Genomic DNA, 70,433 nt, shown 5'->3' on the forward strand with positions numbered 1-70,433 from the left:
TCTTCTCCGATCCTCTTCTTCTTCTCAGATCCTCCTCCTCCTCTTCTCGGATCCTCCTCCTCTCGGGTTCCTCCTCCACTCGGATCCTAATCCTCATCTTCTCCGATCCTCTTCTTCTTCTCAGATCCTCCTTCTCCTCTTCTCAGATCCTCCTCCTCTCAGATCCTCCTCCTCCTCTCGGATCCTCCTCCTCCTCTCGGATCCTTCTCCTCTCGGATCCTCCTTCTCCTCTTCTCAGATCCTCCTCCTCTCAGATCCTCCTCCTCCTCTCGGATCCTTCTCCTCTCGGATCCTCCTTCTCCTCTTCTCAGATCCTCCTCCTCCTCTCAGATCCTCCTCCTCCTCTTCTCGGATCCTCCTCTATTTGGACCCTCCCCCTCCTCTTCTCGCATTCTCCTCCTCCTCTTCTAGGATCCTCCTTGTCCTGGATCTTCCTCCTCTTTTTGGATCCTCCCCCTCTTCTTCTCGGATCCTCCTCCTCCTCTTCTCGGATCCTCCTCCTCTTCCTCCTCCTCTCAGATCCTCCTCTCGGATCCTCCTGCTCCTCTTCTCCGATCCTCTTCTTCTTCTCAGATCCTCCTCCTCCTCTTCTCGGATCCTCCTCCTCTTGGGTTCCTCCTCCACTCGGATCCTAATCCTCATCTTCTCCGATCCTCTTCTTCTTCTCAGATCCTCCTTCTCCTCTTCTCAGATCCTCCTCCTCTCAGATCCTCCTCCTCCTCTCGGATCCTCTTCTTCTTCTCAGATCCTCCTCCTCTCAGATCCTCCTCCTCCTCTCAGATCCTCCTCCTCCTCTCGGATCCTTCTCCTCTTCTCCGATCCTCTTCTTCTTCTCAGATCCTCCTTCTCCTCTTCTCCGATCCTAATCCTCCTCTTCTCGGATCCTCCTTTTCCTCTTTTTGGATCCTCCTCTTCTCAGATCCTCCTCCTTCTAATGTTCTCCGATCCTCCTCCTCCTCCTCTTCTCGGATCCTCCTCTATTTGGACCCTCCCCCTCCTCTTCTCGCATTCTCCTCCTCCTCTTCTAGGATCCTCCTCCTCTTCTTGGATCCTCCTCCTCCTCTCAGATCCTCCTCCTCCACTCGGATCCTAATTCTCCTCTTCTCCGATCCTCTTCTTCTTCTCAGATCCTCCTTCTCCTCTTCTCAGATCCTCCTCCTCTCAGATCCTCCTCCTCTCGGATCCTATTCTTCTTCTCAGATCCTCCTCCTCTCAGATCCTCCACCTCCTCTCGGATCCTTCTCCTCTCGGATCCTCCTCCTCCTCTTCTCCGATCCTCTTCTTCTTCTCAGATCCTCCTTCTCCTCTCGGATCCTCCTGCTCCTCTTCTCCGATCCTCTTCTTCTTCTCAGATCCTCCTCCTCCTCTTCTCAGATCCTCCTCCTCTCAGATCCTCCTCCTCTCGGATCCTTCCCACTCGGATCTTTCTCCTCCTCTTCTCAGATCCTCCTTCTCCTCTTCTCGTATGCTCTTTGTCCTCTTCTCAAATCCTCCTCCTCCTCCACTTGGATCCTCCTCCTCTTCTCAGATCCTCCTCCTCCTCCTCTTCTCGGATCCTCCTGCTCCTCTTCTCCGATCCTCTTCTTCTTCTCAGATCCTCCTTCTCCTCTTCTCGGATCCTAATCCTCCTCTTCTTCGATCCTCTTCTTCTTCTCAGATCCTCCTTCTCCTCTTCTCGGATCCTAATCCTCCTCTTCTCGGATCCTCCTTTTCCTCTTTTTGGATCCTCCTCTTCTCAGATCCTCCTCCTCCTCATCTTCTCCGATCCTCCTCCTCCTCTTCTCGGATCCTCCTCTATTTGGACCCTCCCCCTCCTCTTCTCGCATTCTCCTCCTCCTCTTCTAGGATCCTCCTCCTCTTCTAGGATCCTCCTTGTCCTGGATCTTCCTCCTCTTTTTGGATCCTCCCCCTCTTCTTCTCGGATCCTCCTCTTCTCGGATCCTCCTCCTCTTCCTCTCAGATCCTCCTCCTCCTCTCGGATCCTTCTCCTCTCGGATCCTCCTGCTCCTCTTCTCCGATCCTCTTCTTCTTCTCAGATCCTCCTTCTCCTCTTCTCAGATCCTCCTCTTCTCAGATCCTCCTCCTCCTCTCGGATCCTCTTCTTCTTCTCAGATCCTCCTCCTCTCAGATCCTCCTCCTCCTCTCAGATCCTCCTCCTCCTCTCGGATCCTTCTCCTCTCGGATCCTCCTCCTCTTCTCCAATCCTCTTCTTCTTCTCAGATCCTCCTTCTCCTCTTCTCCGATCCTAATCCTCCTCTTCTCGGATCCTCCTTTTCCTCTTTTTGGATCCTCCTCTTCTCAGATCCTCCTCCTCCTCATCTTCTCCGATCCTCCTCCTCCTCTTCTCGGATCCTCCTCTATTTGGACCCTCCCCCTCCTCTTCTCGCATTCTCCTCCTCCTCTTCTAGGATCCGCCTCCTCTTCTAGGATACTCCTCCTCTTCTTGGATCCTCCTCCTCCTCTTCCTCCACTCGGATCCTAATCCTCCTCTTCTCCGATCCTCTTCTTCTTCTCAGATCCTCCTTCTCCTCTTCTCAGATCCTCCTCCTCTCAGATCCTCCTCCTCCTCTCGGATCCTCTTCTTCTTCTCAGATCCTCCTCCTCTCAGATCCTCCTCCTCCTCTCGGATCCTTCTCCTCTCGGATCCTCCTCCCCTTCTCGCATCCTTCTCCTCTCGGATTCTCCTACTCCTCTTCTCCGATCCTCTTCTTCTTCTCAGATCCTCCTTCTCCTCTTCTCGGATCCTAATCCTCCTCTTCTTCGATCCTCTTCTTCTTCTCAGATCCTCCTTCTCCTCTTCTCGGATCCTAATCCTCCTCTTCTCGGATCCTCCTTTTCCTCTTTTTGGATCCTCCTCTTCTCAGATCCTCCTCCTCCTCATCTTCTCCGATCCTCCTCCTCCTCTTCTCGGATCCTCCTCTATTTGGACCCTCCCCCTCCTCTTCTCGCATTCTCCTCCTCCTCTTCTAGGATCCTCCTCCTCTTCTAGGATCCTCCTTGTCCTGGATCTTCCTCCTCTTTTTGGATCCTCCCCCTCTTCTTCTCGGATCCTCCTCTTCTCGGATCCTCCTCCTCTTCCTCCTCCTCTCAGATCCTCCTCCTCCTCTCGGATCCTTCTCCTCTCGGATCCTCCTGCTCCTCTTCTCCGATCCTCTTCTTCTTCTCAGATCCTCCTCCTCCTCTTCTCGGATCCTCCTCCTCTCGGGTTCCTCCTCCACTCGGATCCTAATCCTCATCTTCTCCGATCCTCTTCTTCTTCTCAGATCCTCCTTCTCCTCTTCTCGGATCCTAATCCTCCTCTTCTTCGATCCTCTTCTTATTCTCAGATCCTCCTTCTCCTCTTCTCGGATCCTAATCCTCCTCTTCTCGGATCCTCCTTTCCCTCTTTTTGGATCCTCCTCTTCTCAGATCCTCCTCCTCCTCATCTTCTCCGATCCTCCTCCTCCTCTTCTCGGATCCTCCTCTATTTGGACCTCCCCCTCCTCTTCTCGCATTCTCCTCCTCCTCTTCTAGGATCCTCCTCCTCTTCTAGGATCCTCCTTGTCCTGGATCTTCCTCCTCTTTTTGGATCCTCCCCCTCTTCTTCTCGGATCCTCCTCTTCTCGGATCCTCCTCCTCTTCCTCCTCCTCTCAGATCCTCCTCCTCCTCTCGGATCCTTCTCCTCTCGGATCCTCCTGCTCCTCTTCTCCGATCCTCTTCTTCTTCTCAGATCCTCCTCCTCCTCTTCTCGGATCCTCCTCCTCTCGGGTTCCTCCTCCACTCGGATCCTAATCCTCATCTTCTCCGATCCTCTTCTTCTTCTCAGATCCTCCTTCTCCTCTTCTCAGATCCTCCTCCTCTCAGATCCTCCTCCTCCTCTCGGATCCTCCTCCTCCTCTCGGATCCTTCTCCTCTCGGATCCTCCTTCTCCTCCTCTCAGATCCTCCTCCTCCTCTCGGATCCTCCTCCTCCTCTCGGATCCTTCTCCTCTCGGATCCTCCTTCTCCTCCTCTCAGATCCTCCTCCTCCTCTCGGATCCTCCTCCTCCTCTCGGATCCTTCTCCTCTCGGATCCTCCTTCTCCTCCTCCTCCTCTCGGATCCTCCTCCTCCTCTCGGATCCTTCTCCTCTCGGATCCTCCTTCTCCTCCTCTCAGATCCTCCTCCTCCTCTCGGATCCTCCTCCTCCTCTCGGATCCTTCTCCTCTCGGATCCTCCTTCTCCTCCTCTCAGATCCTCCTCCTCCTCTCGGATCCTCCTCCTCCTCTCGGATCCTTCTCCTCTCGGATCCTCCTTCTCCTCCTCTCAGATCCTCCTCCTCCTCTCGGATCCTCCTCCTCCTCTCGGATCCTTCTCCTCTCGGATCCTCCTTCTCCTCCTCTCAGATCCTCCTCCTCCTCTCGGATCCTCCTCCTCCTCTCAGATCCTCCTCCTCCTCTTCTAGGATCCTCCTCCTCTTCTAGGATCCTCCTTGTCCTGGATCTTCCTCCTCTTTTTGGATCCTCCCCCTCTTCTTCTCGGATCCTCCTCTTCTCGGATCCTCCTCCTCTTCCTCCTCCTCTCAGATCCTCCTCCTCCTCTCGGATCCTTCTCCTCTCGGATCCTCCTGCTCCTCTTCTCCGATCCTCTTCTTCTTCTCAGATCCTCCTCCTCCTCTTCTCGGATCCTCCTCCTCTCGGGTTCCTCCTCCACTCGGATCCTAATCCTCATCTTCTCCGATCCTCTTCTTCTTCTCAGATCCTCCTTCTCCTCTTCTCAGATCCTCCTCCTCTCAGATCCTCCTCCTCCTCTCGGATCCTCCTCCTCCTCTCGGATCCTTCTCCTCTCGGATCCTTCTCCTCTCGGATGCTCCTTCTCCTCCTCTCAGATCCTCCTCCTCCTCTCGGATCCTCCTCCTCCTCTCGGATCCTTCTCCTCTCGGATCCTCCTTCTCCTCCTCTCAGATCCTCCTCCTCCTCTCGGATCCTCCTCCTCCTCTCGGATCCTTCTCCTCTCGGATCCTCCTTCTCCTCCTCTCAGATCCTCCTCCTCCTCTCGGATCCTCCTCCTCCTCTCGGATCCTTCTCCTCTCGGATCCTCCTTCTCCTCCTCTCAGATCCTCCTCCTCCTCTCGGATCCTCCTCCTCCTCTCAGATCCTCCTCCTCCTCTTCTAGGATCCTCCTCCTCTTCTAGGATCCTCCTTGTCCTGGATCTTCCTCCTCTTTTTGGATCCTCCCCCTCTTCTTCTCGGATCCTCCTCTTCTCGGATCCTCCTCCTCTTCCTCCTCCTCTCAGATCCTCCTCCTCCTCTCGGATCCTTCTCCTCGCGGATCCTCCTGCTCCTCTTCTCCGATCCTCTTCTTCTTCTCAGATCCTCCTCCTCCTCTTCTCGGATCCTCCTCCTCTCGGGTTCCTCCTCCACTCGGATCCTAATCCTCATCTTCTCCGATCCTCTTCTTCTTCTCAGATCCTCCTTCTCCTCTTCTCAGATCCTCCTCCTCTCAGATCCTCCTCCTCCTCTCGGATCCTCCTCCTCCTCTCGGATCCTTCTCCTCCTCTCAGATCCTCCTCCTCCTCTCGGATCCTCCTCCTCCTCTCGGATCCTTCTCCTCTCGGATCCTCCTTCTCCTCCTCTCAGATCCTCCTCCTCCTCTCGGATCCTCCTCCTCCTCTCGGATCCTTCTCCTCTCGGATCCTCCTTCTCCTCCTCCTCCTCTCGGATCCTCCTCCTCCTCTCGGATCCTTCTCCTCTCGGATCCTCCTTCTCCTCCTCTCAGATCCTCATCCTCCTCTCGGATCCTCCTCCTCCTCTCGGATCCTTCTCCTCTCGGATCCTCCTTCTCCTCCTCTCAGATCCTCCTCCTCCTCTCGGATTCTCCTCCTCTCGGATCCTTCTCCTCTCGGATCCTCCTTCTCCTCCTCTCAGATCCTCCTCCTCCTCTCGGATCCTCCTCCTCCTCTCGGATCCTTCTCCTCTCGGATCCTCCTTCTCCTCCTCCTCCTCTCGGATCCTCCTCCTCCTCTCGGATCCTTCTCCTCTCGGATCCTCCTTCTCCTCCTCTCAGATCCTCCTCCTCCTCTCGGATCCTCCTCCTCCTCTCGGATCCTTCTCCTCTCGGATCCTCCTTCTCCTCCTCCTCCTCTCGGATCCTCCTCCTCCTCTCGGATCCTTCTCCTCTCGGATCCTCCTTCTCCTCCTCTCAGATCCTCCTCCTCCTCTCGGATCCTCCTCCTCCTCTCGGATCCTTCTCCTCTCGGATCCTCCTTCTCCTCCTCCTCCTCTCGGATCCTCATCCTCCTCTCGGATCCTCCTCCTCTCGGATCCTCCTCCTCCTCTCGGATCCTCCTCCTCCTCTCGGATCCTCCTTCTCCTCCTCCTCCTCTCAGATCCTCCTCCTCCTCTCGGATCCTCCTCCTCCTCTCGGATCCTTCTCCTCTCGGATCCTCCTTCTCCTCCTCCTCCTCTCGGATCCTCATCCTCCTCTCGGATCCTCCTCCTCTCGGATCCTCCTCCTCCTCTCGGATCCTCCTCCTCCTCTCGGATCCTTCTCCTCTCGGATCCTCCTTCTCCTCCTCCTCCTCTCGGATCCTCCTCCTCCTCTCGGATCCTTCTCCTCTCGGATCCTCCTTCTCCTCCTCTCAGATCCTCCTCCTCCTCTCGGATCCTCCTCCTCCTCTCGGATCCTCCTTCTCCTCCTCCTCCTCTCGGATCCTCATCCTCCTCTCGGATCCTCCTCCTCTCGGATCCTCCTCCTCCTCTCGGATCCTTCTCCTCTTCTCAGATCCTCCTCCTCCTCTCAGATCCTCCTCCTCCTCTTCTCGGATCCTCCTCTATTTGGACCCTCCCCCTCCTCTTCTCGCATTCTCCTCCTCCTCTTCTAGGATTCTCCTCTTTTTGGATCCACCCCCTCCTCTTTTTGGATCCTCCCCCTCCTCTTTTTGGATCCTCCTCCTCCTCTTCTAGGATCCGCCCCTTCCCTGCTCCTCCCTCCTATCTCTTCCCCCCTCAGTAAGCCGCTTGCTATGGGGGCACCTGAACCGAGCCAATCATACAGAGAGCTATGTTCCGCCCCGCCCCTCTCTCTCCTGATTGGCTGAGTTTGATTGACAGCTGCAGGAGCCAATGGTGACACAGCAATCAGGGGGGGGGGCTGAGTCATTGGTAGACATTGCGGGACCTCAGTAATATATGAGGGGGAGGGGCACACAGAGGGCGTTTTATCCTAATTACAACTCCTATCACTGAGGGTCAGTCAGTACGGGGGAGGAGCCGTTGGGGGAGGGGCGGAGTCTCAGTATGCAGGAGGAGCGGTGATGATTTGTTAGGGGCGGGGTCTCAGTACCTGGGAGGAGAAATGACCTCTCAGTAGGAGGTCTGGGGGGGCGGGGTGTCAGTAGGAGGGAGGAGCTGTAGGGGGCGGGGTGTCAGTACGTCACTTCCTGTAGAGCGGTGTGTACGCTGTGAGGTGTTGGTGGTTGAGGTGAGGTGACTCCTTGTATTGGATGGATGGGGGGGATGGGAGATGATGGAGGAGGGTGATGACGGGCGGTGTCGGTGTGGCAGGGGAGGGGGAGGGGAGATCTCCGGTCGGTCGGTAGGTGTCGGTATCTCCCGGTGTCAGTGAGTGGGTGGGGGAGGTGCGGTGGGTGATGTATATAAGGAGATGGGGGAGGGGAGGGGGGGTTACATTGTATCTCTATGAAGTGATCTCACCACGTGTGTTACATTCCGTTCCATATGTTATCCTGGGAGCGGCCCCGCCCACCCCGACCTGTCACTCAGCCACCGGCCCCGCCCACTCTCCGCTAACACTACTCTACAGACTCCGCCTCCTGTCACTTCGACCCCGCCCACTCCACCGCTAACACTACTCTATAGGCTCCGCCTCCTCTCCTGTCTGCGCACCCGACCCCGCCCACTCTGCTAACACTACTCTACAGACTCCGCCTCTTCCCTGTCACTGCGCACCTGGCCCAGCCCACTCTCCGTTAACAGTACTGCAGTGACCACGCCTCCTGTCACTCTGCACCTGGCCCTGCCCATTCTCTAACTTCTACAGGCCCCTCCTTCTCACCTGTCACTCAAACAAACTCCTCCCCTCTTCTCCCATTTCTTATCTCTTCTATTTCTGAACCTTTAACCCATTCCCTGCTGCTGCACCCTCCTCCTTACACCCCTCCCCCATCTCCTCATTAACCCCTTCCCTGCTGCACCCTCCTCCTTACACCCCTCCCCCATCTCCTCATTAACCCCTTCCCTGCTGCACCCTCCTCCTTACACCCCTCCCCCATCTCCTCATTAACCCCTTCCCTGCTGCACCCTCCTCCTTACACCCCTCCCCCATCTCCTCAACCCCTTCCCTGCTGCCCCCTCCTCCTTACACCCCTCCCCCATCTCCTCATTAACCCCTTCCCTGCTGCACCCTCCCCCTCCTCCTTACACCCCTCCCCCTCCTCCTCATTAACCCCTCCCCCTTCTCATACCCCTTTCCCATCTCATTAACCCCTTCCCTGCTGTACCCCTCCCCCATCTCCTCATTAACCCCTTCCCTGCTGCACCCTCCTCCTTACACCCCTCCCCCATCTCTTCATTAACCCCTTCCCTGCTGCACCCTCCTCCTTACACCCCTCCCCCATCTCCTCATTAACCCCTTCCCTGCTGCACCCTCCTCCTTACACCCCTCCCCCATCTCTTCATTAACCCCTTCCCTGCTGCACCCTCCTCCTTACACCCCTCCCCCATCTCCTCATTAACCCCTTCCCTGCTGCACCCTCCTCCTTACACCCCTCCCCCATCTCCTCATTAACCCCTTCCCTGCTGCACCCTCCCCCTCCTCCTTACACCCCTCCCCCTCCTCCTCATTAACCCCTCCCCCTTCTCATACCCCTTTCCCATCTCATTAACCCCTTCCCTGCTGTACCCCTCCCCCATCTCCTCATTAACCCCTTCCCTGCTGCACCCTCCTCCTTACACCCCTCCCCCATCTCTTCATTAACCCCTTCCCTGCTGCACCCTCCTCCTTACACCCCTCCCCCATCTCCTCATTAACCCCTTCCCTGCTGCACCCTCCTCCTTACACCCCTCCCCCATCTCTTCATTAACCCCTTCCCTGCTGCACCCTCCTCCTTACACCCCTCCCCCATCTCCTCATTAACCCCTTCCCTGCTGCACCCTCCTCCTTACACCCCTCCCCCATCTCCTCATTAACCCCTTCCCTGCTGCACCCTCCTCCTTACACCCCTCCCCCATCTCTTCATTAACCCCTTCCCTGCTGCACCCTCCTCCTTACACCCCTCCCCATCTCTTCATTAACCCCTTCCCTGCTGCACCCTCCTCCTTACACCCCTCCCCCATCTCCTCATTAACCCCTTCCCTGCTGCACCCTCCTCCTTACACCCCTCCCCCATCTCTTCATTAACCCCTTCCCTGCTGCACCCTCCTCCTTACACCCCTCCCCCATCTCCTCATTAACCCCTTCCCTGCTGCACCCTCCTCCTTACACCCCTCCCCATCTCTTCATTAACCCCTTCCCTGCTGCACCCTCCTCCTTACACCCCTCCCCCATCTCCTCATTAACCCCTTCCCTGCTGCACCCTCCTCCTTACACCCCTCCCCCATCTCTTCATTAACCCCTTCCCTGCTGCACCCTCCTCCTTACACCCCTCCCCCATCTCCTCATTAACCCCTTCCCTGCTGCACCCTCCTCCTTACACCCCTCCCCCATCTCCTCATTAACCCCTTCCCTGCTGCACCCTCCTCCTTACACCCCTCCCCATCTCTTCATTAACCCCTTCCCTGCTGCACCCTCCTCCTTACACCCCTCCCCATCTCTTCATTAACCCCTTCCCTGCTGCACCCTCCTCCTTACACCCCTCCCCCATCTCCTCATTAACCCCTTCCCTGCTGCACCCTCCTCCTTACACCCCTCCCCATCTCTTCATTAACCCCTTCCCTGCTGCACCCTCCTCCTTACACCCCTCCCCCATCTCCTCATTAACCCCTTCCCTGCTGCACCCTCCCCCTCCTCCTTACACCCCTCCCCCATCTCTTCATTAACCCCTTCCCTGCTGCACCCTCCCCCTCCTCCTTACACCCCTCCCCCATATCATTAACCCCTTCTCTGCTGTGTTCCTACCCCCTCCCCAATCACCTTATTAACCCCTTCCCTGCTGTACCCCTCCTCCTCCTTATACCCCTCCCCCATTTGCTCATTAACCCCTTTGCTGCTGCACCCCTCCTCCTCATTAACCCCTCCCCCTTCTCATACCCCTTTCCCATCTCATTAACCCCTTCCCTGCTATACCCCTCCCCATCTCCTCATTAACACCTAACCTACTGTACCCCTTCCCCCATCTCCTCATTACCCCTTCCCTGCTGTACCCCTGACCTCACTAACCCCTTATATTCTGTACCCTTCCTCCTCCCCCGGTGTCATCCCTCTGTGTCCCCCGTGTTGGGTTCCCCCCCCCCCAGTATTGTCCCCGTGATGGGTATTTCCCTCCCCCAGCCCGGTATCATCCCTCTGTGTCCCCCGTGTCGGGGTATTCCTGCCCCGGTGTCATCCCTCTGTGTCCCCCCCCTGTCACCAGATAACCCGTCCTGTGATTGGCTTGGCGCTACCATTAACCCCTTCCTGTCCTCAGCAGGGCTCAGCACCTCCGGTTGGATCATCTCCTAGGATGGGTCCAAGTGAGGATGAGGCTCCACGGGGGGAGGAGCTCAGCGATGAGGAAGTGTCACCTGATTGGACTCCGCAGGAGAAGGCGCTACATGAAGCCAAAATGAAAGCCAAAGCCAAGCGGCGGCTCCGCCGAACGTCCTCCCGGGACTCCACCAGGGAATCGGAGAGTGCGGATAGCACGGTGGAGCCGGTCAGCCCGCGGGGGAAGGTCAACGACCGCAAATCACGGATGGGCAAGGGGCGAGGCCTGCCAAAGAAAGGTGAGAGAACCTACAAGAGAAAGGGAGGAGTGAGAATGGCAGAGATTGGGTGGGAGCAGTGGGGATTGGTCAAGGTGGGAATGGCAGGGATTGGTCAGGGTGGGAGCAGTGGGGATTGGCCAGGCTTGTGACATTTGGTCTTCCTGGGATGGTGAGGGTTGGTCAGGGTGTGGAATGGTCTGGACTGGAACAGTTTGCATTTGTTTGGGCCAGGATGGTGAGGATTGGTCTTCCCAGGATGGTGGGGGTTGGTCAGGGTGAGGGTTGGCCTGGGCTGGGATGGTGAGGGTTGGCCTGGGCCGCGGTGGTGAGGATTGGTCTAGGCCGGGGTGGTGAGGGTTGGCCTTGGCCGCGGTGGTGAGGGTTGGCCTTGGCCGCGGTGGTGAGGGTTGGCCTGGGCCGCGGTGGTGAGGGTTGGCCTGGGCCGCGGTGGTGAGGGTTGGCCTGGGCTGGGATGGTGAGGATTGGTCTAGGCCGGGATGGTGAGGGTTGGCCTGGGCCGCGGTGGTGAGGATTGGTCTAGGCCGGGATGGTGAGGGTTGGCCTGGGCAGCGGTGGTGAGGGTTGGCCTGGGCAGCGGTGGTGAGGATTGGTCTGGGCCGGGATGGTGAGGATTGGTCTGGGCCGGGGTGGTGAGGGTTGGCCTGGGCAGCGGTGGTGAGGGTTGGCCTGGGCAGCGGTGGTGAGGGTTGGCCTGGGCAGCAGTGGTGAGGATTGGTCTGGGCAGCGGTGGTGAGGATTGGTCTGGGCCGGGGTGGTGAGGGTTGGCCTGGGCCGCGGTGGTGAGGGTTGGCCTGAGCCTGGGTGGTGAGGATTGGTCTGGGCCGGGGTGGTGAGGGTTGGCCTGGGCCGCGGTGGTGAGGGTTGGCCTGAGCCTGGGTGGTGAGGGTTGGCCTGGGCCAGGATGGTGAGGGTTGGCCTGGGCCGGGATGGTGAGGATTGGTCTGGGCCGGGATGGTGAGGATTGGTCTGGGCCGGGGTGGTGAGGGTTGGCCTGGGCAGCGGTGGTGAGGGTTGGCCTGGGCAGCGGTGGTGAGGATTGGTCTGGACCGGGATGGTGAGGATTGGTCTGGGCCGGGGTGGTGAGGGTTGGCCTGAGCCTGGGTGGTGAGGGTTGGCCTGGGCCGGGATGGTGAGGGTTGGCCTGAGCCTGGATGGTGAGGGTTGGCCTGAGCCTTGATGGTGAGGGTTGGCCTGAGCCTGGATGGTGAGGGTTGGCCTGGGCCGGGATGGTGAGGGTTGGCCTGGGCAGCGGTGGTGAGGGTTGGCCTGGGCAGCGGTGGTGAGGGTTGGCCTGGGCAGCGGTGGAGAGGATTGGCCTGAGCCTGGATGGTGAGGGTTGGCCTGAGCCTGGATGGTGAGGGTTGGCCTGAGCCTGGATGGTGAGGGTTGACCTGGGCCGGGATGGTGAGGGTTGGCCTGGGCCGGGATGGTGAGGGTTGGCCTGAGCCTGGATGGTGAGGGTTGGCCTGGGCCGGGATGGTGAGGGTTGGCCTGAGCCTGGATGGTGAGGGTTGGCCTGAGCCTGGATGGTGAGGGTTGGCCTGAGCCTGGATGGTGAGGGTTGGCCTGGGCCGGGATGGTGAGGGTTGGCCTGAGCCTGGATGGTGAGGGTTGGCCTGGGCCGGGATGGTGAGGGTTGGCCTGGGCCGGGATGGTGAGGGTTGGCCTGGGCCGGGATGGTGAGGGTTGGCCTGGGCCGGGATGGTGAGGGTTGGCCTGGGCCGGGATGGTGAGGGTTGGCCTGGGCCGGGATGGTGAGGGTTGGCCTGGGCCGTGGTGGTGAGGGTTGGCCTGGGCCGTGGTGGTGAGGGTTGGCCTGGGCCGTGGTGGTGAGGGTTGGCCTGGGCCGCGGTGGTGAGGGGTGGTCAGGGTGTGGACTGGTCTGGGCCAGGATGGTGATGATTGGTGCAGGTGGGAACAGTAGGGATTGGTCGGGTAGGAATTGTGAGATATAATAAAGTGAATTACAAACCTCTTCTCTCTACAGGGGGAGCCGGTGGAAAGGGGGTTTGGGGGGCACCAGGGCAGATCTACAGTTACCAGGAGCCAGATGTCCGGGACCCCAACTATGATGAGTCTGCCCAGGTGAGCAGCCATAGACAGGGTGGTACTAGGAGTACATGGCGGCCTCTGTATGATCTGAGATGAGGCCATGCACACCTTTACCCTGACCCTGCATGGTCATCTCCTGCTATTCCCCATACAGGTCTATCTGATCCCTCATAGTGGTCCTCTATCTTCATGCTCTGGATTTGCTCCTCTTATCATGTTTGTCCCATAGGGTGACACGGTGTACCAGAAGGTGGTGCCGGAGCTGGACGAGACAGAACTTCAGAAGGCGGTCCATCCCATGGTGCAGGAGTACTTCGAACACGGGGACACCGGGGAGGTCATAGTGAGTATAGAGACCTGGATACAATACAGGAGGCCGGAGGAGGAGGTGACACCACCATTAATAGCCTGTAGCTCTGCAGCCTGGCAGAAAGCTCAGGATATGGTCGTGTGTTTGGGGTCTGGTGGACTGAGGACACGTGGTTGGTTGGGTGCTCAGCTTCCGTGTGGTTGGTGGACAGATCATTGTGTGTCCTGATTGTCTCCATCCTCCATTCCAGGCTCTCCTCCGTGAGCTGAATTTGGGGGGTCAGAGGCCGGAGGTACCCCGCCTGGCTGTGTCTCTGTCCCTGGAAGGAAAAGCCAGCCAACGGGAACTGACCTCCCGTCTCCTGTCTGACCTGCTGGGGAAAGTGCTGACCGAAGAGGACATGGCTTGGGCCTTTGACAGGCTGCTCATCAACTTACCTGACCTTATCCTGGACACTCCTGAGGCTCCACAGGTAAGTACACAATGGGTGTTTGCACAAGCCCCGCCCATTTCTGCGTGACAGGAGGCCTGCATGGTTTGTGTGATAATAAAGAGTGGGTATGTGTAAGGTCAAAGGGGAGGGGCCGGGTCATATTGGGGGTGGGGAGGGTCAGAATGGAATGAGGAGAATCAGAGCAGGGACACTGGGGCAGGGAGAGTTACAGCAAGAAAAGGGCAGTGGGGGAGGGTCAGAATGGGGGACATGGGGAAAGGTTAGGCACATGAGGGCGGGAAAGGCCAGTAGGGAACATTGGGGGTAATTGGGTTGAAGCAAAGCTGTGGATGTTTAAGTTGTAGTTGTAAATGGAAGTTCACCAGTGTGAGACGGTTGGCATGAACATGCAGAGGAGGATGTTGGGATTGAGGGGCCTGACGTTGTCAATTTATAAAAGTGGTTTAAGGATAATGGGGGTCATTAGGATGAGGATGACCTTCAGTGGCGAAGGGTATGGAATGGCGAAGGGTTTGGAATGGCGAAGGGTTTGGAATGGCGAAGGGTTTGGAATGGCGAAGGGTTTGGAATGGCGAAGGGTTTGGAATGGCGATGGGTTTGGAATGGCGATGGGTTTGGAATGGCGATGGGTTTGGAATGGCGATGGGTTTGGAATGGCGATGGGTTTGGAATGGCGATGGGTTTGGAATGGCGATGGGTTTGGAATGGCGAAGGGTTTGGAATGGCGATGGGTTTGGAATGGCGATGGGTTTGGAATGGCGATGGGTTTGGAATGGCGATGGGTATGGAATGGCGATGGGTTTGGAATGGCGATGGGTTTGGAATGGCGATGGGTTTGGAATGGCGAAGGGTATGGAATGGCGAAGGGTTTGGAATGGCGAAGGGTTTGGAATGGCGATGGGTTCGGGATTTCTTTCTTCAAGTAGAATTTCTTGGAGGGTGATTTTTGGGGAGGAAGTGGTTGGAATTGAAGATGACAAATGTTGGGAGGGGGGGGGGGGGTGACAGTGAACTATAAGGATTGAGGGTAAGGATCAGGATAAGATTTATAAACCAAGCATGAGGATGGACGACTGTATCTTGCAGACCTTATTTAACTTTTGTACCATCACTCTTGACTTTTGGGTTGTAGAGGATGAGGAGGACCTTTTTGATGTTAAGGAGATGGACAGTGATGAGGATGGGAACGCAGGGACTTGGAATGAAGCAGATAATGGGGATAAAGACTAGAAGGGATGAGGATTTGTATGGTGGATCATACCATCCGCTCCAATACCTTGGGGGAGATTGTAGAGGATGAGGAGGACCTTTTGATGTTGAGGAACAGCATTGAGGACGTTGGGACTTGGAATGAAGCAGATAATGGGGATAAAGACTAGGAAGGATGAGGATTTGTATGGTGGATCATACCATCCGCTCCAATACCTTGGGGAGATTGTAGAGGATGAGGAGGACCTTTTGATGTAAACACTGGAACTTGGAATGAATGAAGCAGCGAAATGGGGATGGGATCTAGGAAGGATGATGGTTTAGGTGGTACCATCTTCAATAACTTGGGGGGGGGGGTTGTAGGGGATGAGAGCAGATAATTGGGATGGAGACTAGGAAAGATGAGAATTGGATGGTACCATCACTAACGACATTAGTGTGGGGGGTTGTAGAGGATGAGAAGGACCTTTTTTTGATGTTGAGAAGATGAAGGACCGCACTAAGGAGGTAAACATTGGGGATTTGAGATGGTGTCTAGGAAGGATGAGGGTTTGGATGGTGGAAGGAACCATCAGAAGTTGTAAGGGGACCCCAGGCTGATGTTGGCGTTGTCATGTTTTGCAGATGCTGGGACAGTTCATCGCTCGTGCTGTGGCTGATCACGCATTGCCTCTTAATTTCCTGGACCGATACAAGGGACGCGTTGACTGTGACCATGCACGGTGAGGGGGGGGTGGGATCTTGGGAGTGGGGATTGTGTGTTGATCCTCCAGGTCGTACACCAAGTCTTCCTTGTACTTTTTGTTGGTGAAATATGAATATAATTGTAGATAGTGGAAGGAGCACCACATGAAATGTAACCGTGCAAGCACTACGTCCATCCAATATGATCCAGAGGTGTGGCCCTACGTCCATCCAATACGATCCAGAGGTGTGGCCCTACGTCCATCCAATACGATCCAGAGGTGTGGCCCTACGTCCATCCAATAAGATCCAGAGGTGTGGCCCTACGCCCATCTAATAAGATCCAGAGGTGTGGCCCTACGTCCATCCAATACGATCCAGAGGTGTGGCCCTACGTCCATCCAATACGATCCAGAGGTGTGGCCCTACGTCCATCCAGTAAGATCCAGAGGTGTGGCCCTACGCCCATCCAATAAGATCCAGAGGTGTGGCCCTACGTCCATCCAATAAGATCCAGAGGTGTGGCCCTACGTCCATCCAATAAGATCCAGAGGTGTGGCCCTACGTCCATCCAATACGATCCAGAGGTGTGGCCCTACGTCCATCCAATACGATCCAGAGGTGTGGCCCTACGTCCATCCAATACGATCCAGAGGTGTGGCCCTACGTCCATCCAATACGATCTAGAGGTGTGGCCCTACGTCCATCCAGTAAGATCCAGAGGTGTGGCCCTACGCCCATCCAATAAGATCCAGTGGTGTGGCCCTACGTCCATCCAATACGATCCAGAGGTGTGGCCCTACGTCCATCCAATACGATCCAGAGGTGTGGCCCTACGTCCATCCAATACGATCCAGAGGTGTGGCCCTACGTCCATCCAATACGATCCAGAGGTGTGGCCCTACGTCCATCCAATACGATCCAGAGGTGTGGCCCTACGTCCATCCAATACGATCCAGAGGTGTGGCCCTACGTCCATCCAATACGATCCAGAGGTGTGGCCCTACGTCCATCCAATACGATCCAGAGGTGTGGCCCTATGTCCATCCAATACGATCCAGAGGTGTGGCCCTATGTCCATCCAATACGATCCAGAGGTGTGGCCCTACGTCCATCCAATACGATCCAGGGGTGTGGCCCACCAAACATTGGTGACCCCTCCTATATTTCATCGGAATACTCTTTCTGAATGAGCTTTAAACTCGGCTACTTACCTCTGGATGTGAGGCTCCTTCTCACTCCAGTATTACCCTGAACCTGTAGAGTCTTCCGCATATGTGAGCTGCCTGAGACATCCATCTCCATCCATAGAATGTATCGAGGACTCTGAACGATGGATATAAACCTGATATTCCAGTTCCAAACTCAATTTACACTGCTACTAATGACAAACCTGTGTGGGGGTGGGGTTTTGTGTAAGGGGGGACACCACAGACACTGAGTTTGGGGGTAGGATACTGAGGGGGGGGCACCATGGACATTTCAGAATGGGGGTTGGTTGACACTATGGGCACCGTGCAAAAAAGGGGGTGGTGTGTGGCAAGGGACACCGCTGACGTTCTGCAAAGGAAGGGGGAGACACTATGGACCAGTGCGAGGAAAAAAGCCACCACTGACACCATGGACATCGTATGGGGAGGGGCACCTTGGATCCTGTGCAAGGAAAGGGGGGGGCATCACAGACACGGTGCAAGAAAGGGAGGCACCCCAGACCCTGTTTGAGGGATAGGGGGGCACCACAGACATTGTACAAGGGGAGGGGGGCAGCACCATTGACCCTGTCCGAGGAATGTGGGGCACCACGTTCGGCAACGTAAAGTTCACAGATAAGTTTGTAAAAAATCCTCTGATAAGAAGAAGATTCATACAAAGTGATGGCACCATAGTGGAAGAAAAGTGGGAGCCTCCTTTAGCCTAGGGTGGCCGATCACATGACCCTTCAGTCCAGTGTCTCATGTCGGTGCGGGAAGACATGGGCCTCTCTCTGTATATAGATGCCATTGATGTTTGTAGAAGGCTCTCATAATGAAATTAATTGGCTTTGTTGGACATCTGAGATCCTCTTCTCCTCCTCCCCCCCAGGGCTGCCTTAGACCGCGCTGCCGTCCTTCTTCGAATAAAGAGAGAGATCATCCGGCTGGACAACGTGTGGGGAGTCGGAGGAGGACTGAGACCCGTGAAACATCTCATCAAAGAGGTAACCCAACGGGGAACGAGGCCTGGGGGAGCTCAGATGTTTGTGTACCATAGAATGTTGTAGAGTTGTTCTGGTATTTAGAAATCATGGATAAGGATTCATTGTATCGTCTGGGATGAGATTTATAAACCATAGACGGATATATTTTGTATCTTCTGGGATGAGATATACAGTGGGGGAAATAAGTATTTGATCTCCTGTCAGATTGTGTAAGTTACAAAGAAATGGCGGGTGTATAATTTTTATCATAGGTGTATTTTATATGATAGAGACAGAATATCAACCAAAAATCCAGAAAAAACACATGATACAAATTATGAAGTTCAGGGAGTAAAATAAGTATTTGATCCCCTTAGTAGTTGGTGGAGAAACCCTTGTTGGAAGCACAGAGGTCAGACGTTTCTTGTAGATGGAAGCACAGAGGTCAGACGTTTCTTGTAGTTGGAAGCACAGAGGTCAGACGTTTCTTGTAGATGGAAGCACAGAGGTCAGACGTTTCTTGTAGTTGGGAGCACAGAGGTCAGACGTTTCCTGTAGTTGGAAGCACAGAGGTCAGACGTTTCTTGTAGTTGGAAGCACAGAGGTCAGACGTTTCTTGTAGTTGGAAGCACAGAGGTCAGACGTTTCTTGTAGTTGGGAAGCACAGAGGTCAGACGTTTCTTGTAGTTGGAAGCACAGAGGTCAGACGTTTCTTGTAGATGGAAGCACAGAGGTCAGACGTTTCTTGTAGTTGGGAGCACAGAGGTCAGACGTTTCTTGTAGATGGAAGCACAGAGGTCAGACGTTTCTTGTAGTTGGGAGCACAGAGGTCAGACGTTTCTTGTAGATGGAAGCACAGAGGTCAGACGTTTCTTGTAGTTGGGAGCACAGAGGTCAGACATTTCTTGTAGATGGAAGCACAGAGGTCAGACGTTTCTTGTAGTTGGGAAGCACAGAGGTCAGACGTTTCTTGTAGTTGGAAGCACAGAGGTCAGACGTTTCTTGTAGTTGGCCCCCAGGTTTGCACACATCTCAGGAGGGATTTTGCTCCACTCTTCTTTACAGATCTTCTCTAAATCCTTGAGGTTTCTTGGCTGTCGCTTGGCAACTCAAAGTTTCGGCTCCCTCCATACTTTTTCTATAGGAAGGAGGTCTGGAGACTGGCTGGGCCACTCTATGACCTTAATGTGCTTCTTCTTGAGCCACTCCTTTGTTGCCTTGGCGATATGTTTTGGGTCATTGTCATGCTGGAAGACCCATCCATGACCCATCTTCAGTGTTCTGGCTGAGGGAAGAAGGTTCTCATCCAAGATTTTACAATACATGGTGCCTTCAATTGGCCCCTCAATGCGGCAAAGCTGGCCTGTACCTTTATCAGAGAAACAGCCCCAAAGCATCATGTTCCCACCTACATGCGTGACTGTAGGGACGGTGACTGTAGGGACGGTGACTGTAGGGACGGTGACTGTAGGGACGGTGACTGTAGGGAAGGTGACTGTAGGGAAGGTGACTGTAGGGAAGGTGACTGTAGGGAAGGTGACTGTAGGGACGGTGACTGTAGGGACGGTGACTGTAGGGACGGTGACTGTAGGGACGGTGACTGTAGGGAAGGTGACTGTAGGGACGGTGACTGTAGGGACGGTGACTGTAGGGACGGTGACTGTAGGGAAGGTGACTGTAGGGAAGGTGACTGTAGGGAAGGTGGCTGTAGGGACGGAGACTGTAGGGAAGGTGGCTGTAGGGGCGGTGTCTGTAGGGGCGGTGTCTGTAGGGGCGGTGTCTGTAGGGGCGGTGTCTGTAGGGGCGGTGTCTGTAGGGGCGGTGTCTGTAGGGAAGGTGACTGTAGGGAAGGTGACTGTAGGGAAGGTGACTGTAGGGACGGTGTCTGTAGGGACGGTGGCTGTAGGGAAGGTGACTGTAGGGACGGTGGCTGTAGGGACGGTGTCTGTAGGGACGGTGGCTGTAGGGAAGGTGGCTGTAGGGACGGTGGCTGTAGGGAAGGTGTTCTTAGTCCCTCTTAGGGGTTTGGATTTAGTGTTAGGCATTAGGATGATTATTAGGGAAGGAGACCAGTGTTGGGGAGGTTAGGTTTTAGATTTAGGGTTAGAATGAAGGTTAAGGCTGGAGACCAGTTTTGGGATTAGAGGTTATGGTTAGGATTGAGGGTTAAGAGTTAGGATGAAGAGTTGGGCTAGAGAACGGTGTTGGGATTAGAGGTGAGGGTTTGGATTAAGAATGTGGATGAAGTTTAGGGCTAGGGACTTGTGTTGGGATAACGGTTTAGGACTAGACACCAGTGTTAGTGACTAGAGGCCAGTATTAGGATGAGCAGTTAGAGTTTGGGATTAGGTGAGGGTTAGGGATGAGTTTTAATGAAGGTTAGGGGCTACAAACCAGTTTTGGGATTAGAGGTTGAAATGAAAGTTGGGGCTGGAGTTCGGGGCGGTGTTGGAATTAGAGGTTTGGATTTAGGGTTAAGAGTAAAAATGAAGTTTAGGGCTAGGGACTAGTGTTGGGAATAAAGGGTTAGAGCTAGTAATAAGAATTAGGGTGAAGGTTAGGGCTGGTGATCAGTGTTGTGATTAGGGATTATGGTTTGGGGTTATTTATAGTGAAGGGTAGGGCTAGTGGTTACCAAATGGCTCCTCAGTTGGGTTGAGGGATGATGGGATGAAGGATGCTGGGGTTGGGGGTTTGGTGTATTGAGGCATGGGGTTGGCGTGGTTTTGGGCTAGAGACCAGTGTTGGGACTAGGGGTTAGAGTTGGTATTAGGAATTCGGTTGAAGGTTAGGGCTGGGGATCAGTGTTGGGACTAGGGATTATGGTTTGGGGTTATTTATAGAATGAAGGGTAGGGCTAGTGGTTAGGAAAAGGCTCCTTGGTTGGGTTGAAGGATGGGGTTGGGGGCTTGATAGATTGAGGGATGGGGTGGGGGGGTTTGATGTGTTGAGAGATGGGGTTGGCGTGGTTTTGGGCTAGAGAACAGTGTTGGGATTAGGGTTTGGACTTGTTATTAAGAATTAGGGAATTAGGGTGAAGGTTAGGGCTGGAGACCAGTGTTGGGATCAGGGATTATGGTTTGGGGCTATTTATAGAGTGAAAGGTAAGGCTCCTTGGTTGGGTTGAGGGATAGGGTTGGTGGCTTGAAGATTGCTGTTTTAGGGATGGGGTTGGTGTGTTTGAAGGATGATGGGGTTGGTCGGTTGATGGATGGGGTTGGTGTGTTTGAGGAATGGGGTTGGTGGGTTGAGGGATGAGTTTGGGGGGGTTGGTGTGTTTGAGGGATGGGGTTGGTGGGTTGAGGGATGAGTTTGGGGGGGTTGGTGAGTTGAGGGATGATGGGGTTTGGTGAGTTGAGGGATGGGTTGGTGTATTGATGGATGGGGTTGGTGTGGTTTTGGGCTAGAGACCAGTGTTGGGATTAGGGTTTGGACTTGTTATTAAGAATTAGGGAATTAGGGTGAAGGTTAGGGCTGGAGACCAGTGTTGGGATCAGGGATTATGGTTTGGGGCTATTTATAGAGTGAAAGGTAAGGCTCCTTGGTTGGGTTGAGGGATAGGGTTGGTGGCTTGAAGATTGCTGTTTTAGGGATGGGGTTGGTGGGTTGAGGGATGAGTTTGGGGGGGTTGGTGTGTTTGAGGGATGGGGTTGGTGGGTTGAGGGATGAGTTTGGGGGGGTTGGTGTGTTTGAGGGATGGGGTTGGTGGGTTGAGGGATGAGTTTGGGGGGGTTGGTGTGTTTGAGGGATGGGGTTGGTGGGTTGAGGGATGAGTTTGGGGGGGTTGGTGTGTTTGAGGGATGGGGTTGGTGGGTTGAGGGATGAGTTTGGGGGGGTTGGTGTGTTTGAGGGATGGGGTTGGTGGGTTGAGGGATGAGTTTGGGGGGGTTGGTGTGTTTGAGGGATGGGGTTGGTGAGTTGAGGGATGATGGGGTTTGGTGAGTTGAGGGATGGGTTGGTGTATTGATGGATGGGGTTGGTGTGGTTTTGGGCTAGAGACCAGTGTTGGGATTAGGGGTTAAAGTTGGTATTAAGAATTAGGGTGAAGGTTAGGACTGGATACCAGTGTTGCGTTTTAGGAATTATGGTTTGGGGTTATATATAGAGTGAAGGGTAAGATTAGTAGTTAGTAAAAGGCTCCTTGGTTGGGTTGAGGGATAGGGTTGGTGGCTTGAAGGATGATGGGGTTGGGGGGTTGGTTATTTGAGGGATGGGTTTGTGGTGTTTTTAAGGGATGATGGGTTTTGGTGAGTTGAGAGATGGGGGTTGGTGGGTTGAGGGATGGGGTTTGGTGAGTTGAGGGATGATGGGGATTTGGTGAGTTGAGGGATGGGGATTTGGTGAGTTGAGGGATGGGGATTTGGTGAGTTGAGGGATGGGGGTTGGTGGGTTGAGGGATGGGGTTTGGTGAGTTGAGGGATAATGGGGATTTGGTGAGTTGAGGGATGATGTGGATTTGGTGAGTTGAGGGATGGGGGTTGGTGGGTTGAGGGATGGGGATTTGGTGAGTTGAGGGATGGGGATTTGGTGAGTTGAGGGATGGGGATTTGGTGAGTTGAGGGATGGGGGTTGGTGGGTTGAGGGATGGGGATTTGGTGAGTTGAGGGATGGGGGTTGGTGGGTTGAGGGATGGGGTTTGGTGGGTTGAGGGATGATGGGGATTTGGTGGGTTGAGGGATGATGGGGATTTGGTGAGTTGAGGGATGATAGGGATTTGGTGAGTTGAGGGATGGGGGTTGGTGAGTTGAGGGATGGGGTTTGGTGGGTTGAGAGATGGGGGTTGTTGAGTTGAGGGATGGGGGTTGGTGGGTTGAGGGATGGGGATTTGGTGAGTTGAGGGATGGGGGTTGAGGGATGGGGATTTGGTGAGTTGAGGGATGGGGGTTGGTGAGTTGAGGGATGGGGTTTGGTGGGTTGAGGGATGGGGATTTGGTGAGTTGAGGGATGGGGATTTGGTGAGTTGAGGGATGGGGATTTGGTGAGTTGAGGGATGGGGATTTGGTGAGTTGAGGGATGGGGGTTGGTGGGTTGAGGGATAAGGTTTGGTAAGCTGAGGGATGGGGTTTGGTAAGCTGAGGGATGGGGTTGGTGTGTTTGAGGGATGATGGGATTGGTGGGTTGAGGGATGATGACAGGTACTCTATATGGAGAGATTTGGGGTCCATAAGACCCCAAATCCCTCCTCTGCCCTTAAAAGCATTCAAAACATCCAGATCTGTGTTTTTGAATGCCTTTTGATTTTTAAAAATGGCGCTGTTGACATCTTGGTAAAAGTGATGTCAGCTCATCGCTTCCGGGTTACCATAGCCAAGAGCCAATCAAAGCCGATCCGGTCTTTGTTCAGGTCTCCGATCAGCTGGTTGCTCGGGTCTTGGATGAGAATTGGGGTCAGGTTAGGTTGGGGACCGCATTGGGGTCAAATTTTAGTTTACGGGTTGTAATTGGGGTCAGGTTAGGTTGGGGACTGCATTGGGGTCAAAGTTTAGTGTAGGGGTTGTAATTGGGGTCAGGTTAGGTTGGGGACCGCATTGGGGTCAAAGTTTAGTGTAGGGGTTGGAATTGGGGTCAGGTTAGGTTGGGGGACCGCATTGGGGTCAAAGTTTAGTGTAGGGTTGGAATTGGGGGTCAGGTTAGGTTGGGGGACCATGTTGGGGTCAGAGCTTGGTTTAATGGCTGGAATTGGGGTCAGAATGAGGACAACAGTTGGGTCATAACTTTAGGAACTCTAATTGGGGTTGTACTTGACTTGGACCAGAAATGGTGGGCATGTTGGCTAAGATTTGGCATTGGGGGGTTTAGGTCGAGGAGTTCCTTCATTCTGAGCATGCTCATCATTCGTTCATTGTGTCCCTTGTAAGTGTTGGTCACCGAGAGGTAGATGACATTCACTCTGACTTGTTGCTCTCCTCCTGCAGATGAACCTTCTCCTCCAGGAGTTCCTATCATCCGGTCAGATGTCCGAGGCGGAGCGATGTCTCCGGGATCTGGAGGTGCCTCACTTCCACCATGAGCTCGTCTACGAGGTATCAGAAATGGAATTGAATTTGGTGGCAGTTGGAATATAAACTGTTGAATTATTATGGAGAGATGAGGGAATGTGAGGGCACCAATCATAACCAGGGGAGGTGTCAATGGGACTCTGCCATTGGTGGTTTTGTGTGGAGACACGAGTCCGGAGACTGGGAAGTCCTCTATGTATAATTGTCCTGGGTGTGTAGAGAAAGAGGAGAGGTGTTGTCTGAGCCACAGAGAGTCTTATGACTCCTCTTAGAAACCCCTCACTGTCCACCAACAGACATAATACACCTTCTCTGGGATTGGTATATGTTAATGGCATGCATTGTATATGGTGGGGATGGGCGCACACCTATACAACCCACTCTTATCATTCTCTTGTCCTCAGGCGGTGGTCATGGTTTTGGAAGGCTCGGGGGAGGGCCATGTTATGATGGTGGTGAAGTTGTTGAAGGCGTTGTATGACAGCGGTATGATCACATTGGACCAGATGAACCGGGTAAGATGTCCCGTACCGATCATAGAGTGTTACATGTGTGTGCTGAGCACGGCGCTCACTCTCCCGTGTCCTGCAGGGGTTCCAGCGTGTCTACTCCGAGCTTCCCGATCTCAGCCTGGATGTACCCAATGCTCAGAATGTCATGGAGAAACTGGTGGACCTGTGTTACCAGGAGGGCGCCATCACCCAACAGCTGCGGGACCAGTGTCCATTCAGGTGCGTGTGAGGGGGAGGAGCTTAGATGAGGCTTCCTTCCTTTACCTGGGGATTGACAGGGAGGAGCTTAGAGGAGGCTTCCTTCCTGTACCTGGGGATTGAGGGGGAGGAGCTTAGAGGAGGCTTCCTTCCTGTACCTGGGGATTGAGGGGGAGGAGCTTAGAGGAGGCTTCCTTTCTGTACCTGGGGATTGAGGGGGAGGGGCTTAGAGGAGGCTTCCTTCTTGTACCTGGGGATTGAGGGGGAGGAGCTTAGAGGTGGCTTCCTTCTTGTACCTGGGGATTGAGGGAGAGGAGACTTCCTTCCTGTACCTGGAGATTGAGGGGGGGAGGCTTAGAGAAGACTTCCTTCCTGTACCTGGGGATTGACAGGGAGGAGCTTAGAGGAGGCTTCCTTTATGTACGTGGGGATTGAGGGGGAGGAGTCTAGAAGGAGGCTTACTTTTGGTAACTGGGGATTGAGGGGGGAGGAGCCTAGGAGCTTCCTTCCTGTACCTGGGGATTAAGGGGGAGGAGCTTAGAGGAGGCTTCTTTCCTGTACCTGGGGATTGAGTGGGAGGAGCCTAGAAGTGGCTTTCTTGTACTTGGGGATTGAGAGGGAGGAGTCTAGGAGCTTCCTTCGTGTACCTGGGGATTAAGGGGGAGGAGCTGAGAGGAGGCTTCCTTCCTGTAGCTGGGAATTGAGGGGGAGGAGCTTAGAGGAGTCTTCCTTCCTGAATCTGTGGTATAAATAAGAGAGGATTAGAAAAAGTGTCAGCGCTAAGAACAATTAATAAATTCAGTACTAAAAAAAGATGAGAAATTTGAGTCCATATATATAAAAGATCGGTCCCAGGCAGATCATCCATGTGAACTAAAGAACCGATCCGATTCACACCCAAAGTGAGAACTGAATATTCTTACCGGGACCTGCGGGCCACTAAATTATAGGCGGTCACCTTACATAAGGGAATGGGGTCCCCCTCCAAACCGCAGGCCTGGAATTACCCCGGATAATCTGAGACTTCCACAATATCTGCGAAGGAAAAGAAGCGCTAACGGAGAAAGTAGAATATTGCACTTATAAGATCCAAGAGTAAAAAGAGTGCTCATAAAATCACGCCGATGGAGACCGCGGCGTTCCTACAAAGCCTTCCTCGTTGCTCCCGGCTCAAAGCCGTAGCCCACCAATCAGAGAGCGATAACGTGGTGATGTCACATTTGTAAGCTCCACCCTACGCATTTCGTCAGATGTAACGGCGTCTGGGGATTGGCTTAGATAAATAACAGAGGAGCTCAGAAGAGCACTCCATTCCTGTATTGGGGAATAACTGGGGGAGGAGCTTAAATAAGGGCTCTTTTTTATATCAGTGATACAATGGGGAGGGGCTTAAGAGGAGTTTCCATTCTTGTATCAGAGAATGTCAGTTAGGGGGAGGAGTTGTGTTTGGGATATAATGGAAGTGGGGGAGCTCTGCGGAGACTACCGGTCTGTATGAGGGAGGAGTATCTAACCACGTCTGTATTGGGGAGAAGTATCTAACCACTTCTGTATCGGGGAGGAGTATCTAACCACGTCTGTATCGGGGAGGAGTATCTAACCACGTCTGTATCGGGGAGGAGTATCTAACCACGTCTGTATCGGGGAGGAGTATCTAACCACTTCTGTATCAGGGAGGAGTATCTAACCACGTCTGTATCGGGGAGGAGTATCTAACCACGTCTGTATCGGGGAGGAGTATCTAACCACGTCTGTATCGGGGAGGAGTATCTAACCACGTCTGTATCGGGGAGGAGTATCTAACCACTTCTGTATCGGGGAGGAGCATCTAACCACTTCTGTATCAGGGAGGAGTATCTAACCACTTCTGTATCGGGGAGGAGTATCTAACCACTTCTGTATCAGGGAGGAGTATCTAACCACTTCTGTATCAGGGAGGAGTATCTAACCACTTCTGTATGAGGGAGGAGTATCTAACCACTTCTGTATCAGGGAGGAGCATCTAACCACTTCTGTATCGGGGAGGAGCATCTAACCACTTCTGTATCAGGGAGGAGCATCTAACCACTTCTGTATCGGGGAGGAGACTCCTCCTGGCATCTGGGGTATTAATGGGGGCAGGAGCTTAGACTCCTCCTTGTATCTGGGTTATTAATGGGGGGGGGGGGGGGAGCTTAGAAGACACTTCCTTGTATCTTGGTTATTAATGGAGGAGGAGCTTAGACTCCTCTTGCATCTGGGGTATTAATGGGGGGAGGAGCTTAGAAGACTCCTCCTTGTATCTGGGTTATTAATGGCGGAGGAGCTTAGAGGACACTTCCTTGTATTTGGAGTATCAGTGGGGGGAGGAGCTTAGAAGACTTTCTTGTATTAATGAGGGGAGGAGCTTAGAAGACCCTCCCTTGTATCTGGGGTAATAATGGAGGGAGGAGCTTAGAAGACTTCCTTGTGTCTGGGGTAATAATAGGGGGAGGAGTTTACAGTAATCTTCTTTCCTGTATCTGGGGTATTTATGGGGGGAGGAGTTTTGACTCCTCCTTGTATCTGGGTTATTAACGGCGGAGGAGCTTAGAGGACACTTCCTTGTATTTGGAGTATTAATGGGGGAGGAGCTTAGACTCTTCCTTGTATTTGGGGTATTAATGGAGGGAGGAGCTTAGACTCCTCCTTGTATCTGGGGTATTAATGGAGGGAGGAGCTTAGACTTCTCCTTATATCTGGGGTATTAATGGGGGGGGAGCTTAGAGGACACTAACTTGTATTTGGAGTATTAATTGGGGGAGGAGCTTAAAAGACTTTCTTGTATTGATGGGGGAGGAGCTTAGAAGACCCTCCCTTGTATCTGGGGTAATAATGGAGGGAGGAGCTTAGAAGACTTCCTTGTGTCTGGGGTATTAATAGGGGAGGAGCTTACAATAATCTTCTTTCCTGTATCTGGGGTATTTGTGGGGGGAGGAGTTTAGGATACCGCCTCCTTGTATCTTGGGTATTAGTGATGAGAGGGGCTTAGAGTAGGTTTCTTTCCTGTATTTGGGATATTTATGGGGGGAGGGGATTAGAGGAGATGTCCTTCCTGTATCTGGGTATGAATGGGAGGAGGAGCTTAGGATACCTTCTTTTGTCAGTGGGGGAGGGGCTTAGCGGAGACTTCCTTCCTATCACTGAAGGAAGGTACATGGAGGCCTCCTCATATCCATGTTTCCGCTGGCAGGCTGGGGTAAAAAGTCTCCTCCTGTACCCGGGGTGTCAGCAAGGAGCGATGGGCAGACCCTGGGAGGAGCCAGCTTTGTGTATGACTGTGGGGGAGGAGTTTAGGGGGGTCTCACTCCTGCCGCCATGTTTGGTGATGAGCATTTTTGGATCATGTGATCTTACAATAACCGTTCCCCCGGATACCAATCTGTGACCCTCTGTCCTCTCTCTCCTGCAGGGGACGCAAGCGTTTTGTGAGTGAGGGAGACGGAGGACTCATCAAACAGTGACTGGACCCCTCCCCCCCCCCTGGCCTGGAGGTCAGAGATTCGGGGGAGACCGAGATCTTCTGGTGTACAAAGCAACCAAAATAAAGGGGGAAATTGGGAAATGACTGGCTGGTGATTTAATGTTAACCTGTGCTGAGGGCACATAAGGGCTTATTAAAACCTTACATACCACATACACCGGTGCAATGACCTCCCCCTCCCCCCATACACCACTGTATACTGGTATATTGACCCCCCCCCAAAAAAATTCACACATCCAACCAACTCACCACATCTCCTGATGAAGCCCACCCAATGTATAGGGATGACTCACAGCGTCTACATCCAGTTCACACATCTTACTTACTCCCCACATCTCCTGATGAAGCCCACCCAATGTATAGGGATGACTCACAGCGTCTACACCAGTACACCTATCTAACCCACTCCCCACATCTCCTGATGAAGCCCCCCCAATGTATAGGGATGACTCACAGCGTCTACACCAGTACACCTATCTAACCCACTCCCCACATCTCCTGATGAAGACCACCCAATGTAAGGGGCTGACTTGGCTTCTACACCAATACACCCATATACCCGACTCCCCACATCTCCTGATGAAGACCACCCAATGTAAGGGGCTGACTCGGCTTCTACACCAATACACCCATATACCCGACTCCCCACATCTCCTGATGAAGACCACCCAATGTAACGGGGCTGACACTCAGCTTATACACCAGTACACCTATCTAACCGACTCCCTACATCTCCTGATGAAGACCACCCAATGTAAGGGGCTGACTCTCAGCTTCTAGACCAGTACACCTATCCAACCCACTCACCACATCTCCTAATGAAGACCACCCAATGTAAGGGGCTGACTCTCAGCTTCTAGACCAGTACACCTATCCAACCCACTCACCACATCTCCTAATGAAGACCACCCAATGTAAGGGGCTGACTCTCAACTTCTAGACCAGTACACCTATCCAACCCACTCACCACATCTCCTAATGAAGACCACCCAATGTAAGGGGCTGACTCTCAGCTTCTAGACCAGTACACCTATCCAACCCACTCACCACATCTCCTAATGAAGACCACCCAATGTAAGGGGCTGACTCTCAACTTCTAGACCAGTACACCTATCCAACCCACTCACCACATCTCCTAATGAAGACCACCCAATGTAAAGGGCTGACTCGGCTTCTACACCAATACACCCATATAACCCACTCCCCACAGCTCCTGATGAAGACCACCCAATGTAAGGGGTTGACTCTCAGCTTCTACACCAGTACACCTATCTAACCGACTCCCTACATCTCCTGATGAAAACCACCCAATGTATAGGGATGACTCACAGCATCTACACCAGTTCACACATCTTACTGACTCCCCACATCTCCTGATGAAGACCACCCAATGTAAAGGGCTGACTCTCAGCTTCTACACCAGTACACCTATCCAACCCACTCCCCACATCTCCTGATGAAGACCACCCAATGTAAGGGGCTGACTCTCAGCTTCTAGACCAGTACGCCTATCCAACCCACTCCCCACATCTCCTAATGAAGACCACCCAATGTAAGGGGCTGACTCTCAGCTTCTAGACCAGTACACCTATCCAACCCACTCCCCACATCTCCTGATGAAGACCACCCAATGTAAGGGGCTGACTCTCAGCTTCTAGACCAGTACACCTATCTAACCGACTCCCCACATCTCCTGATGAAGACCACCCAATGTAAGGGGCTGACTCGGCTTCTACACCAATACACCTATCTAACCCCCTCCCCACATCTCCTGGTGAAGACCACCCAATGTAAGGGGCTGACTCGGCTTCTACACCAATACACCCATATAACCGACTCCCCACCCTCCTGATGAAGACCACCCAATGTAAGGGGCTGACTCGGCTTCTACACCCATATAACCCACTCCCCACATCTCCTGATGAAGACCACCCAATGTAAGGGGTTGACTCTCAGCTTCTACACCAGTACACCTATCTAACCGACTCCCTACATCTCCTGATGAAGACCACCCAATATAAGGGGCTGACACTCAGCTTCTAGACCAGTACACCCATCTAACCAACTCCCCACATCTCCTGATGAAGACCACCCAATGTAAGGGGCTGATTCTCAGCTTCTAGACCAGTACACCCATCTAACCAACTCCCCACATCTCCTGATGAAGACCACCCAATGTAAGGGGTTGACTCTGAGCTTCTACACCAGTACACCTATCTAACTGACTCCCCACATCTCCTAATGAAGACCACCCAATGTAAGGGGCTGACTCTCAGCTTCTACACCAGTACACCTATCTAACCCACTCCCCACATCTCCTGGTGAAGACCACCCAATGTAAGGGGCTGACTCGGCTTATACACCAATACACCCATATAACCGACTCCCCACATCTCCTGATGAAGACCACCCAATGTAAGGGGCTGACTCGGCTTCTACACCAATACACCCATATACCCGACTCCCCACATCTCCTGATGAAGACCACCCAATGTAAGGGGCTGACTCTCGGCTTCTACACCAGTACACCTATCTAACCCCCTCCCCACATCTCCTGGTGAAGACCACCCAATGTAAGGGGCTGACTCGGCTTCTACACCAATACACCCATATAACCGACTCCCCACCCTCCTGATGAAGACCACCCAATGTAAGGGGTTGACTCTCAGCTTCTACACCAGTACACCTATCTAACCGACTCCCTACATCTCCTGATGAAGACCACCCAATGTAAGGGGCTGACTCTCAGCTTATACACCAATACACCTATCTAACCGACTCCCTACATCTCCTGATGAAGACCACCCAATGTAAGGGGCTCAACTCAGCTTCTAGACCAATACACCCATATAACCGACTCCCCACCCTCCTGATGAAGACCACCCAATGTAAGGGGTTGACTCTCAGCTTCTACACCAGTACACCTATCTAACCGACTCCCTACATCTCCTGATGAAGACCACCCAATGTAAGGGGCTGACTCTCAGCTTATACACCAATACACCTATCTAACCGACTCCCTACATCTCCTGATGAAGACCACCCAATGTAAGGGGCTCAACTCAGCTTCTAGACCAATACACCCATATAACCGACTCCCCACCCTCCTGATGAAGACCACCCAATGTAAGGGGTTGACTCTCAGCTTCTACACCAGTACACCTATCTAACCGACTCCCTACATCTCCTGATGAAGACCACCCAATGTAAGGGGCTGACTCTCAGCTTATACACCAGTACACCCATCTAACCGACTCCCCACATCTGATGAAGACCACCCAATGTAAGGGGCTGACTCTCAGCTTTTAAACCAATACACCCATCTAACCGACTCCTGAGCTCCTTGGATCTATGCAGAAGACCCGCAACCCAGGCAGTGTAATCTCTCCAATCTCACCTTCAGTTCCTGAGGACTGGCTGTGCCCCCTCCTGAAATTTAGGAAGTGGTGGGGGGTGCAATATTGGGTCTGAACCACCTGGAGAGCTCCCTTATTGGTATGATCAGCCTCTCTACAGCTGTCCATCACCAACATGGAAAATCCATCTCACCTGGAGTCCAGCAAAAGATTAACCTGCAGAGCAACCTTCTGCTCCCCCCTGGAGGGAGTACCAAACACACCAAGAACTGGCCTCCAAATATCCCCCCTTACCGGCCAATACCAAAAAGGGAGGGGCCACAAAATACCCCCCCAATCCCTCATCACCACCTTATATGAAAATTTCCCTCTCCTTCTGAAACCATTGATGGAGGGGACCTCAAATACCCCCCAATCCCAGCTCCCCCCACCTTTCATGGAAATATGTCACCTGTTGAGCCCACTGATGGCAGAACTAGACTGCCCAGACACGCCCCCTTCCTGCTCTTATAGTAAATACCTATTCCTTATACTCCTGGTATACTAATCCTTCCATACACCGCTACACTGCTCTTATAGTAAAGACCTCCTCCCTATACTGCTGGTATAATATTCCTTCCATGCAAAGCTACACTGCTCTTATAGTAAAGACCTCATCCCTATACTGCTGGTATAATAATCCTTCCATACACAGCTACAGTGCTCTTATAGTAAAGACCTCCTCCCTATACTGCTGGTATAATAATCCCTTTTCCATACACCGCTACACTGCTCTAATAGCAAAGACCTCCTCCCTATACTGCTGGTATATTAATCCTTCCATACACAGCTACACTGCTCTTATAGCAAAGACCTCCTCCCTATACTGCTGGTATAATAATCCTTCCATACACAGCTACAGTGCTCTTATAGTAAAGACCTCCTCCCTATACTGCTGGTATAATAATCCTTCCATACACAGCTACAGTGCTCTTATAGTGAAGACCTCCTCCCTATACTGCTGGTATAATATTCCTTCCATTAAAAGCTACACTGCTCTTATAGTAAAGACCTCCTCCCTATACTGCTGTTATAATAATACCTTTTCCATATACAGCTACACTGCTCTTACAGTAAATACCTATTCCTTATACTCCTGGTATACTAATCCTTCCATACACCGCTACACTGCTCTTATAGTAAAGACCTCCTCCCTATACTGCTGGTATAATATTCCTTCCATGCAAAGCTACACTGCTCTTATAGTAAAGACCTCATCCCTATACTGCTGGTATAATAATCCCTTTTCCATACACCGCTACACTGCTCTAATAGCAAAGACCTCCTCCCTATACTGCTGGTATATTAATCCTTCCATACACAGCTACACTGCTCTTATAGTAAAGACCTCCTCCCTATACTGCTGGTATAATAATCCTTCCATACACAGCTACAGTGCTCTTATAGTGAAGACCTCCTCCCTATACTGCTGGTATAATAATCCTTCCATACACAGCTACAGTGCTCTTATAGTAAAGACCTCCTCCCTATACTGCTGTTATAATAATACCTTTTCCATACACAGCTACACTGCTCTTACAGTAAATACCTATTCCTTATACTCCTGGTATACTAATCCTTCCATACACCGCTACACTGCTCTTATAGTAAAGACCTCCTCCCTATACTGCTGGTATAATAATCCCTTTTCCATACACCGCTACACTGCTCTAATAGCAAAGACCTCCTCCCTATACTGCTGGTATATTAATCCTTCCATACACAGCTACACTGCTCTTATAGTAAAGACCTCCTCCCTATACTGCTGGTATAATAATCCTTCCATACACAGCTACAGTGCTCTTATAGTAAAGACCTCCTCCCTATACTGCTGGTATAATATTCCTTCCATTAAAAGCTACACTGCTCTTATAGTAAAGACCTCCTCCCTATACTGCTGTTATAATAATCCTTCCATACACTGCTCTTATAATAAAGACCTCCTCCCTATACTGCTGGTATAATAATACCTTTTCCATACACAGCTACACTGCTCTTACAGTAAATACCTATTCCTTATACTCCTGGTATACTAATCCTTCCATACACCGCTACACTGCTCTTATAGTAAAGACCTCCTCCCTATACTGCTGGTATAATATTCCTTCCATGCAAAGCTACACTGCTCTTATAGTAAAGACCTCCTCCCTATACTGCTGGTATAATAATCCTTCCAAACACAGCTCTTACAGTAAATACCTATTCCTTATACTGATGGTATAATCTTCTGTACACAGCTAGACAACTCTGAAAGCAAAAACATCTTCTCTGTACTGACCTTATAATCATGATTTCTTCATACACAGCTCAACTGCTCTGACAGTAAAGACCTCCTGCATCTACTCCTGGCATAATCATTCTTCCTTCATACACCGCTGCAGTACTCTGACAGCCCTGTACTGGGAAAATCATCCTTCCATATACAGCTACTCTGCTATGACAGTAAAGACCTCCTCCCCTTACCGCCAGTATAATTATCCATCCTTTGTACACAGCTACTCTGCTCTGACAGTAAAGACATCCTGCCTCCATACACAACTACACTGCTTGGACAGTACAGCTTCTTCCTGTACTGCCAGTCTAATCACCCTTACTCCATACAAAGCCACACTGCTCTGACAGTAAGAACCTCCTTCCTATACTGCTGAATAATCATTTCTCTTCAACTACACTCCTCTGACAGTAAATACCTCTTCCCTTTACTACTGGTATAATCATCATTCTGTCATACATAGCTACTCAGCTCTGACAGTAAAGACTCTTCTATTTCCAGTATATTCATCCTCCATACACAGGGAAACTCCTCTGACAGTAAAGATCTCCATCCACTGCCAGCATAATTATCCTTCCTCTGTACATGGCTCTGACAGTAAAGACCTCCTCCGTATATTGCTGGTATAATCATCCCTCTGTACGCTGCTACACAGCTTCCTCCCTAAAACAGCCCCCCCCCTATACTGCGAGTATAATCCTCCTTCCTCTGTGTACAGTTACACTGCTCTGACAGTAAAGACCTCCTCCATACACTATGGATATAATCCTCCTTCCTCTGTGTACAGTTACACTGCTCTGACAGTAAAGACCTCCTCTATACACCATGGGTATAATCATCCTTCCTCTGTGTACAGTTACACTGCTCTGACAGTAAAGACCTCCTCCATACACTATGGGTATAATCCTCCTTCCTCTGTGTACAGTTACACTGCTCTGACAGTAAAGACCTCCTCCATACACTATGGGTATAATCCTCCTTCCTCTGTGTACAGTTACACTGCTCTGACAGTAAAGACCTCCTCTATACACCATGGGTATAATCATCCTTCCTCTGTGTACAGTTACACTGCTCTGACAGTAAAGACCTCCTCCATACACTATGGGTATAATCCTCCTTCCTCTGTGTACAGTTACACTGCTCTGACAGTAAAGACCTCCTCTATACACTATGGGTATAATCATCCTTCCTCCATGCATAAATGCCCTGCTCTGACAGCAAAGACTTCTTCCCTATACTGCTGGTATAATCACCCTTCCTCCATACAGATATAAACTGCTTTGACAGTAAAGACCTCTTTCCTATACTGCTGAGATAATCGTTGTTCCTCCATTCCCAGTGACACTGACCGCGGAGTAAAGACCTCCTCCCTAGACTGCCAGTAATATCGTCCTTCCTCAGAACACAGCTATGTTACCTCCTCCATATACCTCTAGTATAATCATCCTTCTGTACTGTGCTGTGACATTAAAGACCTCCTCCAGTGTAATCACCCTTCTTCCCTACTCTGCTTTGACAGTAATGACCTCCTCTCCGTACCTCCAGTATATTCATCCTCCTCCTGTTCTCTGCAGTAACAATAAACACCGCCTCCCTGTACCTCCAATATAATCATCCTTTTGTACTCTGCTGTGACTGTAAAGAACTCCCTGTACCTCCAGTATAATCATCCTTCTGTACACTGCTGTGACAGTAAAGACCTCCTCCCTGTACCTCCAGTATAATCATCCTTCCGTACTCTGTTGTGACAGTAAAGATCTCTTCCATGTTCCTCCAGTATAATCATCCTTCTATACTCTGCTGTGACAGTAAAGACCTCCTCCCGTACCTCCAGTATAATCACCCTTCCTCCGTACTCTGCTGTGACAGTAAACACCTCCTGCCTCTATCTCCAGTATAATCATCCTTCCATACTCTGCTGTGACAGTAAAGACCTCCTCCCCATACCTCCAGTATAATCATCCTTCTATACTCTGCTGTGACAGTAAAGACCTCCCCGTACCTCCAGAATAATCATCCTTCTTCCGTACTCTGCTGTGACAGTAAAGACCTCCTCCCCATACCTCCAGTATAATCACCCTTCTTCTATACTCTGCTGTGACAGGAAAGACCTCCCTGTACCTTCAGTATAATCACCCTTCTGTACTCTGCTGTGACAGTAAAGACCTCCTCCCCGTACCTCAAGTATAATTCCTCTGTAGTCTGCTGTGACAGGAAAGACCTCCTACCCATACCTCCAGTATAATCACCCTTCTATACTCTGCTATGACAGTAAAGACCTCCTCCCGTGCCTCCAGTATAATCATCCTTCTATACTCTGCTGTGACAGGAAAGACCTCCTCCCCGTACCTCCAGTATAATCATCCTTCTATACTCTGCTGTGACAGGAAAGACCTCCTCCCCGTACCTCCAGTATAATCACCCTTCCTCCGTACTCTGCTGTGACAGGAAAGACCTCCTCCCCATACCTCCAGTATAATCACCCTTCTTCTATACTCTGCTGTGACAGTAAATACCTCCTCCCTGTACCTCCAGTAAAATCACCCTTCTTCTATACTCTGCTGTGACAGGAAAGACCTCCCTGTACCTCCAGTATAATCATCCTTCTTCCGTACTCTGCTGTGACCGTAAAGACCTCTTCCCTGTACCTCAAGTATAATTCTTCTGTACTCTACTGTTACAGTAAAGACCTCCTCCCCGTACCTCCAGTATAATCACCCCTCTTCTATACTCTGCTGTGACAGTAAAGACCTCCCTGTACCTCCAGTATAATCACCCTTCTATACTCTGCTGTGACTGGAAAGACCTCCGCCCCGTACCTCAAGTATAATTCTTCCATACTCTGCTGTTACAGTAAAGACCTCCTCCCCGTACCTCCAATATAATTATTCCGTACTCTGCTGTTACAGTAAAGACCTCCTCCCCGTACCTCCAGTATAATCACCCTTCTTCTATGCTCTGATGTGACAGGAAAGACCTCCTCCCCGTACCTCCAGTATAATCACCCTTCTTCTATACTCTGCTGTGACAGTAAAGACCTCCTCCCTGTACCTCAAGTATAATTCTTCTGTAGTGTGCTGTGACAGGAAAGACCTCCTACCCATACCTCCAGTATAATCACCCTTCTATACTCTGCTGTGACAGGAAAGACCTCCTCCCCGTACCACCAGTATAATCATCCTTCCGTACTCTGCTGTGACAGGAAAGACCTCCTCCCCGTACCTCAAGTATAATTATTCCGTATTTTGCTGTTACAGTAGAGACCTCCTCCCCATACCTCCAGTATAATCCTTCTTCCGTACCATGCTGTGACAGTAAAGACCTCCTAATCCTTCCATACTCTGCTGTGAAAGGAAAGACCTCCTCCCCATACCTCCAGTATAATCATCCTTCTATACATAATGAGATGAGAGGGGGCGGGGATTGGGAAGGGGGCGGGGATGGTGATAATCCCTCTATACACCCTGTAGGAGGGGCTGAAGTGAAAAGATCGCCATGACTGACGTGTGTGGGGGAGGGATGATTCTCGGACTGCGCCTCCTCATCCACATCATATGTCACATGATCACCATGCTGGACACACCTTTCCAAGTCTTCCCGTAACCACACCCCCATGGACGGAGGAAGCGCCTCTCATTGGATGAGAGTGATCAACAGCCTGACCAATTCCGCGCCGCGCCCGACAGGACGCCGCAATGCACGCTGACCCCGCCCCTTCTGCTTCACCCAACCGCGCTTCCGGCTGGGTGGAGGAAGATGTCGGAGGGTGTACCCTCTACTCCACGTGTCACTTCCCGGTCATTGCAGCCAATCAGAGAGCCGCACCGGTATGTGGAGCCCCCAGAGCCACCTCAGCCCTGGGGGAGGAAGGGATGAGGGGGAGGGGGTGGTAATGATGGAGGGGTTATAATGTGTAATGGGGGTAATTCCAGGGGCCGGTATATATATATATATAGATGGGTGGAATATTATTATGGGGGAAGGGGGGGGTATATAAATATATATATATATAGTGGGGGAAGTGGTAATGGAGGTGTTGTGTGTATATATATGGGGGGATGTATGCTGTGTGAGTGTATATATATATATATATGTATGTATGAGGACTATATACAGGGAGATATATATGGAGTGTATATATATATATTGGGGGAAGGGGGATATATGGAGTGTATATATATATATATACACTGGGGGGAGTGGTAATGGTGGTGTTGTGTATATACCTCCCCTCCCCCATATCTCTCCCCAGTGTGTGTATATATATATATATATACTGTATATACACTATATTGTCAAAAGTATTGGGACGCCGGCCTTTACACACACATGACCTTTAACCACTTAAGCCCCGGAGGATTTGGCTGCTAAAGGACCAGGGGTTTTTTTTGCGATTTTTTTTACTGCGTGACTTTAACTGACAATTGCGCGGTTGTGCGACGCTGTACCTAAACGAATTTGGCGTCCTTTTTTCCCCACAAACAGAGCTTTCTTTTGGTGGTATTTGATCACCTGTGCGATTTTTTGATCATGCGCTATAAACAAAAAAAGAGCGTCAATTTTGCAAAAATAACAATATTTTTCACATTTTTTTATATGAAATTCCCCAAAAAAAAAGTAAAAATCAAAATTTTTTAACATTTTTCGGCCAATTTGTTTTATGCTACCTATGTTTGGTAAAAAAAATCGCAAAAAGTGTATTTTGATTGGTTTGCGCAAAAGTTATCGCGTTTACTAACAAAGGGAAAGATTTTTGTCATTTTTGGTGTTTTTTTTTTAACGAGTAATGGCGGTGATCTGCGATTTTTTTTTTTCGGTACTGCGACATTGCGGCGGACAGATCGGACCCTTGACTGACATTTTTGACACTTTTGGGGTTACCAGTGACATTACTGCAGTAATCAGTGCTATACATATGCACTGTTACTGTAAAAATTACACTGGCAGGGAAGGGGTTAACTTTATTGGACAGGGAGGGGTTAAGTGTGTCCTAGGGGCGTGCTTTCTACTGTGTAGGGACATTCCTATTGGTGTAAAAACAAAGATCAACCGTTCTACATAGTAGAACGGTCAGATCTTTACTTTTACACAGGGAGAACTGACAGGCGGCTTGTTTACATAAGCCGCTCTGTCTTTCTCCCTTCACAGGAGCGATCGCAGTGTGACTGGCGGACATCGAGTCCGCCGGTCACACGCACTGACTTGCCTGTGAACGAGCCGCGGCGGGTGCGCGCCCGCCCGCGATAGGCTCGCAAGTCAGTGACAGGCGAGTGACGTACCGATACGTCACTCTGCCTGGCCGGGGCTGACCGCCGCAGTATATAGTCGTGCGACGGTCGGCAACCGGTTAATGACCCCCCAGTCTTAGTCCGTAGGGTTCAATATTGAGTTGGCTCCACCCTTTGCAGCTATAACAGCTTCAACTCTTCTGGGAAGGCTGTCCACAAGGTTTAGGAGTGTCTATGGGAATGTTTCACCATTCTTCCAGAACAGCATTTGTGAGGTCAGCCACTGATGCTGGATGAGAAGGCTTGGCTCGCAGCTCAAAGCTGTTGTATGGGGTTGAGGTCAGGACTCTGTGCAGGCCAATCACGTTCCTCCACCCCAAACTCATCCATGTCTTCAACCACATAAGGGACCCGCCCCTTTTTTCTGACGCGTTGTTTACAAGTTAAAATCTTTTTTTTTTTTTTTGCTAGAAAATAACTTGGAGCCGGTTCACACTAATCCGACTCAAAGTCACCCCGACTTCATCTCAGCTTCTAAACGACTTCTCATCATAGAAGTCAATGCAAGTCGCATTCCATTGCACCGCATGCAGCGCTACTTGTCAGGGGACCAAGTCGGAGTAGTGAGAACCCCCAAACATTATATATATATTTTTTGGCAGAGAACGCAGAGAATAAAATGTGAGCGCTGCAACACTTTATCACACCGTATTTGCTTAGCAGTCTTCCGCAATTATTTTGGGAAAAAAATCACTATTTTAAATTAAAAAATAAGAAAACAGTAAATTTAGCCAATTTTTTTCCATAATGTGAAAGATGATGTCACCCCGAGTAAATAAATACCCAACATGTCATCCTTCAACATTGCGCACGCTCACAGAATGGCGACAAACATCGGTACTTAATAATCCTCATAGGCAACATTTTAAAAATTTCTCCAGGTGACCGGCTTAGAGTTCCAGAGGAGGTCGGGGGATGGAATTATTCCTCTCGCTCTAACGATGGCGGCGATACCTCACATGTGTGGTTTGAACACTGTTTACATAGGTGGGCGGGGCTTGCGTATGCGTTCACTTCTGCGCGGAAGCTCAGAGGGATGGGGTGTTTTTTTTTATTTTTTTTTTTCTCTTTATTTTTTTTCTCTTTATTTTCTATTTTTTTTTCTCTTTATTTTCTATTTTTTTTCTCTTTATTTTCTTTTTTTTTTTTTTCTCTTTATTTTCTTTTTTTTTTTTTCTCTTTATTTTCTTTTTTTTTTTTCTCTTTATTTTCTTTTTTTTTTTCTCTTTATTTTCTTTTTTTTTTTTTCTCTTTATTTTCTTTTTTTTTTTCTCTTTATTTTTTTTTTTTTCTCTTTATTTTCTTTTTTTTTTTTTTTTTTAAGTTTGATAACTTATAATAGAAATAGGCAGGATAGGTTCTCTTTAATGTGAGATCTGGGGTCAACAAGACCTACACTAGAAAGCAAAAAAAAAAAAAGTAATTTTTTTTTTCATTATGAAAAAAAAAAAATGGGCTCTTTAAATCCTTTGCTAGGAAGTGACATTTGACGTCGCTCTGGACCTCCAAGGCCATAGAGAGGAGAGGGGACCAGCTTGGCCTCACTCCACTTCCTGCCTGAGAGGAGAGTGGACCGGATTGTTTTCCTCGCTACCAGAGGGTCCGGTAAGCAGGGAAAGCAACCAGCGGGGGGGGGGGGTCACTTCTGTCACCCATAAAGGGGATCCTGCTGCGAATCCCCCACTGGGACCTCCCTTCTGTTAAAGCGGACCGCCCGCCATTTAAAAAAAATACCGGGGTTATGTCTGCTATCTGCTGTCTGCTGCCATAACCCCGGTATTTAATGTCAAAGTACCGATGTAAATACGCGGTGGGCGGTCCGGAAGGGGTTATTGACCTTGCTTTGTGCACTGGTGCGCAGTCATGTTGGAACAGGGAGGGGCCATCCCCAAACTCCTCCCACAAACTTGGGTGCATGAAATTGTCCAAAATGTCTCGGTATGCTGACGCCTTAAGAGTTCCCTTCACTGGAACTAAGGGGTAAAATAATGTGATTAAGAAAAACACACCATAATCCTCCCCCACACCATAATCCCCCCTCCCCCACCCATCACCATATCAAAATGAAGTTTTACAACTCCATAATCCCTCCTCCCCCACACCATAATCCTAAGCCATAATAAACATAATAGAATCCCCCACACCATAATCCCCCTCCCCCACACCATATCTCCCTCCACACCATAATCCCTCCTCCCCCACACCATAATCCCTCCTCCCACACCATAATCCCTCCTCCCCCACACCATAATCCCTCCTCCCCCACACCATAATCCCCTCCTCCACACCATAACCCCCCTCCCCCACACCATAATCCCCTCCTCCACACCATAATCCCCCCTCCACCACACCATAATCCCTCCTCCCCCACACCATAATCCCCTCCTCCACACCATAATCCCTCCTCCCCCACACCATAATCCCTCCTCCACACCATAATCCCCTCCTCCACACCATAATCCCCCCTCCACCACACCATAACCCCCCTCCCCCACACCATAATCCCCTCCTCCACACCATAATCCCCCCTCCACCACACCATAATCCCTCCTCCCCCACACCATAATCCCCCCTCCCCCACACCATAATCCCCCCTCCCCCACACCATAATCCCCCCTCCCCCACACCATAATCCCCCTCCCCCCACACCATAATCTCCCCTCCACACCATAATCCCTCCTCCCCCACACCATAATCCCTCCTCCCCCACACCATAATCCCTCCTCCCCCACACCATAATCCCTCCTCCCCCACACCATAATCCCCTCCTCCACACCATAACCCCCCTCCCCCACACCATAATCCCCTCCTCCACACCATAATCCCCCCTCCACCACACCATAATCCCTCCTCCCCCACACCATAATCCCCTCCTCCACACCATAATCCCTCCTCCCCCACACCATAATCCCTCCTCCACACCATAATCCCCTCCTCCACACCATAATCCCCCCTCCACCACACCATAACCCCCCTCCCCCACACCATAATCCCCTCCTCCACACCATAATCCCCCCTCCACCACACCATAATCCCTCCTCCCCCACACCATAATCCCCTCCTCCACACCATAATCCCCCCTCCACCACACCATAACCCCCCTCCCCCCACACCATAATCCCCCCTCTCCCCAACACAATAACCCCGTCCCCCACACCATAATCCCCCCTCCACCACATAATTTGGACCAGTGCACAAAGCAAGGTCCATAAAGACATGGATGGGCGAGTTTGGGGTGGAGGAACTTGACTGACCTGCACAGAGTCCTGACCTCAACCCTATAGAACACCTTTGGGATGAATTAGAGTGGAGACTGCGAGCCAGGCCTTCTCATCCAACATCAGTGCCTGACCTCACAAAAGCACTTCTGGAAGAATGGTGAAACATTCCCATAGACACTCCTAAACCTTGTGGACGGCCTTCCCAGAAGAGATGAAGCTGTTATAGCTGCAAAGGGCGGAGCCAACTCAATATTGAACCCTACGGACTAAGACTGGGATGCCATTAAAGTTCATGTGTGTGTAAAGCCAGGCGTCCCAATACTTTTGGTAATATAGTGTATATAGATATTTATACTGGGGAGAGATATGGGGGAGGTGCAATATAAGGGGGTGTATATATATATATATATATATATATGTGGGGGGTGGTAATGAAGAAGGTATTATGTATACATTGGGGGATCCTCCATAAAATGTGTTCTCCCCTCCCCCCCAGGCTGTAGGATGCCACGAGAGCGGAGACGTCATGGCGGCTCTGAGCCCCGCCCTCCTCCTCCTCCATCTTCCCGGAAAGCTCCAGCCCCTGAGAGTGGGAGGAGCCGCGTGGTGCTGATCGCCATCCTGTCCTTCCTCATCGGTCTCGGGGCTTTCACCTACAGCGGGTACAGGAGGTGGAGTCAGGCGGTGAATGTGGTCACCCTGCACCCCTCCCCTCCCATCCTACCAACCAACAGCAGCTTCCCCGACTCCTCCCCCAACCTCTTCTGGGGCTCCTATAGGCCGCAGGTCTACTTCGGGATGAAGACCCGGAGTCCACGCTCCGTGGTGACAGGTAGGTGTCCACCTCTCTCCAACCCTACGCTCCTCCCCCTATCCACCTCTGTCCAACCCTACGCTCCTCCCCCTATCCACCTCTGTCCAACCCTACGCTCCTCCCTCTGTCCAACCCTACGCTCCTCCCCCTGTCCACCTCTGTCCAACCCTACGCTCCTCCCCCTGTCCGCCTCTGTCCAACCCTACACTCCTCCCCCTGTCCACCTCTGTCCAACCCTACGCTCCTCCCCCTGTCCACCTCTCTCCAACCTTACGCTCCTCCCCCTATCCACCTCTGTCCAACCCTACGCTCCTCCCCCTATCCACCTCTGTCCAACCCTACGCTCCTCCCCCTGTCCACCTCTGTCCAACCCTACACTCCTCCCCCTGTCCACCTCTCTCCAACCCTACGCTCCTCCCCCTGTCCACCTCTGTCCAACCCTACGCTCCTCCCCCTGTCCACCTCTGTCCAACCCTACGCTCCTCCCCCTGTCCGCCTCTCTCCAAGCCTACGCTCCTCCCCCTGCCCGCCTCTCTCCAACCCTACGCTCCTCCCCCTGCCCACCTCTCTCCAACTCTACGCTCCTCCCCCTGTCCTCCTCTCCCCAACCTTACGCTCCTCCCCCTGTCTTCCTCTCCCCAACCTTACGCTCCTCCCCCTGTCTTCCTCTCCCCAACCTTACGCTCCTCCCCCTGTCCGCCTCTCTCCAACCCTACGCTCCTCCCCCTGGCCGCCTCTCCCCAACCCTACGCTCCTCCCCCTGTCCACTTCTTCCACCTGAGACTATTCTTCCCGTGCATCTACTTCTTCCTGACTATCCCCCCCCCCCCACCCTATTTGACTTTTTTTCAAGTCTACGCCGCAGCCCTCTTCTTTTTCACCTTTTCCTAAGTCTACATCTCCGCCCCCCCCCCCCCCCCCCCCGCACCTCTGCCCCAAGCCTACTCTCTGTCCACCTCTCTCCTGTCCATGTTCCGCTCCTCTCCGGTCTCCTTATCACGCTCTTCTCTTGTCCCGGCAGGCTTGATGTGGCTCTCACAGTCCGGATCGTCGTCCCTTCGCCATACATGTGAACAGGGCGATGGTCTGGCGCGGTACGGTTGGCTGATGCACGACGGAGTGAATTTTGGGGTCCAGGAGATAAAGGATAAGGGGTTCAGTCTGAGCACAGAGTTTGTGAAGAGGCCGGGAGGGAGTCATGGTGGAGACTGGAGCTGGAGGATCACCGGCTCCACTGAGGTGAGTGGAGGAGGATGGGACATCACTGTGGGGAGATTGGGGGGGGGGGGGTGAAGGTTTTCATTAAATGCCCATCTGGACCGAGGTATGGAGAGGAACCCCCAGCACATTCCACCCATCATCGAGCGCTGTGCCAGTGTGTTGTCTGTTTTCTCTTAAAGCCGGAATCCGGACAGATAAATTACGCAAATTAATGCATCGTCCTTAAACATATTTTTGTAATGCAAGCAGCGTACCTGAATGTGACCTGGTGTCAGCCACTTGCAGTCTCTGTACAGCAGGGCTGAGACTGGGGGAGGGAGAAGCAGCACACAGAGCCGAGAGATGAGTTTGTCACAGTGCTGCTCCTTCCGCTGATAGGCTGGAGGGGGGGGGGGGACCTGTAAGTGTTACTGAACTGCAGGAGAATCCAATCCCCTGCCCTGTCAGGATCTAGCTCTGCACAGCTTACATTCATATGGGAGAACATGCAGTCATTTTTAGAGTGACCGGTCTGCCATTTTTTAAACATATGAGTGACACCTTGAGGTGCTTCGTAGTATAAGGAGGACGTGCGGTGCAGGCTTAGGAATTGGTTGACATGGGGAGTGTGGGCTCAGGGAAAGGTGGACGTTGTGGCTCAGGAAAAGGTGGACGGGTCAACGTTGGGGAGTGAGAGCTCGGGGAAAGGTGGAGTGTGGGCTCGGAGGAAAGGTGGACAATGTGGAGTGTGGGCTCGGAGGAAAGGTGGACGTTGTGGCTCAGGGAAAGGTGGACGTTGTGGCTCAGGGAAAGGTGGACGTTGTGGCTCAGGGAAAGGTGGACGTTGTGGCTCAGGGAAAGGTGGACGTTGTGGCTCAGGGAAAGGTGGACGTTGTGGCTCAGGGAAAGGTGGACGTTGTGGCTCAGGGAAAGGTGGACGTTGTGGCTCAGGGAAAGGTGGACGTTGTGGCTCAGGGAAAGGTGGACGTTGTGGCTTAGGGAAAGGTGGACGTTGTGGCTCAGGGAAAGGTGGACGTTGTGGCTCAGGGAAAGGTGGACGTTGTGGCTCAGGGAAAGGTGGACGTTGTGGCTCAGGGAAAGGTGGACGTTGTGGCTCAGGGAAAGGTGGACGTTGTGGCTCAGGGGAAAGGTGGACGTTGGGGAGTGTGGGCTCGGGAAAGGTGGACGTTGGGGAGTGTGGGCTCGGGGAAAGGTGGACGTTGGGGAGTGTGGGCTCGGGGAAAGGTGGAGTGTGGGCTCGGAGGAAAGGTGGACAATGTGGAGTTGTGGCTCATGGAAAGGTGGACGTTGTGGCTCATGGAAAGGTGGACGTTGTGGCTCATGGAAAGGTGGACGTTGTGGCTCATGGAAAGGTGGACGTTGTGGCTCATGGAAAGGTGGACGTTGTGGCTCATGGAAAGGTGGACGTTGTGGCTCATGGAAAGGTGGACGTTGTGGCTCATGGAAAGGTGGACGTTGTGGCTCATGGAAAGGTGGACGTTGTGGCTCATGGAAAGGTGGACGTTGTGGCTCATGGAAAGGTGGACGTTGTGGCTCATGGAAAGGTGGACGTTGTGGCTCATGGAAAGGTGGACGTTGTGGCTCAGGGAAAGGTGGACGTTGGGGAGTGTGGGCTCGGGGAAAGGTGGACATTGGGGAGTGTGGGCTCGGGGAAAGGTGGACAATGTGGAGTGTGGGCTCAGAGGAAAGGTGGACAATGTGGAGTGTGGGCACGGGGAAAGGTGGACGTTGTGGCTCAGGGAAAGGTGGACGTTGTGGCTCAGGGAAAGGTGGACGTTGTGGCTCAGGGAAAGGTGGACGTTGTGGCTCAGGGAAAGGTGGACGTTGTGCCTCAGGGAAAGGTGGACGTTGTGCCTCAGGGAAAGGTGGACGTTGTGCCTCAGGGAAAGGTGGACGTTGTGCCTCAGGGAAAGGTGGACGTTGGGGAGTGTGGGCTCGGGGAAAGGTGGACATTGGGGAGTGTGGGCTCGGGGAAAGGTGGACGTTGTGGCTCAGGGAAAGGTGGACGTTGGGGAGTGTGGGCTCGGGGAAAGGTGGACATTGGGGAGTGTGGGCTCGAGGAAAGGTGGACAATGTGGAGTGTGGGCTCGGGGAAAGGTGGACAATGTGGAGTGTGGGCTCGGAGGAAAGGTGGACAATGTGGAGTGTGGGCTCGGGGAAAGGTGGACGTTGTGGCTCGGGGAAAGGTGGACGTTGGGGAGTGTGGGCTCGGGGAAAGGTGGACAATGTGGAGTGTGGGCTCGGGGAAAGGTGGACAATGTGGAGTGAGGGCTCGGGGAAAGGTGGACATTGGGGAGTTTGGGCTCGGGGAAAGGTGGACAATGTGGAGTGTGGGCTCGGAGGAAAGGTGGAGTGTGGGCTCGGAGGAAAGGTGGAGTGTGGGCTCGGAGGAAAGGTGGACCATGTGGAGTGTGGGCTCGGAGGAAAGGTGGACGTTGGGGAGTGTGGGCTCGGGGAAAGGTGGACGTTGGGGGGCGTGGGCTCGGGGAAAGGTGGACATTGGGGAGTGTGGGCTTGGCGAAAAGCAGACAAAAGAATTGAAGGGCTTGGGAAAGTGTAGGCTTAGGCTCGGGGAAAGGTGAACATTGGGGAGTGTGGGCTCGGGGAGAGGTGGATAGAGGGGACAGTAGACTTGGGGGGGGGGGGGATGTAGGCTGTTTTAGAGGTGGATAGTGGGGACAGTAGACTGGGGGGAGGGGGGGGAATGTAGGCTGTTGGAGAGGTGGATGGAGGGAACAGTAGACTTGGGGGGGGGGGGGGGCTCTGGGAGAGGTGGACTAGGGATGGAGGGGACAGTAGACTTGGGGGGGCTCTGGTAGAGGTGGAGTGGGGATGGAGGGGACAGTAGACTTGGGGGGGGGGGGGCTCTGGTAGAGGTGGAGTGGGGATGGAGGGGACAGTAGACCTGGGGGGGCTCTGGTAGAGGTGGACTAGGGATGAAGGGGACAGTAGACCTGGGGGGGCTCTGGTAGAGGTGGAGTAGGGATGGAGGGGACAGTAGACATGGGGGGGGCTCTGGTAGAGGTGGAGTAGGGAGGGAGGGGACAGTAGACTTGGGGGGGCTCTGGTAGAGGTGGAGTGGGGATGGAGGGGACAGTAGACTTGGGGGGGGGGGGGCTCTGGTAGAGGTGGAGTGGGGATGGAGGGGACAGTAGACCTGGGGGGGCTCTGGTAGAGGTGGACTAGGGATGAAGGGGACAGTAGACCTGGGGGGGCTCTGGTAGAGGTGGAGTAGGGATGGAGGGGACAGTAGACATGGGGGGGCTCTGGTAGAGGTGGAGTAGGGAGGGAGGGGACAGTAGACTGGGGGGGCTCTGGTAGAGGTGGAGTAGGGAAGGAGGGGACAGTAGACTGGGGGGGCTCTGGTAGAGGTGGAATGGGGATGGAGGGGACAGTAGACTGGGGGGCTCTGGTAGAGGTGGAGTAGGAAGGGAGGGGACAGTAGACTGGGGGGGCTCTGGTAGAGGTGGAATGGGGATGGAGGGGACAGTAGACTTGGGGGGGCTCTGGTAGAGGTGGAGTAGGGAAGGAGGGGACAGTAGACCTGGGGGGGCTCTGGTAGAGGTGGACTAGGGATGAAGGGGACAGTAGACCTGGGGGGGCTCTGGTAGAGGTGGAGTAGGGATGGAGGGGACAGTAGACATGGGGGGGGCTCTGGTAGAGGTGGAGTAGGGAGGGAGGGGACAGTAGACTGGGGGGGCTCTGGTAGAGGTGGAGTAGGGAAGGGGGGGACAGTAGACTGGGGGGGCTCTGGTAGAGGTGGAATGGGGATGGAGGGGACAGTAGACTGGGGGGCTCTGGTAGAGGTGGAGTAGGGAAGGAGGGGACAGTAGACTGGGGGGGCTCTGGTAGAGGTGGAGTAGGGAAGGAGGGGACAGTAGACTGGGGGGGCTCTGGTAGAGGTGGAGTGGGGATGGAGGGGACAGTAGACTGGGGGGGCTCTGGTAGAGGTGGAGTAGGGAGGGAGGGGACAGTAGACTGGGGGGGGCTCTGGTAGAGGTGGAGTAGGGAATGAGGGGACAGTAGACGGGGGGGGCTCTGGGAGAGGTGGAGTAGGGAGGGAGGGGACAGTAGACTGGGGGGGCTCTGGTAGAGGTGGAGTAGGGAAGGAGGGGACAGTAGACTGGGGGGGCTCTGGTAGAGGTGGAGTAGGGAAGGAGGGGACAGTAGACTGGGGGGGCTCTGGTAGAGGTGGAGTAGGGAAGGAGGGGACAGTAGACATGGGGGGGCTCTGGTAGAGGTGGAGTAGGGAAGGAGGGGACAGTAGACATGGGGGGGCTCTGGTAGAGGTGGAGTAGGGAAGGAGGGGACAGTAGACTGGGGGGGCTCTGGTAGAGGTGGAGTAGGGAGGAAGGGGACAGTAGACTGGGGGGGCTCTGGTAGAGGTGGAGTAGGGAAGGAGGGGACAGTAGACTTGGGGGGGCTCTGGTAGAGGTGGAGTAGGGAAGGAGGGGACAGTAGACATGGGGGGGCTCTGGTAGAGGTGGAGTGGGGATGGAGGGGACAGTAGACTTGGGGGGGCTCTGGTAGAGGTGGAGTGGGGATGGAGGGGACAGTAGACTGGGGGGGCTCTGGTAGAGGTGGAGTAGGGAGGGAGGGGACAGTAGACTGGGGGGCTCTGGTAGAGATGGAGGAGTAGGGAAGGGAGGGGGGACAGTAGACTGGGGGGCTCTGGTAGAGATGGAGTAGGGAAGGAGGGGACAGTAGACATGGGGGGGCTCTGGTAGAGGTGGAGTGGGGATGGAGGGGACAGTAGACTTGGGGGGGGCTCTGGTAGAGGTGGAGTAGGGAAGGAGGGGACAGTAGACATGGGGGGGCTCTGGTAGAGGTGGAGTGGGGATGGAGGGGACAGTAGACTTGGGGGGGCTCTGGTAGAGGTGGAGTGGGGATGGAGGGGACAGTAGACTGGGGGGGCTCTGGTAGAGGTGGAGTAGGGAGGGAGGGGACAGTAGACTGGGGGGGGGGCTCTGGTAGAGGTGGAGTAGGGAATGAGGGGACAGTAGACGGGGGGGGGGGGCTCTGGGAGAGGTGGAGTAGGGAGGGAGGGGACAGTAGACTGGGGGGGCTCTGGTAGAGGTGGAGTAGGGAAGGAGGGGACAGTAGACTGGGGGGGCTCTGGTAGAGGTGGAGTAGGGAAGGAGGGGACAGTAGACATGGGGGGGGCTCTGGTAGAGGTGGAGTGGGGATGGAGGGGACAGTAGACTGGGGGGGCTCTGGTAGAGGTGGAGTAGGGAGGGAGGGGACAGTAGACTGGGGGGGGCTCTGGTAGAGGTGGAGTAGGAAATGAGGGGACAGTAGACGGGGGGGGGGGGGCTCTGGGAGAGGTGGAGTAGGGAAGGAGGGGACAGTAGACATGGGGGGGCTCTGGTAGAGGTGGAGTAGGGAAGGAGGGGACAGTAGACTGGGGGGGCTCTGGTAGAGGTGGAGTAGGGAAGGAGGGGACAGTAGACTGGGGGGGGCTCTGGTAGAGGTGGAGTAGGGAAGGAGGGGACAGTAGACTGGGGGGGCTCTGGTAGAGGTGGAGTAGGGAGGAAGGGGACAGTAGACTGGGGGGGCTCTGGTAGAGGTGGAGTAGGGAAGGAAGGGGACAGTAGACTGGGGGGGCTCTGGTAGAGGTGGAGTAGGGAAGGAGGGGACAGTAGACTTGGGGGGGCTCTGGTAGAGGTGGAGTAGGGAAGGAGGGGACAGTAGACTTGGGGGGGCTCTGGTAGAGGTGGAGTAGGGAAGGAGGGGACAGTAGACTGGGGGGGCTCTGGTAGAGGTGGAGTAGGGAAGGAGGGGACAGTAGACTGGGGGGGCTCTGGTAGAGGTGGAGTAGGGAAGGAGGGGACAGTAGACTTGGGGGGGCTCTGGTAGAGGTGGAGTAGGGAAGGAGGGGACAGTAGACTGGGGGGGGCTCTGGTAGAGGTGGAGTAGGGAAGGAGGGGACAGTAGACATGGGGGGGGGCTCTGGTAGAGGTGGAGTAGGGAAGGAGGGGACAGTAGACATGGGGGGGGCTCTGGTAGAGGTGGAGTAGGGAAGGAGGGGACAGTAGACATGGGGGGGGCTCTGGTAGAGGTGGAGTAGGGAAGGAGGGGACAGTAGACTGGGGGGGGGCTCTGGTAGAGGTGGAGTAGGGAAGGAGGGGACAGTAGACATGGGGGGGGCTCTGGTAGAGGTGGAGTAGGGAAGGAGGGGACAGTAGACATGGGGGGGGCTCTGGTAGAGGTGGAGTAGGGAAGGAGGGGACAGTAGACTGGGGGGGCTCTGGTAGAGGTGGAGTAGGGAAGGAGGGGACAGTAGACATGGGGGGGGCTCTGGTAGAGGTGGAGTAGGGAAGGAGGGGACAGTAGACATGGGGGGGGCTCTGGTAGAGGTGGAGTCGGGAAGGAGGGGACAGTAGACTGGGGGGGCTCTGGTAGAGGTGGAGTAGGGAAGGAGGGGACAGTAGACTGGGGGGGGCTCTGGTAGAGGTGGAGTAGGGAAGGAGGGGACAGTAGACTGGGGGGGGCTCTGGTAGAGGTGGAGTCGGGAAGGAGGGGACAGTAGACATGGGGGGGCTCTGGTAGAGGTGGAGTAGGGAAGGAGGGGACAGTAGACTGGGGGGGCTCTGGTAGAGGTGGAGTAGGGAAGGAGGGGACAGTAGACTGGGGGGGCTCTGGTAGAGGTGGAGTAGGGAAGGAGGGGACAGTAGACTGGGGGGGGCTCTGGTAGAGGGGGAGTCGGGAAGTGTATTTGCTGTGAGATGCAGATGAGGGGAGCGTAGGGTTGGGGAGAAATGGGCAGAGGAACAGAAGCCCAAAGGCCGTCCACACTGACCCTTCCATTCCTTGCCATGTTCCTGGAATGGCGGGAGTTTTGGTGACCCCTCCCCCCGCAGTGTTATAACAAGCCCTTGTATAATGCAGGGAAGACCGCCTGACATTCTGATCTTCTGATTTTAGTGTTCTCATTCCACTGAACGACAAATCAGAGGGCACTTTACTGCGAGGGAGTGTCCCTGAGTACAGACTGGAAGTGAGAAAAGGTGACAGGGCCTCTTTTTGCCGCTCAGTACTTTGTGGGGGTTCTTTTATAGTGTCCTTGATGTGAGAGATGTAAGTTAATTTCATGCATGACAATATTGGGGCGTGGGAACACTGGATGTGACACCCCCACCCCAGATTCCTAGCAATATGTTCTCCTGGATCTGTTCCTGCACAGTTGGTTTTGTTTTTGGTGTCACACAAGATATAACTGGCCCCTCCTCTGTCTCCTCCCCCACAGGGCCCCCCAGGACAGGTTCTTTCCCTCTTCTTCTATGTGGCCACAGATGGGCAGGGAACGCTGACCCCCCACATGGATGGGCGACACCTGAGTCATGTGACCGGCTTGTCAGAGGAGCTGGGTGGCTTCACTCTCCGATTCCCGAGACCGGACGCGGGAGGCGGAGCCATCAGGTGAGTGCTGTGATTCTGCAGACGGGGTCCATTTTATTTTCTGCATTGTAAGTAAAAATTGAGAGGAGAGTCCGGAAATAGTCCTGGAAGCTCTGGAGAGTCCGGAAATAGTCCTGGAAGCTCTGGAGAGTCCGGAAATAGTCCTGGAAGCTCTGGAGAGTGCGGATAGTCCTGGAAGCTCTGGAGAGTCCGGAAATAGTCCTGGAAGCTCTGGAGAGTCCGGAAAAAGTCCTGGAAGGTCAGAAATAGTCCTGGAAGCTCTGGAGAGTCCGGAAATAGTCCTGGAAGCTCTGGAGAGTCCGGAAATAGTCCTGGACGCTCTGGAGAGTCCGGAAATAGTCCTGGACGCTCTGGAGAGTCCGGAAATAGTCCTGGAAGCTCTGGAGAGTCCGGAAATAGTCCTGGAAGCTCTGGAGAGTCCGGAAATAGTCCTGGAAGCTCTGGAGAGTCCGGAAATAGTCCTGGAAGCTCTGCAGAGTCCGGAAATAGTCCTGGAAGCTCTGCAGAGTCCGGAAATAGTCCTGGAAGCTCTGGAGAGTCCGGAAATAGTCCTGGACACTCTGGAGAGTCCGGAAATAGTCCTGGACGCTCTGGAGAGTCCGGAAATAGTCCTGGAAGCTCTGGAAGGTCAGAAATAGTCCTGGAAGCTCTGGAGAGTCCGGAAATAGTCCTGGAAGCTCTGGAGAGTCCGGAAATAGTCCTGGAAGCTCTGGAGAGTCCGGAAATAGTCCTGGAAGCTCTGGAGAGTCCGGAAATAGTCCTGGAAGCTCTGGAGAGTCCGGAAATAGTCCTGGAAGCTCTGCAGAGTCCGGAAATAGTCCTGGAAGCTCTGGAGAGTCCGGAAATAGTCCTGGAAGCTCTGGAGAGTCCGGAAATAGTCCTGGAAGGTCAGAAATAGTCCTGGAAGCTCTGGAGAGTCCGGAAATAGTCCTGGAAGCTCTAGAGAGTCCGGAAATAGTCCGGATAGCTCTGGAGACTCTGAAAATAGCCTTGGAAGCTCCTGGGACTCTGGAATTAGTCCTTGAAGCTCCGGAGACTCGGGAAATAGTCATTGAAGCTCCGGAGACTCGGGAAATAGTCGTTAAAGCTCCGGAGACTCAGGAAATAGTCGTTAAAGCTCTGTAGACTCGAGGGATAGCCCTGGATGCTCTGTAGACTCGAGGGATAGCCCTGGAAGCTCTGTAGACTCCAGGGATAGCCCTGGAAGCTCTGTAGACTCCAGGGATAGCCCTGGAAGCTCTGTAGACTCGAGGGATAGCCCTGGATGCTCTGTAGACTCGAGGGATAGCCCTGGAAGCTCTGTAGACTCCAGGGATAGCCCTGGAAGCTCTGTAGACTCGAGGGATAGCCCTGGATGCTCTGTAGACTCGAGGGATAGCCCTGGATGCTCTGTAGACTCCAGGGATAGCACTGGAAGCTCTGTAGACTCCAGGGATAGCCCTGGAAGCTCTGTAGACTCGAGGGATAGCCCTGGAAGCTCTGTAGACTCGAGGGATAGCCCTGGAAGCTCTGTAGACTCGAGGGATAGCCCTGGAAGCTCTGTAGACTCGAGGGATAGCCCTGGAAGCTCTGTAGACTCCAGGGATAGCCCTGGAAGCTCTGTAGACTCCAGGGATAGCCCTGGATGCTCTGTAGACTCCAGGGATAGCACTGGAAGCTCTGTAGACTCCAGGGATAGCCCTGGAAGCTCTGTAGACTCGAGGGATAGCCCTGGAAGCTCTGTAGACTCGAGGGATAGCCCTGGAAGCTCTGTAGACTCGAGGGATAGCCCTGGAAGCTCTGTAGACTCCAGGGATAGCCCTGGAAGCTCTGTAGACTCCAGGGATAGCCCTGGAAGCTCTGTAGACTCCAGGGATAGCCCTGGAAGCTTGGGAATCTACAGGAAGCTCCAGAGGAGAGGGGACTGTCCATTAGAAGCACCTTTTAATCAAAACTGTGTGTATGTGTGAAAAAAGAACTCAAAGGCCAGCCCCCTAGGGGCTATAACCCCTCCCACACCTATGTGCCTAATGCCAGTTCGTCCTGTGGGAGGCAGTATAACCCAGTGTAAGTATCATCCAGGTAGTGCTTTAATGCTGGAAGGTGCCTCCTCACCTTAATCTGGTGTCCGGGGAACATTGTTTCTCCTCTTTATGTGGTGGGATGTTCTGAGATGGTTCTCCTTGAAGGTCTTGAGGCTTCATCACTGATGACATTGTGTCCCAGCCTTCCAGACTCACATCAACGCACACCTTACCTCTGATTGGGCATGTGCTAGTTAGAAGGGGGTCATTGACCGGTCCTCCAGGGCCTCGCACCCCACAGGGTTCTATCACCTTCTTATGACCCTCATTGCTGCTCATGACTTGACATGACATAAGTGTCATTGGCCGCCTTCCTCCTTGCTGGGTGAGTTTGGGTTCTTCAGTTTTGATTGCAGAATCCATGATAACAATGTGTCATGTGACTTTAATCATTTAAGGGATATAGCTAGGCACCCACGGCTGGGGAATTGGCACTTTTGTGGTGATATTTGGCTGATGTGACCTTTTTTCCCCTCACCCGATTTTAGCTGGTTCTGTGTTATAACGGATGACCATCTACTGCACTCATGTAATGCCTGGGGGGAACAGAACACAAACTGCTGAAAGTCTGGCTAAGTCCTGCCCCTTCCCATGTGATCTTATCCAGCCAACTGCAGAAAGCTCATCTAGAGGGATCGGTGGTTCCTTCCATGGTTGTGTGGACTGCTGAAAGATAAATATAAACCGAGCGGGGGGAGGGCATATCTATATAATGTATCTTGAAGGTTTTCTGGAACTTATCTGGTTTTCTTCTCCTTCCACAGTTATAACCACTTGGTGACGACATGCCCGGGACTCCACCACATCACAGACGTCGTACGCGGCAGCCTCAGAGACCGCTTCAGTCACCCGTCTGGAGGCTCCGGAAACAACAAGAGACGCTACTTCGGGGTCGACGTCTACAACCCTCCTCCCCAGCCGGGGTCTGACCACTCCCAGGTCATCGTCCACCAGATCACCATGGCCCTCCCCTTCCAGGCCGAGTTCCTATTTGAATCGGACAGTTTCTGGGAGCGCTCGGAACACCTGTCCGGGCAGACGCTGACCGCCGAGCTGGAGCAGCACAAGAAGGACATGGCTGAGCGGTTTCGGCAGATGTTTCGGCTGGAGGGGAAGGGCTTCATCCCAGAGCAGGTGGCGTTCGCTCAGGCTGCCCTTTCCAACATGGTGGGCGGGATGGGCTATTTCTACGGCAGCTCTTTGGTCCAGTCGCGGTACAATCCAGAACCTGTCTCCTATCCATTGGCTCCGCTCTTCACGGCCGTCCCATCGCGCTCCTTCTTTCCTCGTGGCTTCCTCTGGGACGAGGGGTTCCATTTGTTGCTGATCGCCCGCTGGAACCCGACTCTGGCCTGGCAGTCTCTGGGTCACTGGCTGGATCTGATGAATGCCGACGGCTGGATCCCACGGGAGCAGATCCTCGGACCCGAGGCTCGCAGTAAAGTGCCCTCTGAATTTGTCGTTCAGTGGGATGAGAATGCCAACCCCCCCACCCTGTTCCTTGCACTGCGCCAGCTGCTGGCAGGCGGAAATGTTCCCCCTGAAGGGCGGAAGATTCTTCAGCGTGCGTTTCCTCGTCTCCAGACCTGGTACGGCTGGTTTAACGAGACGCAGAGCGGTCCACTTCCGTACACGTACCGATGGCGTGGGCGGGACAGGGACACCCTGCAGTTCCTGAACCCGAAAACGCTGACATCTGGCCTGGACGATTACCCGCGGGCCTCTCACCCCTCGGACGACGAGCGGCACGTGGACTTGAGGTGCTGGATGGCCTTGGCGTCGGAGGTGATGGCGAACATCTGCGACCTGCTGGGAGAAGATGGCGGCAGGTACAAGGAGTCGCACTCGATGCTCTCCGACAATTCCCTCTTAGATCGGCTCCACTGGTTCGAGAGGTTAGGCGCTTACGCTGATTACGGGAACCACACACAGAACACGGTGCTGGAGTGGGAGCGGCCGCGTCCCTTTCCCGGGCAGGACCCACGTAGCGTCCCTCCTCCGAGACTGATAAGGGTGGTGAGGAAGGCCCCAAAGTTGCAGTACGTTGGTGCTCTGGGCTACGTGTCCCTTTTCCCGTTCCTCCTGCAGCTCCTGTCCCCCGACTCCCCCAAACTGGGTCGCGTTCTGGACCAGCTCCGGGATTCCGACAAACTCTGGACGCCATACGGCATCCGCTCCTTGTCCAAGAGCAGCCCCATGTACATGCAACGCAACACGGAACATGACCCGCCCTACTGGAGGGGCCCCATATGGATCAACATGAACTACCTGGCGGTGAGGGCCCTGCACCACTACAGCCAGCTGGAGGGCCCGCACAGGGAGAAGGCGACCAGCGTGTACCGCGAGCTCCGCATCAACCTCATCGCTAATCTCTACAGGCAGTACATAGACACAGGTTTTCTCTGGGAGCAGTATAACGACAAGACAGGCCGAGGACAGGGATGTCACCCATTCACCGGATGGAGCTCCCTAATCGTCCTGATCATGGCTGAGGAATACTGAGGCTGGGCATGATGTAGGGGGGACTCCGCAGAGGGTCTCCGTCCTTCTGTGACATACAGGCTGAGGGGGAACGCCACCTGAGTCCGTTTGTACGGACAGTGATTGGGCTGGCCGCTCCGCGTGGTCTTCCTGTGGTCGTCCCGAATCCTGAACAGCTTTTCTAGGGCTCTCTGATGGCATTTTATACAATTCCCTGTTTTAAGGGAACCTGTCATTAGTACATACATTGCAGACTGGCAAGACAGAATGACCCCCATGGAACTCCTACATCCCAGTGCCTTCTCTCCCCAGCCTGGGAGCTTTAAACACATGCCATGTGAGCAGATGCTGGCTCCAGGTCAGAGGTCAGGTGCACTTTCTGCCTCACTCCCTGCCCTGTAATGCTACACCAGGTCAGACTCGCCCTCCTTTTCCCCCACCACCATCCTATAATGCTATGAGATGGCCACCTCCTCATAGAATGCATTGTGGGGAGGGGGTGTGTCTTAAGTTTGGAACAGCGGGACCACTAGATCAAGCAACCCTGAACATGGCACATGCACAGATATTGCCTCCAGGTCAGAGGCTAAGCTCACACCATCTCTTGATATGTTTCATCACATTGTTGGGAGGGGGGCGTATCTTCAGTTTCAAGTGAACAAAGCACGTGCACTAATAACTGCTCCCATTCAGAGGTCATCCTCTCCATCCCATAATACTGGGCCAAGTCAGAGGTTAGGCTCACCCTCCCCCTGCCATCCCATAATACTATGAGACTACCATCTCTTGGTAGGTTTCATCTCATTGCATTGGGGTTAAGGGGGCGTGTCTTGTCTTATCTCCAATTTGGGTCAAAGCAACCCTGATCATGGCACCTGCACCAATATTTGTCTCTAGGTCAGAGGTTAGGCTATCCTCCCCATCTCATAATACTAGGCCAAGTCAGAGGTTAGGCTCGCCCACCCCCCACCATTCTGTAATACTATTAGATGAACTTCTCTTGTTAGGTTACATCAAATTGCTTTGCAGGGAGGGGGTGTGTCCTAACTCCTGGTCATGGCACATACACAGATATTGGCTCCTGGTCAGAGTTCAGGCTTTTTCCCTATCCCATAACGCCATTGGACCATCCCTTGGTAGGTTTTATCACATCACATTGCATTGCGTGGAGATGGTGTGTCTTGGTTTATGAATTTAAGACATTGACTCCAGGTCCGGGGTCAAGCTTGTTCTCATCCCAAAATACTATGACAGGTCAGTGGTTAGGCTTGCCCTACAAATTTGGCATATTCACTGATATTGCCTGTGTAGCACCACCCCCGCAGGAGCTGCTGATTATATTATTGGGTCTACACCCTGCCTAACAACCCAATCAAATTGGCTCGATCCCTCCTCAGGCACAACTGACCCAGAATAGGACTGGACTATCAAATAGATACACAGGTTGGAATACAATACTTCACTATGCAACAATACCTTGTTACCTTCTTGAATAGTAGTCCTTCTGGGTGACACAATGGAACAACGCACAAGATTGTAATTAACCAAACTTAGTTTACTATGTATCAAATTGAATAGGGGAGATACAATACAATACAATACAAGTCCATAAAAGGTTATTTAAAACAGCTTTAAAAAGGTAAAAGAATGCCCCCACACTCCTCCTGCATTAAGGCTAGACACAGTACCAGGTAGGTGGGCCTATCTGAGTCCCTCCCCCAGAGTTCTCTTCTTTCTTGTTGATCTTCGCTAGCAAGGTTATTGAATAGAGCTCATTTGTAATCCAGATTAGGAATAGAGATCAAGAGAGAAAAAACAACGAGCTGTTAGTTGTCACCGCAGGGTGTCTGCGTAACTGAGCAATAACTTCTGCGAGAGAGATAAGCCTCTGGCGACTCCTTTACAGACCTTATTGTTTGTCTATGAGTCTCCTGAGAGAGTATGGTGATAAACCCCGGGGTTTTATCACCTCCTGCTGCGCTACCGCTATCTGTAGATAAAACTGTCTCTTCAGCAGATAAAGTCAGTTATTGGGCATGTGCCCTCTCACCAACAGAAGTCTCTCCTTCGCGCGCTTCCACTGCGGTCTCAGTCCTTTGGCTATATGCCAGCCGCGCGGGGTCCTTCTGGCGGATGACTTCCGGTCTCGGCAAACAGCAGTATGACCTCCAGGAATGTGCCTCGTGCTTGAGATGGGACGGTTCCACGTCGTCCCTCCAGGCTAAAAGGCTCTGGCCCAATATCCAGTGTCAGTCCTTCACTCTCGCTCGCTGGTTCCTCAGAGTCCAGCGCAGAAAGGCCCCCCCCTTCGCGCGCTTCTCTCTTCCTTTAAATAACCTCCCCCATAGTGCCGTGCGGTGCAGCCGTGCACCCTGGATCTTGCAAAGCAGCCTGGGAGATGTAGTTTCTTCATCTTGTGAAAAGGAAGTCACAGCCCGGGAAATTCCATGCAGCTACCACTAGAGGGAGCCTAGTTCCTGGATCTTGCAAAGCAGCCTGGGAGATGTAGTTTCTTCATCTTGTGAAAAGGAAGTCACAGCCCGGGAAATTCCATGCAGCTACCACTAGAGGGAGCCTAGTTCCTTCCCACATATCAAACAGTGTCTTTAGGCATGTTTAACCCCGCTACACACTCCCCCCACTTGAGAAACTTTGGTCCCCAAAGAGGTCAACAGTATGTACCCTAGTGCATAGGTTGGCATTATACAACAAAAACATTAACATTTTGCTGAAATAAGTCAATCTGAATACATCCAACTTTGTATTCTAATAGCAGTGCAACAGTAAAACGATAAAGTGCAATTAATAAACAAATAAGTGATTTCTACAGTGTTAATATAGTGCTGATTTCTAGTGCTTTTATATAGTGCTCCTTTAAAAAGCACATGTGCCTTTGCAATTTCTTAAACACTTACATCTTAAAGTTTGTGTTGAAAAAAAAACATCAAAAGGTGAGAAAGAGAAAAAAACATATAGTGAGGTCAGAGCAACAAAATGTGCGCAAACATTAACTCACAAAGTAAACCAAATTGTGAACATCAAAACTGTGCTTATTATAATGGCCAAACCCAATATCCTTATGTACAAACTTAAATGCAAACGTTTTCTACTTCAATACTTTGTTCTCATGATCTCTCACAGACCCCCCAAAACTTGGGTGGCTTGTACAGTTGTGCCTGGGGGTGAGCTAGGGTTGTCCCCCACCAAATCTACAGTGGAGGAACTAGGCTGGTCAGGAGATCTTTTGGAGGTAAAAACAGCTTCTTCCGAACATTCACCCAATTGATCATAGGTCAGTCTCTTAGGTGGGTGAATGACTCTCCTTTCCCTCTGTTCCCGTGGAGGCATGCTCTCAGAGGTGCTAGGATCAGGCACTTCTGAGGATTCTTCAATGTCCCCCTCCTCATGTTCCAACACAGAGGAACCTGATGGTTCAAGAGAGGTCAGTTCTTCTTCAGAGAAGGGTGCAACCTCCTCCTCAGGATCTTCATCCTCAGCTGCTTCTTCTGGAAGCATATGAAAGGGTATGAATTCAGGGGCTTCTGCCCGAAGGGCTCCTCTATCAGCCAAGTCAGATGAAGACAGGGAGGCAGGTGTGGGTTCTGGCAACTGAGATGACCACAACCAGTCGGGTACCTCCTCTTCATCTTCCAAATCTTCAGATGGAGAACTTCCCTCTCCCTCATCTGGGAGCGTCGTCTGAGATCTGGTAACTGGTCTAGACCGGCGAGAAGTCGAAGGGGCCTCTGACAAGTCTTCCACAGGGGGCATACGAACCGCTTCAGAGAGAGGCAGCAAATGGTTCCGATGCCAAGCCTTCAATGGACCCACACTTTCTTCAGGCCGAATTTGGTACACAGGAAGGTTTGGCAGTTGCTTGCAGATAACATAAGGTTGGGACTTCCAGCGGTCTGCCAACTTGTGTTTTCCCGGGACACCCAAGTTTCTCAACAAAACCCTGTCCCCTGGTTGCAGGTCATGGATCCGAACTTTTAGGTCGAAATTTTTTTTATTCCGCAGTCCACGTTGATCAGATGTGGCCTGAGCCTTGTCATAGGCCGCTTTCAGACTCTTCCGCAGTCGGTCCACATATCCTCTATGCGATGCTGAAGAGGTATGATCAGGCGAAATGCCAAAGGCCAAATCCACTGGCAACCGAGCCTCCCTTCCAAACATCAGCCGATAAGGGGAATATCCAGTAGCATCACTGACAGTGCTGTTGTAGGCATGCACAATGGCAGCTACGTGCTTGCCCCAATGCTGTTTCTTCTCTGAGCTCAAAGTCCCCAACATATCCAAAAGAGTCCTGTTAAATCGTTCAGGCTGGGCATCCCCCTGTGGATGGTAGGGAGTGGTTCTAGTCTTTTGAATGCCTAACATATCTAACAGTCTCTTGATCAGTCTGCTTTCAAAGTCCCTTCCCTGATCAGAATGGAGGCGTTGTGGTAACCCATAATGTACAAAGAACTTCTCTACAAGAACTTTGGCTACCGTTGAGGCCTTCTGATCCCTTGTTGGGAATGCTTGAGCATATCTGGTAAAATGGTCTGTTACCACAAGGACATTCCCCTGGCCACTCAGATCAGGCTCTAAGCAAAGGAAATCAATGCACACCAGCTCCATGGGTCCCTGACTTTGTAGATGGCCCATTGGGGCTGCTTGACGTGGCAGAGTCTTCCTCTGTATACACCGGACACAAGAATGACAGTATCCTTCAACTTCGGCCCTCATACAAGGCCAGTAGAACCTGTCCCTGACAAGCTGAAAGGTTCTTTCGGGCCCCAGATGGCCATGATTATCATGAAGAGCGGCCAGAACTCCCTCTCTGTATTTAGCTGGTAAGAACAGTTGCCACTTCTCCTCCAGATCTTCAGATGGACCTCTCCGGTAGGCCACTCCTTCTCTGATCTGTAACCGGGTCCACTCTCTATGCAACAGACGGGCCCCCTGAGGGGAGTCAGTTAGAAGCAACTCAGGGCTCTGGATCTCCAGGGCTTCCAAGAGAAGTTTTCCCAAAGGGTCTTCCAACTGCTCCTTCCGCAAGTCCCTTTTGGACAGCCGGGGCAAACCCTCCCCTTCAACTTGGGTCACCTGGCAGTAGCATTTGGGTACTCCGATAGCCGAAACCCCAATCTCTTCTGCTCTTGACCCTCCTCGGGATCGAAATTCAGTTCCCTGATATAGGGCACGCACCCCTTCTGGAGCCAAATGAGTCCATTCTTCCGCAGGTTCCTGTGGAACATGCAACCTTCTGGATAGGGCATCTGCATCCCTATTTCCGATTCCTGGCCGATACTTCAGGCTAAAATTGAAGCTAGAGAGGGCAGCCAACCATCGATGTCCTGTTGCATCCAGCTTGGCCGTAGTCAACAGATAGGTGAGGGGATTATTATCTGTCTTGACAATGAATTCAGCTCCGTACAGGTAGTCTTTCAATTTGTCAACCACTGCCCACTTCAAGGCCAAGAATTCAAGTTTGTGAGTAGGATAATTCCTTTCAGCAGGCAGTAGGCTTCTGCTCACATAGGCAACAGGTCGCAGATGACCCTCATGCTCCTGATAAAGTACCCCCCCCAGCCCATCTCGGCTGGCATCAACATGCAGTTCATATGGTTTGGTGGGGTCCGCATAGGCCAACACAGGGGCAGTGGTTAGGGTTTCCTTCAGCTGGACAAAGGCCCCTTCGCATTCCGGGGTCCACTGATCCTGGATGGATTCCTTAGCCTTCCGGGGGCCTATGGTGGACTTCGCCGGCTTTACCAACTCAGGGACATCATCTTCTTCATTCTTCAGGAGCTCATTTAGGGGTCGGGCAATCTGGGCGAACCCCTCCACAAACCTCCTGTAATAGGAGCAAAAGCCCAAGAATGACCGGAGTTCGGTCACATTTGTGGGTCTCGGCCAGGAAGCAACAGCATCCAGCTTGTCCGGGTCAGTGGCCACCCCTTCTTCAGACACGATATGGCCCAGGTAATGGACCGAGGACTGATAGAATTGGCACTTCTCAGGAGAAAGTTTCAGACCTTCTTCATGTAGCCTCTTCAAGACCTTTTCCAACCTCTCCTCATGTTCTTCTAAAGTTCTGCCAAACACGATAACATCATCCAAGTATACCAGTACCTCTATCAAATTCATATCTCCAACGGTCCTCTCCATCAGCCTTTGGAAGGTAGCAGGGGCCCCGGACAACCCCTGAGGCATGCGATTGAACTCAAAGAACCCCACAGGGGTGATGAAGGCTGTTTTCTCCCGATCTTCAGGGTGCATGGGGATCTGATAATACCCACTCTTTAAGTCCATCACACTGAACCACTTCGCCCCTGACAGACTCTGTAGGGCATCTTCGATTCGAGGAGTGGTATACTGGTCTGGGATGGTTCTTCTGTTCAGCGTTCGGTAGTCGATACAAAGCCTCAAAGATCCATTTTTCTTCCGGACTACCACTATCGGGGAAGCATACGGGCTCCTGGATTCTCGGATAATCCCGATCTTTTTGAGCTCTGCCAGCTGTTGACGTAGATCTTCTAAGTCACCTAAGGGGACTCGCCGGACTCTCTCCCTGAAAGGCTTGTCCTCACTCAGGCGGATCTTATGAGTGGCGCTCCTGGCACATCCCACGTCAAACTCGTCCTTAGAGAATATTTCCCTACATCGAGCAAGTTGTGCCTTGGCCCTCTTCACCCATTCCGGCGGGAGGGCAGCGTTTCCAGAGCAAAGCTCCTCTATAACCGCTTCACCCTGTTCCTTTTCTTTGAAATCAATGGGGGCAACTGGGGTAGCCGGGTTGACTTGGCCCAGGAGCACTCTAGCCGGTACCTTCACTGGTGTAATAGAGGTGTTTCTGACACTCACTAAAACCCTTCCACGGTTTTCCTGTAACACCTTCAAAGGGATCACCTCAGGGATCACTTCTATCCCTCTCTGTCTCTCCTTTTGACCTGATTCAAAGATAATGAAGGGACCCAGCTGTTGCCATGTGAGTTTAACAGAAGCCTTAAAACAGGCCACCTCTCCTGGCTGTAAGACCTTTTCTGCTCTATCCAGCTTCCAGAGTCGTCCAACTCCTTCTGCGGGGGTCTCTTGCTCCAACACTAATCGTTGGTAGGCCTGCCGTAGCATGGGATGGATCCTTGGCGCCTGAGCATCTTGTCCCTGGACCAGTTGTATCAGAAGGCGCCTTACCAGGTCAGTGTTTGTTCCTACGATGAGAGAGCTTTTGTTGGCCCCTGGTGGACGAGGACAGACCACCGCTAAGGTGTCGAAGGTTTCCGCTTCACCAGCCACTGATGGATCAAAGGTCAACTTGATTGGCAGATACCCGTCATAGGGAAAACTTTGGGTCCCAATACCCCATATCTCCAGATCTTCCAACTTCTGCAAAGGTAGATGGGTAAGATATTTATCATAGAAGTCTCTATACAAAAGAGTCACCTGGGCCCCTGTGTCAAGGAGGGCTCTTGTGTAAATTCCTTCCACCTGAACCGAGACCACTGGGGAGGGCCCGACCAAGTTAGTTGGGAATTCTCTTGATGTAGCCTGGTTGTCTGATTCAGTTCTCTGTACCCTGGCCCTCTTCTCCTTTTTCTTCCTTGATCTGGGCCCCCGCTGAACCCGGTGTGCATTGACTTTCCTTCCCTCAGTAACCCGGAGTCTAGAACTGGGGGTATTATATTTGGGTCTGACCCCCTGACTCAGTTTCCCTGATCCTGCACCACTTCTGGAGTCCCTTAAGACTGGCGGACACCCGGTTGACTCCTTCACCGGTGTCCTCTGAAGTTTCCCGCTGGCTCGCGAGGTTTCGCGGCAGCATTTCCTGAGCTGGGACATACCCTTCTAACATGCCCAACTCCCCCGCAGTTGAAACAAGTTAACAATCTTGCAGGCCGTGGCTCTGGATCTGTGCTGAGACTAACAGGTTCATCTGGCCTCTCCGATATACTCCCCTTGGGTAGAGTGGATACCTGACCAGTCAGGATGGACACCATTTCTATCAACTGAGACACTTGGGTCTTTAGGAGTTCAACTTGAGAGTCACCCTCTTCCACACTTATCACTCCAACCCGGGCAGTTGAGTCAAACTGCCGACTTTTCTTCTTGTTGTCCAACATAACCTCTTCCTCTCTGACCATTCGAATCAGATCGGGGTATTCTAGAATGCCGCCATCTCGACGAGTTCGTAACAGTATGGCAATGGGATCTAAAGGTTGAGCCCCTTTCAGAACCTGTCGTGCACGAGTCTCATCTATTTTCCGGTGGTCTATTCCTTTCTTTAACAGAATCTGGTGGATAATCCTATCCAGACGTTTAATGAATTCGGACAACTTCTCCCCCTCTTCTTGATAACAGTGGTCCAACTGGTAGAGAAGTTCAGCCGCGTTCTCCGTCCGACCAAACACATCTTGCAGAATGTCCAAATAATCCTGTGCAGTGCAGTTCTTCTTGCTAAGCTTTAGATTACGTACAGCCTCTAATGCAGGTCCCCTTAAACTCTCTGTGATTCTCTGCTTCTTGTGCTGTTCTGGTACCTCCCATTCCTCCAAAGCCTGAGTGGCGGTATCTAACCACTCTTCGAACCCATCTTCTGCTGAAGGCACAGGCTGTTTCCCAGAGAATGTCCGGAGCTTCCTATATCCAGTCATCAAATAGCTCGAGGAGTCCCTACTACATTTTGCCACAATCTCCCCAAGAACAGCACACAGTTCTGAGCTAAAAGTCGACAAAGGTGATGACTCAGGATGCCCTTCTTGGACACCTTTTTCTTGGCTGGATACCCCAGGGGTGGTGGATGAGGGACCCGCAATAGGAACTCCTGGATGTATCAGGAAAAGTTCTGTTTGGTCAGTAGTTTTTACACTGTTTCCGTTGAAATAATCAGGGACCCCCTTCCTCCACTCACACAGTGCATACGTGTGTGGGACAGTGGTGTCAGTTTTCATGTCAATCACCCAAAATTTCCTGTCTGTGGATAGTGCCCTCAAAACAGGGAGGAGCTTTTCTTCAGTCCAGGCTTCTCCCTTGATTTCAACCACCAGGCCATTTTCCACTATGACAGTCTCTTCCTTGCACCACTCAGCAGCAGCGACAGGATCCATTTCTGCGTGGGAGGGGATTCTATGGCTGAGAGGGTTGTATTGCAGGACTGTAGAAATCCCGGACGAGCCCCCACGTGTAGCACCACCCCCGCAGGAGCTGCTGATTATATTATTGGGTCTACACCCTGCCTAACAACCCAATCAAATTGGCTCGATCCCTCCTCAGGCACAACTGACCCAGAATAGGACTGGACTATCAAATAGATACACAGGTTGGAATACAATACTTCACTATGCAACAATACCTTGTTACCTTCTTGAATAGTAGTCCTTCTGGGTGACACAATGGAACAACGCACAAGATTGTAATTAACCAAACTTAGTTTACTATGTATCAAATTGAATAGGGGAGATACAATACAATACAATACAAGTCCATAAAAGGTTATTTAAAACAGCTTTAAAAAGGTAAAAGAATGCCCCCACACTCCTCCTGCATTAAGGCTAGACACAGTACCAGGTAGGTGGGCCTATCTGAGTCCCTCCCCCAGAGTTCTCTTCTTTCTTGTTGATCTTCGCTAGCAAGGTTATTGAATAGAGCTCATTTGTAATCCAGATTAGGAATAGAGATCAAGAGAGAAAAAACAACGAGCTGTTAGTTGTCACCGCAGGGTGTCTGCGTAACTGAGCAATAACTTCTGCGAGAGAGATAAGCCTCTGGCGACTCCTTTACAGACCTTATTGTTTGTCTATGAGTCTCCTGAGAGAGTATGGTGATAAACCCCGGGGTTTTATCACCTCCTGCTGCGCTACCGCTATCTGTAGATAAAACTGTCTCTTCAGCAGATAAAGTCAGTTATTGGGCATGTGCCCTCTCACCAACAGAAGTCTCTCCTTCGCGCGCTTCCACTGCGGTCTCAGTCCTTTGGCTATATGCCAGCCGCGCGGGGTCCTTCTGGCGGATGACTTCCGGTCTCGGCAAACAGCAGTATGACCTCCAGGAATGTGCCTCGTGCTTGAGATGGGACGGTTCCACGTCGTCCCTCCAGGCTAAAAGGCTCTGGCCCAATATCCAGTGTCAGTCCTTCACTCTCGCTCGCTGGTTCCTCAGAGTCCAGCGCAGAAAGGCCCCCCCCCTTCGCGCGCTTCTCTCTTCCTTTAAATAACCTCCCCCATAGTGCCGTGCGGTGCAGCCGTGCACCCTGGATCTTGCAAAGCAGCCTGGGAGATGTAGTTTCTTCATCTTGTGAAAAGGAAGTCACAGCCCGGGAAATTCCATGCAGCTACCACTAGAGGGAGCCTAGTTCCTGGATCTTGCAAAGCAGCCTGGGAGATGTAGTTTCTTCATCTTGTGAAAAGGAAGTCACAGCCCGGGAAATTCCATGCAGCTACCACTAGAGGGAGCCTAGTTCCTTCCCACATATCAAACAGTGTCTTTAGGCATGTTTAACCCCGCTACACCTCCAAGTCAGAGGTCAGGCTTTTCCTTCTCCCATAATACCATGGGACCATCCCTTGGTAGGTTTTATCATATTGCATTGTAGGGAGATGGTGTGTAGATATTGGCTCCAGGTCAGGAGTAAAGCTTGTTCCCCCATCCCATAATACTATGCCAGGTCAGTGGTAAGGCTTTCTCTCCAAACTCGGCAAATCCACTGATAATGGCTCAAAGTCAGAGGTCAGGCTTGTCTCCGTCCTATAATACCATGGGACTATCCCTTGGTAAGTTTCATCACATTGTGGGGAGATGGTGTGTATTCATTTAGGAACCAAAGATATTGGCTTCAGGTCAGGGGTAAAGCTTGTTCCCCATCCCATAATACTATGCCAGGTCAGGGGTAATGCTTGCCCTCCAAACTTGGCACATGCGTTGATATTGGCTCCAAGTCAGAGGTCAGGCTTGTCACCTGTCCCATAATGCCATGGGACCCTCCCTTGGTAGGTTTCAGCACATTGGGAGATGGTGTGTCTTTTATTTAGGAACCAAAGATATTGGCTCCAGGTCAGGGTTCAAACTTGTTCCCCGTCCCATAATGCTATGCCTCATCTGTGGTTAGGCTTGCCCTCCAAATTTGGCATATTCACTGATACTGCCTCCAAGTCAGAGGTCAGGCTTGTTCCCCGTACCATGATATTATAGGACCATCTCTTGGTAGTTTTCATCACATTGCATTGTGGGGATATGGTGTGTCTTCATTTAGGAAATAAAGATATTGGCTTCAGGTCAGGGGTAAAGCTTGTTCCCCATCCCATAATACTATGCCAGGTCAGTGGTAAGGCTCTCCCTCCAAACTTGGCACATGGACAGATATTGGCTCAAGGTCAGAGGTCAGGCTTGTTCCAATCCAATAATACCATGGGACCATCCTTTTTTAGGTTTCGTCACATTGCACTGTGGGGAGAGGGAGTGTTTTCTCTCCAGTTTGGTAGAAAGCGACCACAAACATGGCACAAGCACAGATATTGGCTTCAGGTCAGAGGTCAGGCTTGTCCCAATCCCATAATACCACGTCACCATCCCTTGATGGTTTCATTGCATTGTGGGGCAGGGGGCGTGACTTATCTTCTGAGCATAGCACATGCACAGATATTGGCTTCAGGTCAGAGGTCACCCCCCCTTTCCACCAACCTATAATACCATGGAACCATCTCTTGGTAGTTTTCATCGCATAGCGTTGTAGGGGGATGGTGTGTTTTCCTTTAGGAACCAAAGATATTGGCTTCAGGTCAGGGGTCAATCTTGTTCCCCATCCCATAATACTATGCCAGGTCAGTGGTAAGGCTCTCCCTCCAAACTTGGCAGCCCCCCCCCCCTCCCTTTCCACCAACCTATAATACCATGGGACCATCTCGGTAGGTTTCATCACATTGCATTGAGGGGAGAACCAAAGATATTAGCTCTGGGTCAGAGGTCAGGCCTGTTCCCCATCCCATAATACTATGCCAGATCAATGGTTAGGCTGGCCCTTCCCCCCCCCCCCCCCCCATCCTGTAATAATGTGAGATGACCGTCTCTTGGCAGGTTTCATTGCATTGCATTGTGGGGAGGGGGCGTGTTCTCTGTGGATTTTCGGAGTCATGGAGAAGGATTCTTCATAAACCGGGGGTTCGTTGTCACCTGTATGCCGGTTCTCATTCTATGTACTAATGACCGGTTCTCTTCTCTCCAAAGCGGATATTTCTGTCCTGGGTGGAGAACTGACGGTTGAGTCACCCCCTGACTTCCTACACCTCTCAGGAACCTTCCCCTGCTGTAGATCGTAAAGTGGGGAGATCTTGTTGCCTGCAATCCAGAAGGAAGCTGGTGAGCGATTCATTCCACCGGTGTCCACCCATTGCCGAAATGTCAGTTTTGGGTGGAGTTTTGCCGTTTTTACATAATGTGTGCCCTGCTGGATCGGGAGCATGCCCCAACCTGTACATGTGACCGAAATAAAAAATTGTCTCCACCCTCCGGGAAGTGACGTTTTTATTTTTTTTTGGTGTGTGTAAAATGGTAAAGATGGCTGATCAGGAGGCTAGGGAGTCCCCTGACCTGTTCTGCGCATTATTGGCAGTATAGTGTTCCAGATAATGAAGCTACACAGACAGTTCTTACTGCAGCCACTTTGCTTGGTGACTTAGGTTTGAAATAACTCTGCGCCCCCCTCCCCCTGTGCCACCGTTATGGCGTGTGTAAAGAAAAAGGAATTGGCAGCTCTCCAGGTTGAGTCAAAATCCAGATTTATTGACTGGACATCCAAATATGACAATCGTGACAAGGTAGACGCGTTTCACATACTGTGTGCTTAATCAGGTAATGTGTGTGAAACGCGTCTACCTTGTCACGATTGTCATATTTGGATGTCCAGTCAATAAATCTGGATTTTGACTCAACCCGGAGTGCTGCCAATTCCTTTTCCTTTATCAAGTTTCCACGGAAGCGAGCCGGGGCATGCACCTGTGTGAGTCATCAGGCAATTACACCACCTTGAGCACTGAGTTCTTGTCTGTTCAATTATGGCGTGTGTGCAGAAGAGGCCCTGCAGATGTTCAGGAGATTGACCCACACATGACCATCTTTGTGCATGCGCAGGAGATTGACCCACATAAAGGTTCGGGATTTCTACAACAGACCATCTTTGTGCATGCGCTGATAAACCTACGTGCGCGCCGATGTTTAAGAGAGCATTCACATCCAAAACCCTGTGCACATGTGGGGGGACGGAGTTCAAGAGTCATTCTTGACTGGGTAAGAAACAAGTGGTCAAAAAAAACATCTATTTTCAATTCTGAGAGAGGAAGGGCACCACGATACAGTATATACAGTATCTGACAAAAGTGAGTACACCCCTCACATTTTTGTAAATATTTCATTCTATCTTTTCATGTGACAACACTGAAGAAATGAGACTTTGCTACAATGTAAAGTAGTGAGTGTACAGCTTGTATAACAGTGTAAATTTACTGTCCCCTCAATATAACTCAACACACAGCCATTAATGTCTAAACCGCTGGCAACAAAAGTCAGTACACCCCTAAGTGACAATGTCCAAATTGGGCCCAATTAGCCATTTTCCATCCCAGGTGTCATGTGACTCGTTAGTGTTACAAGGTCTCAGGTGTGAATGGGGGGCAGGTGTGTTAAATTTGGTGTTATCGCTCTCACTCTCTCATACTGGTCACTGGAAGTTCAACATGGCACCTCATGGCAAAGAACTCTCTGAGGATCTGAAAAAAAGAATTGTTGCTCTACATAAAGATGGCCTAGGCCAGTGGTTCTCAACGCCGGTCTTCGGGACCCACCAACAGGCCAGGTTTACAAGATAACTAAATTACATCACAGGTGATCTAATTTGCTGCTCAGTGATTGCATTATTCTAGTCTGCATCTCCCCAAGGTAATACTTAAAATCTGGCCTGTTAGTGGGTCCCGAGAACCGGAGTTGAGAACCACTGGCCTAGGCTCTAAGAAGATTGCCAAGACCCTGAAACTGAGCTGCAGCAGGGTGGCCAAGACCATACAGCGGTTTACCAGGACAGGTTCCACTCAGAACAGGCCTCACCATGGTCCACCAAAGAAGTTGAGTGCACGGCTCAGCGTCATATCCAGAGGTTGTCTTTGGGAAATAGACGTATGAGTGCTGCCAGCATTGCTGCAGAGGTTGAAGGGGATGGGGGAGGGGTCGGCCTGTCAGTGCTCAGACCATACGCCGCACACTGCATCTAATTGGTCTGCATGGCTGTATT

The 70,433-nt window shown here is 52.3% G+C and overlaps 2 protein-coding genes across 4 annotated transcripts; both read left to right on the forward strand.

The window, feature by feature from the left end:
• The first annotated feature begins 7,379 nt into the window (after positions 1-7,379).
• LOC309566650 (programmed cell death protein 4-like) lies at positions 7,380-28,083 on the forward strand. Of its 3 annotated transcripts, none has more exons than XM_082271883.1 (11): positions 7,380-7,433; positions 10,603-10,900; positions 12,891-12,988; positions 13,185-13,298; positions 13,516-13,737; positions 15,553-15,650; positions 17,695-17,809; positions 23,704-23,811; positions 24,192-24,302; positions 24,379-24,518; positions 27,928-28,083. In XM_082271883.1, the coding sequence occupies exons 2-11, from the start codon at positions 10,639-10,641 to the stop codon at positions 27,977-27,979; spliced, it is 1,320 nt and encodes a 439-aa protein (XP_082128009.1). In that variant the 5' UTR covers positions 7,380-7,433; positions 10,603-10,638; the 3' UTR covers positions 27,980-28,083. The 3 variants fall into 3 exon arrangements, with proteins under 3 accessions (XP_082128009.1, XP_082128008.1, XP_082128010.1); XM_082271882.1 differs by having other exon boundaries at positions 10,606-10,900; XM_082271884.1 differs by lacking the exon at positions 7,380-7,433 and having other exon boundaries at positions 10,606-10,900.
• Positions 28,084-37,405: 9,322 nt separating this feature from the next.
• On the forward strand, positions 37,406-56,538 carry MOGS (mannosyl-oligosaccharide glucosidase). Its single transcript, XM_082271861.1, has 5 exons — positions 37,406-37,493; positions 42,672-43,007; positions 44,011-44,228; positions 51,457-51,629; positions 54,457-56,538. The coding sequence occupies exons 2-5, from the start codon at positions 42,680-42,682 to the stop codon at positions 56,192-56,194; spliced, it is 2,457 nt and encodes an 818-aa protein (XP_082127987.1). The 5' UTR covers positions 37,406-37,493; positions 42,672-42,679; the 3' UTR covers positions 56,195-56,538.
• The last annotated feature ends 13,895 nt before the right edge of the window (positions 56,539-70,433 follow it).

The sequence above is a fragment of the Pelophylax lessonae genome, assembly GCF_965119305.1.
Source record: "Pelophylax lessonae genome assembly, chromosome: 1".
Taxonomy (NCBI): Eukaryota; Metazoa; Chordata; class Amphibia; order Anura; family Ranidae; genus Pelophylax; species Pelophylax lessonae.

What these genes read in the sequence shown, in the direction of transcription:
- MOGS (XM_082271861.1), top strand. Translation starts at nt 42,680, where the DNA reads ATGCCACGAGAGCGGAGACGTCATGGCGGCTCTGAGCCCCGCCCTCCT. An exon ending in GGATCACCGGCTCCACTGAG is followed by an intron (nt 44,229 to 51,456) that starts GTGAGTGGAGGA and finishes CCTCCCCCACAG; the next exon opens with GGCCCCCCAGGACAGGTTCT. An exon ending in GCGGGAGGCGGAGCCATCAG is followed by an intron (nt 51,630 to 54,456) that starts GTGAGTGCTGTG and finishes CTCCTTCCACAG; the next exon opens with TTATAACCACTTGGTGACGA.
- LOC309566650 (XM_082271883.1), top strand. Translation starts at nt 10,639, where the DNA reads ATGGGTCCAAGTGAGGATGAGGCTCCACGGGGGGAGGAGCTCAGCGAT. An exon ending in ACTATGATGAGTCTGCCCAG is followed by an intron (nt 12,989 to 13,184) that starts GTGAGCAGCCAT and finishes TTTGTCCCATAG; the next exon opens with GGTGACACGGTGTACCAGAA. An exon ending in TGAAACATCTCATCAAAGAG is followed by an intron (nt 17,810 to 23,703) that starts GTAACCCAACGG and finishes CTCCTCCTGCAG; the next exon opens with ATGAACCTTCTCCTCCAGGA.